The sequence below is a fragment of the Ornithorhynchus anatinus genome, chromosome 1 (assembly GCF_004115215.2).
Source record: "Ornithorhynchus anatinus isolate Pmale09 chromosome 1, mOrnAna1.pri.v4, whole genome shotgun sequence".
NCBI lineage: Eukaryota > Metazoa > Chordata > Mammalia > Monotremata > Ornithorhynchidae > Ornithorhynchus > Ornithorhynchus anatinus.
The window spans coordinates 174,013,161-174,085,249 of NC_041728.1; the positions used below are offsets into that span (position 1 = coordinate 174,013,161).

General features: G+C 43.1%; 1 long non-coding RNA gene and 2 other non-coding genes across 3 annotated transcripts; all 3 read left to right on the plus strand.

Annotated features, from left to right (window-relative positions):
• The first annotated feature begins 7,300 nt into the window (after positions 1-7,300).
• LOC114814685 lies at positions 7,301-57,575 on the plus strand. Its single transcript, XR_003762463.2, has 3 exons — positions 7,301-7,454; positions 46,892-46,977; positions 57,150-57,575. It is a non-coding gene; the product is annotated as an uncharacterized LOC114814685 (long non-coding RNA).
• On the plus strand, positions 25,289-25,422 carry LOC114817486. Its single transcript, XR_003765347.1, has one exon. It is a non-coding gene; the product is annotated as a small nucleolar RNA SNORA7 (small nucleolar RNA).
• Positions 57,576-71,038: 13,463 nt separating the features above from the next.
• LOC114815998 lies at positions 71,039-71,177 on the plus strand. Its single transcript, XR_003763774.1, has one exon. It is a non-coding gene; the product is annotated as a small nucleolar RNA SNORA7 (small nucleolar RNA).
• The last annotated feature ends 912 nt before the right edge of the window (positions 71,178-72,089 follow it).

Below are 72,089 nucleotides of genomic sequence, written 5' to 3' on the forward strand. Positions count from 1 at the left end.
CGGGCTTGGGAATCAGAGATCATGGGTTCTAATCCCATCTCTGCCACTTGTCAGCTGTGTGACTTTGGGCAAGTCACTTGACTTCTCTGGTCCTCAGTTCCCTCATCTGTAAAATGGGGATGAAGATTGTGAGCCCCACGTGGGACAACCTGATCACCGTGTATCCCCCCAGCACTTAGAACAGTGCTTTGCACCTAGTAAGCACTTAACAAATACCATTATTATTATTATTATTAATCTGAAAAGGGAGTGTTAATGTTGGGATGATCTCCTTTCCTCTCTGACACCAAGTTGGCCAAGATTCCCACATCTATTAAATATATAATTCCTCCTTATAGGTTCTCAAGGCCTGCATTGCTTTGGTTGACAGGTCAACCAGTAAGCTGCCATAAAGGATACATCAAGTTAAGTCTTCCCTTTCCAGGTAGATGAAATGCTCTGATTTCCATAATATTCCTAGAGAGAAGATTCATAATATTCCACATCTTTTGTATGTTCATTCAATCATATTTCCAGAGTATCTACTAAGGGCAAAACACCGTATCAAGCACTTGTAAGAGTATAAAAGAAGCCAGGCAAATGTTAACTGCCTTCAGGGATCTTAGAGGCCATCATCAAATTCTGCCTTCAAACACTCAATCAATAAATGGTGTTTATTGGGTGCTTATTATGTGTCCAACACTGGTCTAGGCATTTGGGAGAGTACAGTATGGTAGAGTTGGTCAATCTGGGCTTTGCCCCCAAGGATCTGAGAGTCTAGAGTGGGAGACACGCATGAAAATAGATAAATGATGGGAGAATGGAAGGATATAGAGATATGTTTTTAAGTGTTGTGTGCTCGGTGTGGGGTGAATATTAAGTGCTTATGGAGTACACACCCAAGTGCTTAGGCAGTTTTCAAGGGAGTGAGAATGGAAGAAAGGGGGCCTGTCAGGGAAGGCTTCTTTGAATGACTGCGATTTTAGAAGGTCTCTGAAGGTGAGGAGAGAGATGGCCAGTCAGATATAAAGGGGGAAGGAGTTCCAGGCCAAAGGGAGCTTGTGGGTAAGCAGCATGGCGAGAGGGGCAAGATCAAGTTAGAGGGAGAAGGTTTGTGTTGGAGGAAAGAAGCGTGCCAGCTAGATTGCATGAGAAGTGGGAGATCCCCTAGGCAGGAACAGAGGAAGCTAATAGATTGAGGGTCTTAAAACCAATGGTGAGGAGATTCCGCTCGATGCAGAGGTGGATGGGTAGCCACTGGAGGGTTGGATGACTGGGGAGATGTGCACTGCACATTTTTTAATAAATGATCTGGACAGTCCTTTAGACTTTTATTCTACTGTCTTCATTGGGTAGTGAAAGGTTTGGTTATCTTTCATTATCATCATCATCATTAATATTATTTATTATCTTACTGTGTACAAAACATTACACGCTGCACATAAGACCATAGGAAATGTCATTATTGTTCAGGACAGTTTTTCAATGGATTCAGTATTCGGTGGGCTTAGGATGCTCACCGGAAACTGATAGATGGCTGTTCTTCCTGACATCCATCCTAATGTTCAGGGATGGGTTAAAACCATGACCCCTGCCCTAAAAGTAATTTCAATCTAACCAGAGGAGCAGTAGACATAAATATAGCTTATGTTTTCTTGAAGGAAGCAGTTCAATAACTCTTGTATTTGGAACATTTCTTCCTAGGTTCATTTCCTAGTGTAGTTTTCACTGCTTGCCTCTGCTTGACTCTGGAGTTCCTGCAAGATTTATATATATCTTCCTTTAATTGTGAGATTTCGACGCAGTCAAGTGATTACAAACTTAGTATTTGATTAACCAGGTGTCATATCCCCTCCCCACTTCAAAGGAGGGAATTAGCATTGAATTAGCCTTGCAATTACTTACATCCTCATTCACTCAGGCAGTAGAATCAGTTCTACCACAAAAGTAAGAAACTCATTCATTCAGTTGTATTTACTGAGCGCTTACTGTGTGCAGAACACTGAACTAAGTGCTTGGAAAGTACAATTCATTCATTCAATAGTATTTGTTGAGCGCTTACTATGTGCAGAGCACTGTACTAAGCGCTTGGAATGGACAATTCGGCAACAGATAGAGACAATCCCTGCCCATTGACGGGCTTACAGTCTAATCGGGGGAGACAGACAGACAAAAACAATAGCAATAAATGGAATCAAGGGGATGTACATCTCATTAACAAAATAAATAGGGTAATAAAAATATATACAAATGAGCAAATGAGCACAGTGCTGAGGGGAGGGGAAGGAAGAGGGAGAGGAGCAGAGGGAAAGGGGGAAAGGGGCTTAGCTGAGGGGAGGTGAATGGGGGGGCAGAGAGGCAGCAGAGGGAGCAGGGGGAAAAGGGGAAGCTCAGTCTGGGAAGGCCTCTTGGAGGAGGTGAGCTCTCAGTTAGGGCTTTGAAGAGGGGAAGAGAATTCAGCAACAAAGACAGATAATGCCCACCTACAATGGGCTCACAAATGATGCTTGGTGTAGTGTTCTTCCAGGGTCTACCAACTCTATTATATCATATTGTCTCAAGTGTTTACTACAGTGTTCTACATACAGTAAGAGCTTAGTAATATGATTGACAAATTCAGTGATTGATCTTTTTGGCCTTCCATTCTTTTAGCCTTCCATGAGGTGAAGTTTTCAGCTGAGGCTTGTTGTGGACAGGAAATGTGTCTAGGAACTCTCAGCTCTGCAGTGCACTACAATCCAGTAAGCAATCAATAAATACCATTTATGATGGTATTCTGGCTAAGAGGGTTGTAAAGAAGGAAGAAATGACACAAGTGATAGCAGCAGAAGCAGCCTGGCCTGGTGTGGAAAGACTGCATTCCTGGGAAATGGAGGACCTGGGTTTTAATTCCACTTTCATTCAATCGTATTTATTGAGCGCTTACTGTGTGCAGAGCACACTTTGCGACTTGTCCTCTACCTTGGGCCTCTGTTTCCCCATTTATAAAATGGGGATTCAATTCCTGATCTCTATCCTACTTAGGCTTTGAGCCCCATGTGGGTCAGGTACTGTGTCTTACCTGCCACAGTGCTTGGCACATAGTAAGGGCATAGCAAACACCACACTCAGTATTGTTAGGACCAGAAATGCAATTCACTTTCATAATTCAGATCTCCAAATCAGATGTCCTGTAGTTTGCTAAAGAATACACTGACTGTAAGTTCATCGTGGGTAGGGAATGTGTCTTTTTATTGTTATATTCTACTCTTCCAAGTGTTTAGTACAGTGTTCTGCACAGAGCACTCAATATATGTGATGGAATGATTGAATAAATGCTTTCTTTTGGTTATTGCAGATTTCCCTCATTGATCAGCTTCACTAATGGTCTGTGTCCATTTTCCCAGCGTAAGTTCTGATTCTAAATGGGTTTGTAGTGAAGAATGTTGCAGCTTGTTTTATTTGCCCTCCATCCCTCCTTTCTCTGAGGGAATTCTGTAATAAAATACATGTGAGCCGATAATCTTTTTTATTCTATTTATAATGTTTCACATTAGCTGATAGCTGTATCCCTGGCCTGCTAATAGAATACCCCTACCCCCATAACCATCACCACTGCTTTATTGCCTTCATGTCCAATGGCCACTTAATGTTATAAAACTCACTAAAGAAAATGTCCCACTGTTAAAGAAGTTTGAATTTTAAGAGCCAGAAAATAATGCTCTTGTATTCTTCATTTGTTAAGACCTCTTTAGAATAGTCTATCCAGTTCATATCTCTTATTTCAAAACAATGTTAGAAAACTGGACAAGGTCCAGAGCAGTACAACACAAACCACGTAAGAGCGGTGAAATCATTCTTCTGAAGAATGGTTAAAGGAATTTGTGTTGCTTAGCATGGAGAAGAAAAGATAAAAGGTAGAGGCAGGTGATGGTTTATTATTAATGATCTTCAAATATATCAAGGTCTCATAAATTGCTCTCCAAAGGACAAAATAAAAGGAATCTGGCTTAGCTTGAAACAAGTGATAGTTTGGTTAGCTGTGGATTTCTTGACTGTTGGGATGATAAAACTCTTTTCTGAAGGAGGTTATGTATGTAGTCTCCATTCCTATAGACCATTAGGACAGGATTAAAACTTCTAATAGAGTTCTAATCCCAGCTCTACCTCTTTCCTTCTGGGTGACATTGGGCATATCACTTAATTTCTCTGTGCTTCAGTTTACTCATCTGAGAAATGGGGATTAAATATCTGTTCTCCCTCCCTCTTAGACTTATGAGTCCCATTCGGGGAAAGGCTTTATTCTGAACTGAATATCTTGTTTCCACCCGGGTTGTTTTTTTTTTTACCCTCAAGCATATAGTAAGAGTTTACCAGTGCTTAGTACAGTGCTTGGTATATAGTAAGCACTTAACAAACACCATTATGTTTTTTTAATAATAACGAATACCACAATTATCCCTTGACTTGAATATCACTGGAGAAGACAGAAATTCCTTACCATCAGCTTTAAGGCTGATGGCTCTCACCCAATTTACCTTACTGACATCTTTCTACAATCTAACCTGCACACTCCACTCATCTAATGACAACCTACTCCCTGTAACTCAATCTCAGCTAGCCCCTTGCCAACGTCTTGCCCATGTCTTCCTTGTGGCTTAATACTTCCTCTCCTCTTCATATCTGACAGAACCCTACTCTCCCCAACTTCGAAGCCCTACTAAAATCACATCATCTTCCTTAAATCTTCATTTTTCATAGCCTTCTTCCCCTCTGTGTCGTCTGGCACATAGTAAGCACTTAACAAATGCCATAATTATTAATTATTCTTAGCATTAGTAGACACTCATCCCTCCTGATGACCTGACTGGAAGCAGGGAACTGGATAAGATGTTACCATATCTACCAATCTAACTACTCTGCTAAGTCCTGGGGTGGATACAAGATAATCATGTCACATATAGTCCCTCTCCCACACTGGGCTCACAGTGTGAGTACATGAGAGAATAGTTTACCATTTTAAAGATGAGGAAACCTGAGAAAACTATCAAATCCCAGTCTCTTGTGACAAGATGAGACCCGCCTTGTCACTTCATTTCCGTGTGCCTCAGTTACCTCATCTGGAAAATGGGGATTGAGGCTGTGAGCTCCATGTGGGACAGGGACTGTGTCCCAGCTCATTTGCTTGTATCTACCCTAGTGCTTAGTACAGTATCTGGCACATAGTAACCACTTAATGAATACCACTATTATTACTGAACCAATGTCATAATGCCAGCTTATAAAGAGACATTTTCTGTGAATTGTAAATCATGTTACTCCCTTTTGGGAAACAGGAAACAGAATGTTTTCCAGCACAAATCCTTCAGAAAGCAGGATAGGAATATGTGAATGTCATTTCAGGGTGTACATGTTGTTATGCAGTGCAAATGCCTTGGTAGTCATTTTATCTGAATTCTCTAGGCATTTAGAATGGTTTTAGATTTCTGTATTTCAAACCAAAGGAAAGAACAGATAAATTCCCATTTAAATAATAAGATTCTCTTTGAAGAAAAAGAGGCGGTTAGCTTTCAGCATTAACCAAAAGCATAATGTAGCTGAATATTAATGTTATTTGATGCAAATATGGGGATTTGTTTTCGTCCTGAGCTATTTATCTTTGAGAGGCTGTTTGTAATGGAAAATAATAATCAGGTGGTTGGTGCAGGACTGAAGTGATAAGACTCTCCTCACAGGTTTCAAAGCCACAAAACCTAAACACAGAAAAATTTTGCTTCTCTTTTTCTATTTTTTTAAAGAGTGGGCAAAAAGTGCTTGAAAATTCCATTCCACTTTAAAAATGGTATCATCTATCTTTTGTGGATTTTGTTTTACCAGTTAAGCCCTAATGATCCACTATCCGAAGATACAATCCCAAGATGCAATTTCTTTCTGAACTTGAGCTTTGCTACTTGAGAATGTTTGTCATAACGGAAACACACCAATAATAGCAAGAACAGAAGAAGAAAGGCATTAAAACGAAAATGAATACACCATAGAAACCAAACTACAAAATTGATTTTTACTTGTCTTTTCACACGAAAATACATCATGCATTTTCCTTCACTACCTAACTGATTTTGCTATTCCAAAATAGAGGTGTCTAGCATAAAAGCAATTGCTCAGGTAAAGCCAACTAAGGGAAGTGGGTCAGAATTCACCATTATGTGCTCAGTGCTCAGTGGAGCACTACTCATTAGTCAGTAGGGAAGTCAGTCAATCGTATTTATTGAGTGCTTACTGTGCTCAGAGCCTGTACTAAGCTCTTGGGAGAATAGAATATGGTAATAAACAGACATATTCCCTGCTCTCAATGAGCTTACCGTCTAGAGGACAGCTATTAGGACTTCATAATCCAAAAGAATTCATTCACCCAAAAATCATTTACAATAAAAACCATTCTAAACAAAACCCAGTCAAGACTTGGGAGAATTTGAACGAAGTTGGGAAACAGGGTCTGCCTCATGCTGGTGGTGCAAATCATATTTATAAAATACTCCCTGGTTGTGATAACCTGGGTTTTGTAGTTGGGAAAGTTCAAGAAGAGTATGAAGATGGTCTCTAGGTTTTGTGAAATACAGAGATGCAGGCAAACTACCTTTGAGGGCTCCTGAGAATGAGTTAAAATATGAGGAAGACTTTTATTACTATTATTATTATTAATAATAATGCTAAGCGCTAACTACTCTGCTAAGTCCTGGGATGGAGACAAGATAATCATGTCACATATAGTCCCTCTCCCAGACTGGGTTCACAGTGTGAGTACGTGAGAGAATAGTTTACCATTTTAAAGATGAGGAAACCTGGGGACAAGGAATTTAGGTGACTTGTCCAAGGTCAAGCAATGGATGTATTGCAGAGCCAGGATTAGAACTCCCCGAGTCCCAGCTTCATGCTCTTTCCACTAGACAATGCTGTTTTTCATCCTGCCAATAAAGTGACCCAAATTCATTCAAATGTCTTCATATTTCAGCATTCAAATACTTACTTGATCATCTCAAGTAATATTATCAAAGAGATAAAAAATGCAGATATTTAACTCCATATCGTCTTGGTCCCTTTGGTTGTCTTGGATGCAGAATTCCTTATTTAATGTTGAGAGAGGACCATTTCCAAACTACCTGTCTTTTTCTAGCTTGCCATTTGCAGCATATTATTAGTGGCATCTGCAGATGAGGAAAAGTGTGAGCACTTTAGAAAGAAAATTTTTAAGATTAATTTGCAAAGGTGACACAGGAACTGAGAATATCATCAGAAACAAGTTCCATGAACATAACAAAAATCATTTTTCTCCTAGGTGGAGAATCACCTACACCGGTAGCAGCCTGAAGACCTAATGGATTTTGCCTCTTCTCATCATCTCAATGGACTCCTCAGCTAATTTAACACTCGATCACTGGAACACACAGTACAGTTGCTTACCGACCATCATGAACAGAAGTGAAATCACCATGCAGGTAATATTGGCCATTCAACAGCTTTTCTCTCACATATTGATTGAGTAGTAAGTGGGACAGTTTGGTATTTACAGAAATAGTGACAGTTCCTTCTTGGCTCCTGGGAGGAAAAAAGACCCAGTATTGTCCACGAGGCCAATTCGTCATAGATGCTTAACTGGTCTATGAAAGGAATGCTGCTTTCCCAAAATGTTATCTGAGAAATTCCAAACAATGGGAATACATAATGTTACAAGCACAGTACATATTCAAAAAATACCATTGATTGACTACTGATGGAATGAGATTAAGTATCCATTTGGGTCCACTGGCTCTAATCACTCTAGTTCCAGATGTTTAACTTCTTCAAAGCTCCTGTCCCCCTGTCTCCATCATTTCTTTCTCTCTAAGGACTTGACCACATACTTTATTAACAAAATTGGTAACTTCAGACATCATCTCCCTAACACCTCTTGTGCTCCTCTCCAGTCTTCCCCTCCTCTTTCACCCTCTCTAACTCTCCCAGTATTCCCAGCAGTATTCAAGAAGAGATTTCTTGCCTCCCCTTTAAATTTACCCCCTCCACTTGAGCTTCTGACACCATCGCTTTATACTTTGTTAAAATACTTGCCTCACACTTCTTCCCTCCTTTACCGGCATCAGGTGCTTAGTACCGTTCTCTGCACACAGTAAGCACTCAATAAATGCTATTGATTGAATGAATGAAACATCAACCATTCACTTTCCATTGACTTCTTCCCCACTGTTTTCACAAATGCTTTACATATCCTCTTTCCTAAAAATAACTCTCCCTCAATCCCAAACCCAAACCCTGTCCTCTCCTGTCTTTCCCCATCACTGAAGACAGTACCATGAGCCTCCCTATCTCAAAGTCTATAACCTTGTCATTTGTCCTTAACTCATCTCTCTCTTATAATGAGATCATTTCTCTACAGAAACGTTCAGGTCATATTTCTCCATTCATTCCTCAGAAAACTCCGGTGGTTGCCCATCCACTTCCATATCAAAGAAAAACTCCTCATTGGCTTTTAAACAGTCAATCACCTTGCCCCCTCATACCTCACCTCACTACTCTCCTACTACAACTCAGCCTGCACACTTCGCTCCTCTCATGCCAGTCTTCTCACTGTATCTCAATCTCATCTACCTCCCTGCCAACCTCTTGTCTGTATCCTGTCTTTGGAACTCCTCCTTCTCCTCAAATCTGACAGACAATTACTCTTCCTACCTTTCAAAGCCTTACTGAAGGCATATCTCCTTCAAGAGACCTTGCCTGAATAAGCCCCACTTTCCTCTTCTCCCACTCCCTTCTGAATCACTCTGACTTGCTTCTTTTGTTCATCCGCCCCTTCCCATCCACACAGCACTTATATGTATATCTGTAATTAATTTATTTATATTTGTATCTGTCTCCCCCACCCTAGACTGTAAACTTGTTGTGGGCAGGGAATGTGTCGTTTATCTTTGAATTGTAATCTCCCAAGCACTTAGTACAATGCTTTGCACACAGTAAGTGCTCAATAAATACAATTGAATGAATAAATATAATTCACATATTCAATCTATCACTAAATCCTGTCAGTTCTACCTTCATGACATCATTAGAATCTACCATTTCCTCCCCTTCCAAACTGCTACCACATTAATCCAAGCACTTAATCTTTTCTGCCTTGTCTATTGCACCTCCCTCCTTGCTGAACTCCCTCCCTCTTTTCTCTCTCTACTCCAGTCCATGCTTCACTCTGCTGCCTGTGTCAGTTTTCTAAATAAAGTTCAGTCCATTGCTTTCCACTCATCAAGAACTTCCAATGGCTGCCCGTCCACCTCCGGATCAGAAACTCCTTACCATTGGCTTTTCAATACTCCACCAGTTCGCCCCATCCTACCTTACCTCACTGTTATCTTAATACAGCCCAAACCTCATGTTTCACTCCTTTGGTGCCAACTTGTCACTAGGAATTTGGTATTCACCCCACCCTCAGCCCCGCAGCACTTATGTACGTATTGGTAATTTATGTGTTTATATCTGTCTCCCCCTCTAGAATGTAAGCTCCTTGTAGGCAGGGAACATGTCTACCAACTTTATTTAACTGTACTCTCCCAAGAGTTTAGTGCAGTACTCTGCACCTCGTAAGCACTCAATACATACAATTGCTTGGTTGATTGATTTTCATTTGTGCTTAAAGGAGACACCACTGATGGTGAAATTCACCTGTAGGTGCATGTGTGTCTGAAAAGGCCACTGAAGGACCTACAATTCTGTCAATCAATCCACCAGTGTATTTATTGAGCCTTTACTGTGTTCAGAGTACTGTCCTAAACGATTTGGACAGTACAATATAGCTGAGGTGGTAGACATTGCCGACAAATAGATTACATCATTGATTGATGAGTAACTATTGGAGGTTTTTGAAGAATGGAGAGATAAGGAATGTGTGATTTTTCAGACAAATGATCTGAAAAAGAGATGCAGCATGGCACAGTGGATTAAACATGGCCCTGGGACCCAGAAGACCCTGGGTTTTAATCCTGACTCCCCATCTTCTCTCCTGTGTGGCCTTGGGCAAGTCACATAACTCCTCTTGCCTCCGTTATCTCATCTGTAATGGGTAGTAAGACTGTGAGTCCCGCATGGAACATGGACTGTGTCCAATCTGCTTAGCTTGTATCTACCCCCACCCTTAGTATAGTGCCTGGCACATAGTTTAAGCTTAACAATTCTAAAATAAAAATCATCTAGGCAGCCGCAGGAAGTGTAGGCTGGAGAGAGGAGAGACAGGAGTCAGGGAGATCCACGAGGAGAATGCAGTAGTCACTGCAGGAGATGCAGCATCGCTCAGTGGAAAGAGCCTGGGCTTGGAAGTCAGAGGTTGTGGGTTCGAATCCCAGCTCTGCCACTTGTCAGCTGTGTGACTGTGGGCAAGTCACTTAACTTATCTGGGCCTCAGAGACCTCATCTGTAAAATGGGGATGAAGACTGTGAGCCTCACGTGGGACAACCTCATTACCTTGTATCTACCCCAGCGCTTAGAACAGTGCTCTGCACATAGTAAGCACTTAACAAATGCCAACATTATTATGAGTGCTTGGATCAGTATGCTAGCAATTTGGGTGGAGAGGAATGGATGGTTCCAGAGATGCTGTGAAGAAAGAATTGACAGGATTTCATGACAGATCGAAGGTGTGAGTTGAATGAGAAGGATGAGTTGAGGCTAATGTCAAGGATACAGGCTTGTGAGACAGGGAGGATGGTGATACTCTCTATAGTGATGTGAATGACAGGTGGAAGTCAGGGTTTTGGTGAGAAGATGAGGAGTTCTCTTTTAGACAGTTTAAGTTTGAGAAGTCAGTGGGACAGCAAAGTAGAAATGTCCTGAAGGCAGAAGGAAATACAAGACTGCAGGGAAAGAGAGAGGTCAGGGCTGGAGATATAAATTAGGGAATCATCTGCAAAGAGATGGTAATTGCATTTATGGTAGAGAAAGAGTTCTCCAAGAGGGTGGGTGTATATGGACAATAGAATAGGACCCAGAGCTGAGTCTTGAGGAACCCCCACAGGCAGAGGAGGAGTCCACAAAAGAGAATGAGAAGAGCAGTTAGAAACTCAGGAGGAGAACCAGGAGGTGACATTAAGGTTAGTGTTTCCAGGAGAAAGAGGTGGTCCACAATGTCAAAGGCAGCAGAAGGTTTGATGAGGATGAGGATGGAGTAGAAGCCACTAGGTTTGGCAAGAAGGAAGTCTCTTAAAACAGGTCCTAGGAGTATAGAAATACATGACATGATTCTTACCCTCCAGAGGCTTACAGTATGTATTTACCAATAATCTTTTAAGTGTTTAGTCCAGTGCTCGGCCCATGGTAAGTGCTCACTAAATACCAAAGATCGATTCATTGATTGCAAGTATCCTATTCACAGTAAAGCTTACTTGATGATGATGATGTTGATATTTGTTAAGTGCTTACTATGTGCAAAGCGCTGTTCTAAGCACAATGCCTGTAAAAGGATTAAGCTATCAACAGGTGACCCTGAATTAGCAAAGTTTTATTTATCACTTATCCTCTAAAAAATATTTTTAGGTTCACAGTGTAATTTCCCATTTGTTCATAATCCCAATTCAGGACAACTGGGTTGGGAACCAGAGGCTAGAAGGAAAATGTTTCCCCTGGAGACCTGAATGAGCTGCTGTGAACTGACCTGTTCCCTATGAAACAATTTACATATTGATGAGGTTCTATTCCCTCTTGTTCCCCACCATTTCCTCCTCTGATTGGAACATGTTTAGGCTTTATAGAGAGTCAGAGATAGTCACCGTTTGGGTATTAGGGATGGAGAAGCAGTGGAGTTGAGCATATTCCCAGAGTCTGGAACAAACCACTTTGGGAGAATTATAGTCAGCTTAGTTGGCAACACCTCCATCATTTCAATTGGTTACAGGGGTGTTCTTCTCTTTCTGCTCTAATTAGTTGTTCAGGAGTGTCTGTTACACTCTGATCCAGATTGTCAGTGGATACTTCTTCTGCCAGTGCTACCATATTAAATATTTGCTCAGCAAAATAATTTGGGATCCTTGGGAAATTGAGCCTATCTGAACATGAGATATGATTATTTTTAATAATATCGAACACTGTAATGAGAAAGGCAGCCATCTGGTGATATTGGCCAGTGGCATCGACAAAACATAATTCATACCAACCCTACCATTTTGTCACTGATAACATTTCACCCCATTTGCCATGGAAAGCTCCAAAAGCAATCATTCCCACTCACCCTGGCTTGCTTACTTCAGATTTCTGGGCAAAACTTCAAGACTTTTCTCTTGTGTACTCCAAACAGGCATCAAAGAAGGCAGCTAGAGAGAAAATGGTATTGATTGCCTGAAAGACCTTCTGTCCATTAAAAAAATGTGCTGAATAATATATCATATGAATATCTCTGCCTTGACATTCACCGACACCATTTCTATTTGAAAGCGAAGTTGGACAAAATTGGCCTTGAGAGTTTTGGTGTGTGCTCCTGATTATAATGATGGTATTTGTTAAGTGCTTACTATGTGTAAAACACTGTTCTAAACGTTGGGGGGGGATACAAGGTGATCAGGTTGTCCCACCTGGGGCTCACAGTCTTCATCCCCATTTTGCAGATGAGGTAACTGAGGCACAGAGAAGTGAAGTGACTTGCCCAAAGTCACACAGCAGAGCCAAGATTAGAACCCATGACCTCTGACCTCCAAGCCCAGGCTCTTGCCCCTGAGCCAAGCTGCTTCTCTTCAGCAAAACTCTGTTCTCACATGTAGTTCACTTGTGCCTCTGTGTGCTCTTTCTGCTCTTTGTGCCAGATTCGCTGCTTCTCTCACCAGGCAAAATAAAACTGCATAGATTAAATGTCATACAACTGTCCCTTTGGTTAGCAGAACAAGCCAGTCAAAGCAGAACCAGCCAATGAAACATGAAGGCAAATCAGCTGCATTGCTGGCTTACTCAAATTTTTCTCTAAAGTTACTGAATGAAGCACATTAGCTTCCCAATTTACTAATATTTTCCAATAATAACTGGAATGATAATTCATCATTAGAGGAGTTCTAATTAAGGATTATGCTAGAACTGAATGCAGAACACTTTCCCCCTTTTCTTGACTAATCGGAGATAATATCCACTGCATTTCCATTGGACTGAGAGGTATGGTATAAAAGGGGTGATGTTACCCATGAAATAAAGTAAGTATAAATTTCTTTTAATGGCTTCTCCGTAGATTGTTGGTTTACTCTGAAGGTCAGTTAATATGAGCTTGATTTTGCCTTTTAATTTTGCGTACTTTATTAATGATTCAGGCTAGTCCCTGACTGAATTGAATTTTACATTTGAGTTGAAACGGTGTTAAGCTGGCTAGGTTGTTTTTTCTTGTTTTATGGGGAAGAGCAAATGGCAAATCTACTTTACTCTTTAATAGAGAAGAACAACTTCAGTACCCGGGGCCTAAGAAGAATGTGGTGGGCTAAGCCATCATTAGCCCACTGAGTTCCATCCTTATATCTCGGATTTGATTATAACTCTAGGATGGAGGCTATCAGAGTCTGGGTATTTCAATAATTAAGTTGCGGTGTATTGTGTCAGCAAGCCTTCCAGAGGTGAAATGCAAGAAAAAGTTGTGACTCTTGGGTGTTTGGATGGGAGTAAGCATACGGCTTTTCAGAAGTAGCTCCTCCGTTTCTAATTCCTAAGTGGACGACAGTTAATACTGAAACACTCTTTACCCAAGGCTAAAATGGCCTCTGAATCTAATCTTAACTTTAATGAAGATAATTTGAGAAAACTGCATTCATCCTTCCAGGATTCCATTCCCTTAGATCTCCCCTGCCTCCTCACAATTCGCTAATACTTTTTCCATGCCAAGCAACTTGGCAATTAAAGTGAATCAGCCACCAGATGGGAAAAAATAAAGAGGGAAAAAAAGATAAAAATGACTCTTTTGGTCTCTCCTCTCCTGACTCATTCACTTCTTCCGAGAAGCAGTGTGATCTGAAAAGAATGATAATTGTGGTATCTGAGTGCTTACTATATGCCAAGCACTCTGTTCACTGGGTAGATACAAGATAATCAGCTCCCACACAGGACTCACAGGTTAAGTAGGAGTGAGAAGAGGTATTGAATCCCCATTTTGCAGATGAGTGAATTGAGGCACAGAAAAACTAAATGACTTGCTCAGGGTAGCACATCTGACAAGTGGCAGAGCTGTGATTAGAAAGAACCCAAATCCACTAGGTCATGCTGGTGCTCACTGATTGATTGAGAAGCAATGTAGCTTAATGGATAGAGACCAGGCCTGGAAGTCAGAAGGATCTGGGTTCTAATCCTAGCTCCTCCACTGGCCTGCTCTGTGACCCTGGGTCAGTCACTTAACTTCTCTGTGCCTCATCTCTAAAATGGGGGTTTAAACTGTGAACACCATGTGGGACACGGACTATGTCTAACGTGATTAGCTTGTATCTACTCCAGTGTTTAGTAGAATAACTGGCACATAATAAGCGCTTAGTGGAAAGAGCACAGGCCTGGGAGTCAGAGAACCTGGGTTCTAATCCCTCCTCTCTCAATTGTTTACTGTATGACCTTGAGCAAGTCATTAAACTTATCTGTGTCTCAGTTATCTCATCTGTAAAATGGGGATTAATCCTACTCCCTCCTAGTTAGACTGTGAGCCTTATAGGGTACAGGGACTGTGGCCTACCTCATAATACCTCATAATACATATACCTCACTGTATTTTCCCCTGCACCTAGAATGGTGCTTGGGACATAGTAAGCACTTAACAAATACCATAATTACTAGCACATACCATTAAAAAAAAAGACTGATTGAGTTGATTAGTATCAGATCTTTCTATCCATTGTCACGGACCTCTAATCTACCCATGTAACAGAAACGAGAAAGAGCATAAGATGTCTCATGTGCCCATGTTCAGATTTGTACCCTCAAAACCTTACAGATCATTAACTCCTTATTTGTGCTTACTGAGTATATTATGCCCACGAAAGAGCAGACAGAGGTTACTAGATGGATGTGGAGTAATAATGTGGGAGTCTGTCCTATTTTGATCGATATCATTACGTCCATATCGGTTGCAAAAATGGATTAAGGAGGTAGTTAAGACTAGCATCCTGTAATAATGGGAATACATTTTATTCAATTAAAACCACTGGTTTCTTGTTGTTGTTGTTATTGGAAGGGAAATGCTGTAAACCAGGGGTTCTTGTGCAGATCCAAAAGAGATCAAGAAATCTGTAAGAAAACAATTTGCAGAGGACTCATTAGTCCAAAGAATCTCTTGGAATTCTGCCTCCAGTTTTTTAATGATCCATGAAACCCAAATTCAATAAAAAATGATTTAACTGTCAAGCAGTTGAACAGGGTAGACTTTCAGTTTTTCGCCTTTTCTTTTTTTGGAGGCTTTTTTGTGTAAATAGTATCTGTCTCACTCAAGTTTGAAAAGATTCTCATGGAAATTGCATTATGTATCTCCGAGGCGATTGGTCATGTATTGACCTTTTTTGCTTTCTTCTATTCTCTTCCCTGACGATATCATATCCCACCCAAACCTGATAGCTGTAGCTTCCTGGATATGTGCAGCAAGCCTGCTGGTCTGGGGAATTTTGAAAGCTTATATTCTTAGAGAAAGCTCTTGGAGAGGCAGCATGTCATAGTGGATAGAGTACATGCCTGGTAGTCAGAAGGTCCTGGTTTCTAATCCTGGCTCCACCACTTGCCTGCTGTATGACCTTGAGTGAGTCATTTCTTTGTGTCTCAGTTACCTCATCTGTAAAATGGGAATTAAAGCTGTGAGTCCCAGATGGGAGAGAGACTGTGTCCAACTCAATTTGCTTGAATCCACCTCAGTGCTTAGTACAGTGCATGGCACATAGTCAACACTTAGCAAATACCACCCTAATGATCATACATTAGACTCTCACTTTCCAATCCATGAATTCTGTCATTCTCTGCCTGTTGCGATGCAACAGAGCGCTGTCAAAGCTATAGCAGGAACAGCTGCTCTGCAGACCCCCCATTTCTCTTCTACACCTCTGCTTTGGGGTACCACATTTTTAAGATCAACAATTTGATCTTCAGCAGGGAGCAGAGAGATCTCAGTGGTAGGGAAAGGTTTTCTTTTACTGGTCTGAGTCCAGAGCTACCAGCCAAATTTGGATGTGATCTATTGTTTGCCATTTGAAATAATGTCAGTGGACAAGCTAGAGATTCTATCCAGTATTTTAAGGGGGTCAGCTTGTTTTGGTCTATTCTGAGCTTCACAAATTCCCGCTCCCCCCAAAAATCTATATCCAAACAGGTAGCATGGGGCACTGTGGATCACCCTAGATTATGGGTGCCTGTCCCACATAAGACTCACAGTCTAACTAGGAGGGAGTAGGATTTAATCCCCATTTTACTGATGAGGTAATTGAGGCACAGATAAGTTTAATGACTTGCTTAAGGTTACACAGCAAGCAATTGATAGAGGAGGGATTAGAACCCAGGTTCTCTGACTCCCAGGCCTGTATGGCATCTTTCCTAGCTGCAGTTTTGTCAACAGTAATGATGATAATTGTGATACTAGTGAAGCACTTACTGTGTAACAATCGGAGCAAATACAATATAGTCAGATGCAGTCATTGGCTCATGTGGGACTCGAAATCTTATGGGGAGGCCAAACAGGTATTTCAACTCTATTTTACAGTTGAGGAAGCTGAGACCCAAAAGGTGAAGTGACTTGCAAAAGATCACACTACAGGCAAGTGCCAGAGTTAGCTCCCAGGTCCCCTGATTCTGGAAGTCAGAAGGACCTGGTTCCTAATCCTGGCACTGCCACTTGTCTGCTGTCACCCTGGGAGTGTCACTTCACTTCTCTGGCCCTCTCCGTTGCCTCATCCATGAAAGGGATTAAGATTTTGAGTTCCATACGAGACATGGACTGTGTCCAACCTGACTAGTTTGTATATACTCCAATACATAGACCAGTGCCAGGCACTTAGGAAGCACTTTACAAGCATAACATATACAAAAAAACTAGGTCATTTTCACTTTCATATCACTCTCTCATGATGTGGACAGAGAATGTGTCTATTATATTATCTTGTACTCTCCCAAGTACTCAATACAGTGTTCTGCGCACTTCAAGTGCTCAATAAACATGATGGATTGATTGATTTACAGGATTCATGAGATAAATTTAGGTAGGGAGTGGGAGACAGAGTAGAAGTTGGAGTTTTCAGGTTGGCAAGTAACTTGCTCCAGGTCAGAGTTATAGGGTTCTAACTCTGGTATTCGCTGAGCACTGCCATATTATGTGAGGCTCCATGCCTCACTCCCACTGCCAAATTGCCACCTCACCAGTATGGGGGTGATAAACCAGTTCAAAGTCATGGAGTGCTTGACTGAGCTATGCTAGCAGCATTGAGGGCTTCAGGGCTTCTGACTGTAAACTCCTTGCAGGCAGGGGATATGCCTTACCAACTCCGTTGTATTGTACTCTCCCAGCAGTTAATTCAATGCTCTGTGGAGCAGCATGGGCTAGTGGGGAAGATGAATTGCCTAGGGGTTAGAGCACAGGCCTGGGAGTCAGAAGGTACCTGGGTTCCTATTCCAGCTCTGCCACTTGTCTGCTGTGTGACCTTGGGAAAATCACATCACTTTCTGAGCCTCAGTTACCTCATCTGTAAAATGGGGATTAAGACTGTGGGACAGGGACTGTGTCCAACCTGATTAGCTTGTATCTACCCCAGCACTTAGTGGAAAGAGCACGGGCTTGGGAGCCAGAGGTCATGGGTTTGAATCCCAGCTCTACCACCTGTCAGCTGTGTGACTGTGGGCAAGTCACTTTACTTCTCTATGCTTCAGTTCCCTCATCTGTAAAATGGAGATGAAGACTTTGAGCCTCATGTGGGACAACCTGATTACCCTGTATCTACCTCAGCGCTTAGAACAGTGCTCTGTGCATAGTAAGCGTTTAACAAATACCAACATTATTATTATTATAGAGTAAGTGCTTTACAAATAGCATCATTATTCTTCTTCTTCTTATTAAGTGCTCCATTAATACCTTTGATTGATTTAGTTTGATTGATTCTGACCCAACAGTTACCTAGATTACCTTATGCAGTGGAGAAGGTCTGCAGGAATCCTGAAAATAGCTGGCTAACGTGGGCAGTAAAGACCAAAACCATTACTGAGGCAGCTATTCTGGCAACCGTCTTCCGGTCAGTGGCCTGCTGATAGATTACCGTCTGCCATGATCCTTTTGGCTAAGGATGGGCTTTAAATGTAGAATTTTTGTGTGTGCTTCACAGCGTGCTTTCCCCTGCCTGTCTACCCTCATTGTGCTCATTGCTAAGCAGCATTTTCTAGTACATAGAGCACAGGCTTAGGAGTCAGCAGGACCTGAGTTCCAATCCCACTCCACCACATGTCTACTGAGTGACCTTAGGTAAATAATTTAACTTCTCTGTGCCTCACCTACCTCATCTGTAAAATAAGGATTAAGACTGTGAGCCCCTTTGGGGACAGGGATTGTGTCCAACTTAATTAACTCGTATCTACCCTAGAGCTTAGAACAGTGCATGGCACATAGTAAGCACTTAACAAATGCCATTAAAAAAAGAACCCACATGGGGCTCAAATTCTAAACTCTTTTATGCCCATTTCTTAAATCTAGCATAGGATTTATAATAATAATAATGCTAATAATAGTGATAAAATAAGAATTGTTCTATTTATGAAGCACTTACTATATGTCAACACCGTATTAAGTAAATGGGGTGATACAAGATAATCAGGTATGCTACTGATGCCTGTCTATTTGTTTTGTTGTCTGTCTCCGCCTTCTAGGCTATGAGCCCTTTGTGGGCAGGGATTGTCTCTATTTGTTCCAGAATTGTGCTTTCCAAGCACTTAGTACAGTGCTCTGCACCAAGTAAGCACTCAATAAATATGATTGAATGAATGAATGAAGGTAGAATAAGCTCTGTGTCCCACTTAGGGGAGGGAGAGCAGGTATGGAATTCTCATTTGACAGATGCGGAAACTGATGCTCATAGATGTTACATGACTTGCCCAAGGGCTCACAAGAGACAAGTGTAAGAGTTGATTTCAGAACCCAGGTATCCAGATCTCCTGTCTCTCAATCCTGGCCTCATTTCATTAGGCAGAAAGAGATGTGATTGTCAGGGGGCATTGTTTGGGTAGGATTATGTGGGTCTGAGCCAGGCTGGAGGTATGAGGGTAAATGATGAATTTGTTCATTCAATAGTATTTATTGAGCACTTACTAAGAGCAGAGCACTGTACTAAGCACTTGGAATGTACAATTCGACAACAGAGACAATCCCGGCCCAATGATGGGCTCACAGTGTAATCAGGGGAAACAGATGGCAGAGCAAAACAGAACGAAACAAAAACAAGACAACGTTATCACAATAAATAGAATCAAGGGGATGTACACCTCATTAAAAAAATAAATAGGATAATACAAAATATATACAAATGAGCACAGTGATGAGGGGAGGGGAAGAGAGAGGGGGAGGAGCAAAGGGAAAGGGGGCTTAGCTGAGGGAATGTGAAAGGGGAGGGGGAAGGAGTAGAGGGGGAGTAGAGAGAAAAGGGGGTAGCTCACTCTCAGAAGGCCTCTTGGAGGAGGTGAGCTCTCAGTGGATCTTTGAAGAGGGGAAGAGAGTTTGGCGGAGGTGAGGAGGGAGGGCATTCCAGGACAGCGTTAGGATATGGGCCAGAGGTTGACGGCTGGATAGGCGTGAACAGGGTACGATGAGGAGGTGAGCGGCCGAGGAGCAGAGCATGTGGGATAGGCAATGGAAAGAGAGGTGAAGTGAGGTAGAAGGGGGCAAGGTGATGGAGAACCTTGAAGCCAAGAGTGAGGAGTTTTTGTTTTGTGCAGAGGTTGATAAGTAACCACTGGAGGATTTTAAGGAGGGGAGTGACATGCCCAGAGCGTTTCTGCAGGAAGATGATCCGGACAGCAGAATGAAGAAAAGACTGGAGTGGGGAGAGACAGGAGGAAGGGAGGTCAGAGAGAAGGCTGACACAGTAATCTAGCCGGGATATTACTAGAGCCTGTAGCAGTAAGGTAGCCGTTTGGGTGGAGAGGAAAGGGCGGATCTTGGTGACATTGTAAAGGTGAGACCGGCAGGCATTGGTGACAGATTGGATGTGTGGGGTGAATGAGAGCTGAGTCAAGGAAGACACCCAGGTTGCAGGCTTGTGAGACGGGAAGGATGGTCGTGCCGTCCACAGTGACAGGGAAGTCAGGAAGGTGATAGGGATTGGGAGGGAAGATAAGGAGCTCAGTTTTGAACATGTTGAGTTTTAGGTGGCGGGCAGACATCCAAGTGGAGATGTCCTGGAGGCAGGAGGAGAGACGAGCCTGAAGAGGGGAGGAGAGAAGAGGGGAGGATGTGTAGATTTTTGTGTCATCTGAGTAGAGATGATAGTTGGGAGTGAGTGTAAGTGGAGAACAGAAGAGGGCCAAGAACTGACCCTTGAGGAACCCCTACAGTTAGGGGATGAAAGGGGGAGGAGGAGCCCACAAAAGAGACCGAGAATGAATGGCCAGAAAGATAAAAGGAGAACCAGGAGAGGACGGAGTCCGTGAAGCCAAGGTGAGATAAAGTATGGAGGAGAAGGGGATGGTCAACAGTGTCAAAGGCAGCTGAGAGGTCGAGGAGGATTAGGGTAGAGTAGGAGCCATTGGATGAAGCTTTGGGGCTTGAGGAGAAGGGGGTATAGGGAAGCCACAGGGAGAGGACGTTATTATAATTATAATAAGAAGAAGCAGAGTGGCTCAGTGGAAAGAGCCTGGGCTTGGGAGTCATAGGTCGTGTCTTCAAATTCTGGCTCAGCCACTTGTCAGCTGTGTGACTTTGGGCAAGTCACATAACTTCTCTGTGCCTCAGTTACCCCATCTGTAAAATAAGGATTAAGACTGTGAGCCCCATGTGGGACAACCTGATCATCTTGTATCCTCCCCAGCGCTTAGAACAGTGCTTTGCACATAGTAAGCGTTTAACAAATGCAATTTATATTACAATAATAATAATAATGATAATGGTATTTGTTGACCATATCCGTCAAGCACTGTTCTAAAATAATGTTGGTATTTGTTAAGCACTTACTATGAATCTGGGGCAGATACAGGATAATCAGTTTGTCCCACGTGGGGCTCTCAGTCTTAATCCCCATTTTACAGATGAAGTAACTGAGGCACAGAGAAATTAAGTGACTTGCCCAAGGTCACACAGCAGACTAGTGGAGGAGCTGGGATTAGAACCTAGGACCTTCTGACTCCCAGCTCTTTCCGTTAAGGTACGCTGCTTCTCTTTATAAAGAATAAAGGCATCTGTGAAGAATTTAGCATAGTAAGACAGTGTTCTGCACCCAATAAGAACTCAGTAAATATTATTGATTACTCATGGGAGATTAACTATTGATTAATTATTTGGAGAAAGTTTACTAAAGGAACTCTCGCCCAATTCTGCTGTATTTTACTCTCCCAATCGCTTCATACAAGCACTCTGCAAACAGTGGGCACTCAATAAACAATATTGATTGAAGGAGGTGGAATTTGAGAAGGACTTTGAAGATAGGGAAAGCTATGGTCTTCTGGGTTGGGAGGGGGGAGTTCCAGTTCTGCGGGGGCAGCATAAGTGGGGAAGGGAGGAGGGCCAAAGAAATTCTCTCGATGTCTATAGGAATTCTCCAGTGGAATAGGACTTCAGTTCTCAGACGTGTATCACTTCACAATGCTGAGCTGATTCTGCAAAATCATCCATTAACTTCTGCACATCTTCCTGAGCCACAGATGGATCTTTTATAATTGAATCTCAGCCTATGAGAGGAGGTAGATGGATGTTGGGCAAAGTTTTCCTTTTTGTTTTCAGATCGAGAGAGGTTTCATGAAACCTGAAGCCCCTAGCCTGAAAAAAAATGGCCTTTTCAGTATGCATTGTACTCAATTTGAAAATGGAACTAAACTTTGCATGACCCCATCAATCAATCAGTATTTATTAAGTGCTTAATATGTGCAGAACACTGGATTAAGCACTTGGGCAAATAAAGAACACTATTGTTGCCTTTTGGGAGCAGCAGGGTTTGTGGATAGAGCATAGGCCTGGGAATCAGAAGGTCATGGGTTCTAATTCTGACTCTACCACTTGTCTCCTATGTGACCTTGGTTAACTCACTTCACTTCTCTGGGCCTCAGTTCCCTCATCTTTAAAATGGGGATTAAGACTGTGAGCCCCACGTGGGACAACCTGATTACCTTGTATCTACTGCACCGCTTAGAACAGTGCTTGGCACATAGTAAGCTCTTTCCCTCCTCACCTCCGCCAAACTGATTCTCTTTCCCTCTTCAAAACCCTACTTAAAACTCACCTCCTCCAAGAGGCCTTCCCAGACTGAGCTCCTCTTCTCCCTCTACTCCCTCTGCCATCCCCCCTTTACCTCTCCGCAGCTCAACCCTCTTTTTCCCCTTTTCCCTCTGCTCCTCCTCCTCTCCCTTCCCATCCCCACAGCACTGTACTCGTCCGCTCAACTGTATATATTTTCGTTACCCTATTTATTTTGTTAATGAATTGTACATCGCCTTGATTCTATTTAGTTGCCATTGTTTTTACGAGATGTTCTTCCCCTCGACTCTATTTATTGCCATTGTTCTTGTCTGTCCGTCTCCCCCGATTAGACCGTAAGCCTGTCAAACGGCAGGGACTGTCTCTATCTGTTGCCAACTTGTTCATCCCAAGTGCTTAGTACAGTGCTCTGCACATAGTAAGCGCTCAATAAATACTATTGAATGAATGAATGAATGAATGAACAAATACCATAATTATTATTATGTCTGCTGTGTGACCTTGGGTAAGCCACTTCACTTCTCTGTGCCTCAGTTACCTCATCTGTAATATGGGGATTGAGACTGCAAGCCCCGCGTGGGACAGGGATGGCATCAAACGTGATTTGCTTCTGTCTACCCCAGTGCTTAATACAGTACTTGGCACATAGAAAGTGCTTAAAAATACCACAAATATTATTATTATTATTATCTCCAAAATGATGCGTTTCTTGGGTGAGACTGCATCCATGAGTATGTTCCAATACTCTGCCCATAGTAAGCCCTCAATAGCTATGATTGATTGACTGTTAGTGTTTTTGAGAGATAATTTCTTGCACACAGTATCCATGAAAATATAGAATTGACCCTTCTCTGGCCATAGTCAAATGAAAAGACTTCTTCCTTGCCCTCAGAGAGCTTGCAGTCCAATGAAGTAGCTTGTAATGAAATAGAAGAACTTTCAATTTAACACTATAGATCACTGCTATGACTTAAAAACTATACCCAGTGTCTTCCTGAATGCCTTCCTTTCCTCTTCCAGAACTATTTGAGTTGCAGTGAAAATCAAGCTCTTTCTTAAGAGCCGCTCTTTAAGCTTGTGAGCGCCTTCATTACTAACACCACCTCGGCTAAGTACTGCCATAAGTAAAATCCTATGACAATTTCAATTATAAAGCTTGTTTTTCACACTGGCCAGAAACTAGACAAATATGATCTTAGCCTGAGTACATTTTTAGTTGTTCATAGGGCAATTTATTTATTTTCTTCTCTAATACACAAATGGCTTTTTAAAAAAAAGTTTAATTTTACAGACCACTGGCTCATAATAATAGGCATAAGAAGTTCTTTTATTTAAATAGAAGATTATGATAATTATTGCCTTCAGAGGGCAGACATTTTGTCCGTATGTTGTATAGGCTTGGAGTTTGGTTTTCTTAGCTGACATGAACCATGAGAAAAATCTCAGTATCTGCTAATTTCTCAAACTTTGGGAGTGCATTATAACAGTGTGATCATCCAATGGGATGGTGTAAAATCCCATCTGGCCAACCATCACCAGCTTTTAAGTGACAACAGGAGATACAGTGGTATCTTCTCTATATTTCCTCTTTAATAAAAGGTTAGGCTTTAGTACATTTAGGGAAGGAATTTGGGAAAAAGTTGCCAAAGAGGCAGGAGAATGGGTTCAATGTTGGGCAGATTTAGAGTTATAATACCTTCTCTTGTGTTCACACCCAGTCATTCATTCATTCATTCATTCAATAGTATTTATTGAGCGCTTACTATGTGCAGAGCACTGTACTAAGTGCTTGGAATGAACAAGTCGGCAACAGTTAGAGACAGTCCCTGCCGTTTGACGGGCTTACGGTCTAATCGGGGGAGACGGACAGACAAGAACAATGGCAATAAATAAAGACAAGGGGAAGAACATCTCGTAAAAACAATGGCAACTAAATAGAATCAAGGCGATGTACATTTCATTAACAAAATAAATAGGGTAATGGAAATATATACAGTTGAGCGGACGAGTACAGTGCTGAGGGGATGGGAAGGGAGAGGGGAAGGAGCAGAGGGAAAGGGGGAAAAGAGGGTTTAGCTGCGGAGAGGTGAAGGGGGGTGGTAGGGGGAGTAGAGGGAGAAGAGGAGCTCAGTCTGGGAAGGCCTCTTGGAGGAGGTGATTTTTAAGTAGGGTTTTGAAGAGGGGAAGAGAATCAGTTTGGCGGAGGTGAGGAGGGAGGGCGTTCCAGGACCGCGGGAGGACGTGGCCCAGGGGTCGACAGCGGGATAGGTGAGACCGAGGGACAGTGAGGAGGTGGGCGGCAGAGGAGCAGAGCATGCGGGGTGGGGGGTAGAAAGAGAGAAGGGAGGAGAGGTAGGAAGGGGCAAGGTGATGTAGAGCCTTGAAGCCTAGAGTGAGGAGTTTTTGTTTGGAGTGGAGGTTGATAGGCAACCACTGGAGTTGTTTAAATGGGTTGCAACAAGAGTTGCCTAGTAGTAAACCCAGGAGTCGTATGCAGGGAATGTGTCTGTTATATGGTTGGACTGTACCCTCCCAAATGCTTAGTCCAGTGTTCTGCACAGAGAAAGCAGTCAAGAAATACTATTGACTGACTGACTGACTGACAGGGGACTGAAGCAGGAGACCAAGTTTCTAAGTCCCAGCCCTGCCACTGATCTGCTGTGTGATCTTGGGCACCTCACTTAACCTTCCTGGTTTTCAGTTTCCTTATCATATGTGAAAAACAGGATAGAGCCAGTGCCTGAGAATCAGATGGACCGAGACTCTAATCCCAGATCTGCACTTGTCTGTTGTGTGACCTTAGGTGAATCAAGTGACTTTTCTGTGCCTTAGTTACCTATCTGTAAAATGGGGATTGATTGTGAGCCCCATGTTGGACATGGATTGTGTCCTATATGATTGGCTTTTATTTACCCTAGTGCTTAGTACCTCCCCTTTCAGGGTCACACCTGGAGAGTTTCCAGTACTCTACCAGTCTTGACTATGGGAGGGTCAAGCAGAAGCATATCCATTCCATTCCTAGCTTGGGCAGTGGCTAGTGTATGGAAGGCAATCTGCTACAAGTGTAAACTCCCCTGTGCTGGGCAGCAGGACAATGGGGGAAGAGTTGAGGGTGGAGACTCAAGTTTATTGCATGGAAGGAGGCAGTGGTAAACCACTGCCAGATTTTTACTAAGAAAACATTCTGGGTGCACTACCAGAACTATTGCAGATGGAAGTGAGGTGGTCTGGGAGGGAGGGCGTTGCTATGGGTTGGAGACGATTTGATGGCAAAAGACAAGACAAGTGTTCAGTACAGTGCCTTGCACATATTAAGTGCTTCACTGATAGAATTTAAAAAAAAATTCTGACTGTGAGCCTCAAATGGGATAAAGACTGTCTGTGATTAATGCAGTGTATGCATTTTGAAAATTCTTAATGAATTATCAGTGAGGGAAGGGAACACGTCAGCTAATTCTGTTCTGTTGTCTTCTCCGAAGAGCTTACTCTTCTGCAAACAATAAGATCTCAATACATACCACTGACTGATGACATTGAAAAGGACCCAACTCTTGAAACTGTGTCTTGATGGAAATTGTGTTGCGCTGGCACTCTTAATAATAATATTGGTTGAGCAGTTACAATGGGTCAAGCACTCTTCAAGGCATTGGGGTTGATGCAATCTAATTAGTTTGGACACCATCCCTGTCCCACATGGGGCTCACAGTCTTAATCTCCATTTTACAGATGAGGGAACTGAGGCGCAGAGAAGTGAAGCAACCTGCCCAAGGTCACACAGCAGGCACATGGCAGAACCAGGATTAGAACCCAGGTCCTTCTGACTCCCAGACCTGTGCTCTATCCTCTAGACCATGTTGCATAGAGGGGTGAAAATCAGCATTGAGTCACCTTAGCCAATCCTTGTGGAGGACCTGCCCAACAGGAATCCTGAAAAATGGATGGCAAGCATGGGCAGCCAAGAAGACCTCAGCAGCCAGCATCCTGGCTTTCAGAATAGTTATGGCGCTCTACCTATGTTCACTACTCCATGTCCCAGCACCAATGCGGCTGACTTGGATGGCAGAGTGTACTCACTCTTGAGTGACTCTGAACATCACTACAACCAACTCCTTTAATCAGTCAGTTAGTCAACAGTAGGTATCGAGCCCTTACTATATGCAGACACTATACCGGATGCTCGGGAGAGTATAATACAATATTAAACAGATGCATTCCCTGCCCACAGTGAGCTTACAGTCTGGGGGGGGCAGACATTAATATAAATAAATTAATTACAGTTATGGATGTAGGTATGTTCGCAGATTGTGCTCTGCCCTGAAGTATCAAGTTGAGGTTTGTCAGCCATTGAGCATGGGGCTGGGAGACAGTCATGGAGTCTAATCCCAGCCCTGCTGCTTGTCTGCTGTGTGTTCTTGGGCAAGTCACTTCATTTCTCTGGGCCTCAGTTACCTCATCTGTAAAATGGGGATACAGACTGTGAGCCCCACGTGGGACAGGGACTGTGTCCAACCTGATCTGCTTTTTTCACCCCAGCACTTAGTACAGTGCCTGGCACATAGTTAAGTGCTTAACGAATACCATCATCATTATTATTATTATTGTAAGACACACATTTATCTTGATGATGTTGTCTTGTTTTCCTTTGTCCTGTTTGGCTTTGCTGTCTCCCCTCATTTAGACTGTGAGCCCATCATTGAGCAGGGATTGTCTCTATCAGTTGCCAAATTGTACATTCCAAGCGCTTCGTACAGTGCTCTGCACATAGTAAGCACTCAATAAATACTATTGAATGAATCGTCCCCATTTTAGAGATGAAGTAGTTGAGGCACAAAGAGGTGAAACTCTCTGCAAAGAATTGTGCATTCACCCATTTTGTTAGTCATCTTTGAATAATGATGAAACTTAAATAGATTCTTCATTTGGATTTAGATCAAATCAGAGGATTGAGCCATGTTGGATTTAGGACTAAAGCAGGTAAAGTCAGAATGAGATATAGTTACTTTTCTTCTGGACAGGTCATGATCATTATGGAATCTATTAAGTGCTTAGTATATGCTAAGCACTGGGGTATAAGATTATGAGATCAGATATAGTTCCTATCCCCATGGGTCCCCCAATCTTATCCCTATTTTTAGATGAGATGAGTATGAAGAGATGAAGTAGTTGAGGCACAAAGAGGTGAAACCACCAGGCTGAAGCCATCCCCCAGGCTAAAGACAGAGCAGGCACTGGGACCCGAATCTACTGTGTCAAAACCTAGTAGTCCCATAAGACAGTTTGCAGCCTGCCTACTGATGTCTTCTTCTCTACCTGCGTCAGTTCCAGTGAAATCTGGGAAGCTCAGTTCATCCCTTTTTTCATCCGTCAATTCATCCCTCACATATGTCCACCTGGGCGCCTAGGCATTACAAGCAGAGGTTCCTACATAGATAGAATTTCAAGGTTGACTTTATTTCATGCCCAATCTAATTGCACTCCCAACGAAGTCAAATCACGAATCTCAACCTGCACCTGGCTAGCCTTTGAACAAAAAATCAATCCAAAAGTAATACTCGGGTCCTTCCTGGGCGCACACCGATGGCTTCCCAACCTCATTTCCTGCAGCTGGATTTTCGATGGACGGAAACAACAATTTGGCTCAGAATCTGTGGTTTGAGGGTCTGTTGCTCACCACTCCCATCTGGGGAATAAGGAGAGTTAAGCGTTTCAGGTGGATTGTAAGGATGCGCTGGCCAGGTGAACCTTGTTGGATGGAGATGCAACTCCAATCAACAACCTGGTGAGTTTGTGCATTAAGCTGGTCGTGATTCTGGCAGGCAGCCAACATCAATAGCTCACAATCTGTTTTCTTCTTTTCACAGACATTCTGCATCAGGCGAATTTCCTAGGGAACCTGCCTGAACTGAACAGCCTATTATCTTTAACCCAGTCAGACCCTGATTTTTGGTCCTGCTTATGCAACTCACTCAATTACTATTTGTAAATATTTTCCCCTTTTCCTGTCCCACTGGAGTGTAAGCTTTTTATGGGCAGAGGCCATGTCCCATTTTCTGTGTTTCCCAAAGCTCCAAGTACAGTATACCACAGCAAGTGGGCACTCAATACGTATTACTAATAACTGTGGTATTTGTTAAGTACTTACTACGTGCCAAGTACTGTGTTGAGCACTGGGGTGGATATGAGAAAATCGGGTTGGACATAGTCTCTGTCCCATGTTGTGCTCAATCCCAGTTTTTACAGATGAGGGGACTGATGCACAGAGAAGTGAAGTGACTTGGCCAAAGTCACATAGCAGTCAAGTGGCAGAGGTGGGATTAGAACTCATGACCTTCTGACTCCCAGGCAAATGCTCTAGCCACTACACCATGATTCCTCCTCCTCCCTTTCTCCTCCTCCTCCTCTTCTTTTCCTCCTGCCCCTCCTCTTCTTCCCCTTTTCAACTTTCAGAATGTCAAGAAGACTCTGTGACTACTGAATTCTGAGCTGCAAAGAGCCTAAACCTTTGCTAGGAAAAATGCTACATAAGCAGCCTGGCTTAGTGGAAAGAGCACGGGCCAGGGAGTCAGAGGACGCACTTCTAATATCCGCTCCGACACCTGTCTGCTGTGTGACCTTGGGCAAGCCATTTAGCTTCTTTGTGCCTCTGTTGCCTCATCTGAAAAATGGGGTTTAAGACTGTGAGCCCCAAGTGGGACAACCTGTTTACCTTGTATCTAACCCAGTGCTTGGAACAGTGTTTGCAACACATAGTAAGTGCTTAACAAATACCACAATTATTATTATCATTGTTCTTGTGTTCTATGTTATTTTTGTGGTTTTATCATTTCATCCTTCTTTATGTATCTGTCACATGTCCCTTCTCTCTATCATTCTCAGATTTTGAGTCCTTTGAAGTCCAGAGACCACGTTTAAGACTCTCTGCAAAGAATTGTGCATTCACCCATTTTGTTAGTCATCTTTGAATAATGATGAAACTTAAATAGATTCTTCATTTGGATTTAGATCAAATCAGAGGATTGAGCCATGTTGGATTTAGGACTAAAGCAGGTAAAGTCAGAATGAGATATAGTTACTTTTCTTCTGGACAGGTCATGATCATTATGGAATCTATTAAGTGCTTAGTATGTGCTAAGCACTGGGGTATAAGATTATGAGATCAGATATAGTTCCTATCCCCATGGGTCCCCCAATCTTATCCCCATTTTTAGATGAGGGAACTGAGTCCTAGAGAGATTGAGGGACCTTATACATGTATAAGGTCACAGTAGGACAATGGTGGAAATAGGACTCAAATCGGGTTGCCTGACTCTTTCCAACGGGCCATTTGGGAGGTTGAGGAATACACTGTGGACTCCTTTTGAGAAGCAGCATGGCTCAGTGGCAAGATCCTGGGCTTGGAAGTCAGAGGTCATGGGTTCGAATTCCAGCTCTGTCACGTCATCTGTGACTGTAGGCAAATCACTTCACTTTTCTGGGCCTCAGTTGCCTCATCTGTAAAATAGGGATTAACTGTGAGCCTCACGCGGGACAACCTGATTACCCTCTATCTACCCCAGCACTTAGAACAGTGCTCTGCACCTAGTAAGCACTTAATAAATACCAGCATTATTATTATTATTATTATTATTATTACTTGCTTGGCTCTGACAAGGCTCAGGGACCACTGACTGGGGAGAAACAACTGGCCAAGAGATCCCAGAAGCGGGGTCCAAGGGGTGTAAGCACCAAATCAGCAAGTAGCTATGCTCCTAAACCACTCAAGAGCCTGGGAGTCAAAGGACCTGGGTTCTAATCCCAGCTCTGCCACTCGCCTGTTGCGAGATCACGGGCAAGTCACTTCACTTCTCTGGGCCTCAGCTGCCTCATCTGTAAAATGGGGGAGCGATGCTCCTTCTCCCTCCCGACTGTGAGCCCCATGTGGAAGTGGAACTGTCCAACATCATAATTTTGTGTCTATCTCAGATTTTAGTACAGTCCTTGGTGCACAGTCAGTGCTTCAGAAATAGCTCTATTATTATTCATTCATTCCTTCAATGGAATTTACTGAGCGATTACTGTGTGCAGAGCCATGTACTAAGTGCTTGAGCTTATCCTTTTTGAGCAACCCACAGATCCTCTTCCTAATGCTCAAAAGGGCATATAATATAATAATTATTATTATTATAATGGGGTTGAAGACTGTAAGCCCTACGTGGGACAACCTGATAACCTTGTATCTACTCCAGTGCTTAGAATAGGGCTTGGCAAATAGTAAGTGCTTAACGAATATCAACATTATTATTATTATTATTATTATTACTAGTATTGCTTAGTGGATAGAGCTTGGACCTGGGACTCGGGAGGCCCTGGGTTCTAAACCTGACTCCACCATGTGTCTGCTGTGTGACCTTTGGTAAGGCACTTCACTTCTCTGTGCCTCAATTACCTCATCTGTAAAGTGGTGATTAAAATTGTGAGCCCTGTATAGATCAGGGGCAGTGTCCAACCTGATTTGCTTGTATCTACCTCAGTGCTCAGAACAGTGATTAACACATAGTAAGCACTTAACAAATACCATCATTATTACTCCTCCTCCTCCACCTCCCCCCTTCTTCCTCTCCTACTAGAAGCTCCTGTAGTGTCAAAATATCAGGAGGAATATGGTGCTATAAATGGGCTATCTCTTCCATAGCAACTGCAATGAGTCACAGATAGGAAGATGGAGAAAACAGAAAATAAAATGAAGAAAAATTAAGATGAGAAGAATAAGCAGTGGATTTTCTTTGTTATTATCTTGGAGCTGGAACCTTTGGTTGCCAAAATGCATTTCTTGATATACTTTCATTTTTAAAAAGGAAAGACAATGTCTTTGAAGATGAAAAAAAAATCATCCATAATGATTATTTGTGTCAGGGCAACGGAGACAACCTTGATTCACGCTAGTTTTTATAATATGCCTGTGTTTTTCCTCCATGCTTTTATTAATGTCTTTTAATCAACACAGTTATCCTCCTGAGGTCTATTTTAATAATATCTTTCAGCACTTCAATTTAAGTTAAAAGAAGAAATTTCAAATGAAAAATATGCATTTGGTCCATCCAGTCCTTAATGTTTTATTAGAATATTTCTAACCCAATCATCCATGGGTGTCATAGCTGAGGGCAGCAGCTAAGTTTGCTGTGGCGGGGGATGCTATGGGAGATGGAGGTTAAAGGAGGAATGATGGTGGGGAAAAGGCTCGTAATTTCCCAGGGAAACTACTGGATTTTCAATTGATAATAATAATGATTATAACTGTGACATTTGTTAGCCCTTTTATGTGCCAGGCACCATACTAAGCACTAGGGTTAGTACAAGCAAATCGAGTTGGGCACAGTCCCTGTTCTACTTGGAACTCAGTCATAATCCTCATTTAACAGATCTGAGGCACAGAGAAATTAAGTGACTTGCCCAAGATTACGCAGCAGACAAATAGCAGAATCAGGATTAGAACTCTTGTCTTCTGACTACCAGGCCAGTGCTCTTTTTACTTGACACACTCCTGTTTTCCTGCTTGCTGTTTTTCAACTCTCACAATTTACTGCCAAATCCCACTGTTTCTTTCACGTACAATTCACTGCCAAATCCCCTCAGTTATTCACGGGCATGGGAGTCAGAGGTCGTGGGTTCTGATCCCGCCTCCGCCACTGGTCAGCGGTGTGACTTTGGGCAGGTCACTTAACTTCTCTGTGCCTCAGTTGCCTCAACTGTAAAATGGGGACTAGGACTGGAAGCCCCTTGTGGGACAATCTAATTACCTTGTATCTACTCCAGTTCTTAGAACAGTGCTTGGCACAGATTGAGTGCTTAACAAATACCATCATTATTATTCTACACTTCATTTCTTGATTCCTCCCCTTTCTCACCCCCAAGCTGCTAACACATGGACACAAGCTCTGGTCATAAAGTGACTAGATAATTTTATTTGAATCCTCACAGGTCTTCCAGTCTTCAGCTTCTCCCTCCAACCTATACTACATGTCTCTGCAAGGATCATTTTCTTGAAGTGTCTCTCCGAAGTGTCTCTCTTCTCTTCAAAATCAGCCCCAGTTTCCTGTCTCTCTCTGTATCAAACAAAACTCCCCACAGTCTGCTTCAAGGCTATCCACCATCTGGCTTCACCTTACCTTCCTATTATTTTGTTATTTTTCTTAATGGCATTTGTGAAAAATTTACTATGTGCCAAGCATTCTACTAAGCACTAGGGTAGATACAAGGTAATCAAGTCCCTCATGGGGTTCAGAGTCTAAGGAAGAAGGGAGAATAGATATTGAATTCCCATTTTTCAGAAGAGGTAACTGAGGCACAGAGAAACTAATTGACTAGCCTGAGGTCACATAACAGAAAAGTGATGGAGTTGGGATTAGAACCCAAGTTCTCTAACCCCAGCCCATACATTTTCCACAAGACCCTGTTGTTTCTCACAGTTTAAGAACTGATTGCTAGAATTTCTTCTTTGTGAGAGTGCTCAGATCAGGGAGAAAACATTTTCTGTTTTGTAACTGTTTGTTGGCCCAAGTTGTGTAGCAGCATGGTATTTAGAATTAGTCAGAAATTTTGTGCATGTAGGCAATAAATAAAGAGAAAGAGCACCTTTATCTTTTTCTGTATCCTTATAGAAAACATCATCATCAAATGCCAAAGAGTCATTTCAGATTCATAGAGACTTTATGGATTTATCCATAGAGATTTCTTGGTAAAAAATACAGAAGTGGATTATCAATGCCTTCTTTCACACGGTAAAAAGTCTCTGTCATTGTCTTTGATAATCATGGACCACAAGAGGCAGTTGAACTCTAATTTCTGATTGAATTTTCTATCTTGGATTACTTTGCCAGGTTGAAAAATCATCTTCTACTTGTAAGAGTACACTTAAACACTGCATCATTGACACAAAATGCATCTGGCATTTTTGCTAGTGAGACCTCACTTGCATCTAGTCAAGATCTGGGCTCTGGGAGCTTGGGAGACAGTGAGTTGAGTGTTCAGAATGCTTAACCAGAAGATTGGAAGGGAAGAAAGGCTGACCCCTGAACCTCCAACTGAGAGTTTTAAGACATAACAAATCCAACTTACACAGTCACTAAATTATTCTGATTCTACTTGGAGCAAATATTTTTATATAATAATAATAATAATTGTGGTATTTGTTAAGCACTTACTATGTGACAAACACTGTTCTAAGCACTGGGGTAGATGCAAGGTAATCAGGTTGGACACAGTCCCTGTCCCACATGTGACTCAAAATCAATTTTAATAATAATAACCGTGGTGTTTCTTAAGAGCTTAGCGTGGGCCAGGAACCGTACTAACCGCTGGGGTGGATACAAGCGAATTGGGTTGGACACAGTTCCTGTCCCACATGGGGCTCACAGTTTCAATCCCCATTTTACAGATGTGGTAACTGAGGCACTGAAAAGTGAAGTGACTTGCCCAAGGTCACACAGCAGACAAGTGGTAGAGCTGTCAACCTTCTGACTCTAAGGGCTGGGCTACAGCTGCTACTAAATGCTATTACTAATATTAGAATTACCAGTAAAACTACTATTACTAGTAATTCTTCTTCATCATCTCCTTCTTCTTATTTTTCTTCTTCTTCTTCTAATATTGCTATCACCAATGCCTCAAAAACCCCTATTCCTGCTTGCACCTCTGGTTCCATTTCCATTTCAAAGAAGGCAACACGGTTTAGTGGATAGAGCATGGGCCTGGGAGTCAGAAGGACCTGGGTTCTATTCTCAGTTCTGCCATTTGGCTGCTGTGTGACCTTAGGCAAGTAGCTTCACTTCTCTGGGCCTCAGGTACCTCATGTGTTAAATGGGGATTAAGATTGTGAGCCCCATGTGGGGCTTGCGCTGTGTCCAACCTGATTACCTTCTATAATAATAATAATGATGGTATTTGTTAAGACCTTACTATGTGCCGAGCACTGTTCTAAGCATTGGGGTAGATATTAGGTAATCAGGTCGTCCCACATGGGGCTCACAGTCTTAATCCCCATTTTACAGATGTGGTAACTGAGGCACAGAGAAGTTAAGTGGCTTGCCCAAGGTCACACAGCAAACAAGTGGCCGAGTCGGGATTAGAAGGCCTTCCCAGACTGAGCCTACTCCTTCCCCTCTCCTCCCCCTCCCTTCACACCCTCTGCTCCTGCCCCTTCCTCTCCCCTCAGCACTGTGCTCATTTGTATATATTATTTTTTTACCCTATTTATTTTGTTAATGATGTGTATATCTCCTTGATTCTATTTATCTTGATGATGTCTTGTTTTGTTTTGCTTTGTCGTCTGTCTCCCCCGTTTAGACTGTGAGCCCGTCATTGGGCCAGGATTGTCTCTATTTGTTGCCGAATTGTACATTCCAAACGCTTAGTATAGTGCTCTGCACATAGTAAGCACTCAATAAAAAATATTGAATGAATGAATGAATGAACACACATTCTCTGACTCCCAAGCCTGTTCTCTTTCCACTGAGCCATGCCGCTTCTCTAAATACTATCTACTCTATTCTAACAGAACAGTGCCTGACACAGAGTAAATGCTTAACAAATACCATAAAGAAAAAGATCCTCCCTGAAGCGTGAACTCAGCCCCTCCTTGGGATGTGAGGATCCTGGTTTATGTCCATTCCCCAGTTGAGGCACCAAGCCTACACTCAACAACTGCTTGCAGTCCAAAGACCACAAACTCTCCCCTAAAGTCCTGGTATCTTCAAGGACCTCCCTCCAAGCTCGGGGGAACGAAGGGTGCAATCGCATCTTGTCTTCTTTTCTGATTCTGCTCTAAAGCCATGAGTGGGGCAGACTAACTCTGCTGCCCTTCTAGTGGATCAGTTAACCAATCATATTTATTGAGCCCTTACTATGTATAGAGCACTATACTAAGCACTTGGGAGAGTACAATTTGACAGAATTAGTGGACACGTTCCCTGCCCATAATGACCTTACAGTCTAAAGAGGGAGATAGACATCAGTAAGAATAAATATGGTATTTATAACACAATTTAAAGATACGAATGTAATAATAATGTTGGTATTTGTTAAGCACTTACTATGTGCCGAGCACTGTTCTAAGCGCTGGAAAGTGATGTGGGGTTGGGGGTGGGGAGAATATCAAGTGTCCCAAAATCTCAGATTGGGGTGCATATACACCGCAGAAGGGATTAGCTTCAAAGCTCTCCATCACCTTGCCCCTTCCTACCTCACCTGCCTTCTCTCCTTCTACAGCCCAGCGTGCACACTCTGCTCTTCTTTTGCTGCTCACCTCCTCATGGTGACTCATTCTTGCTTGTCCCACCATCGGCCCCTGGCCCACATCCTACCTCTGGCCTGGAATGCCCAACCTCCTCACATCCACCAAACTAGCACACTTCCCCCCATCAAAGCCTTACTGAAAGCTCGCCTCCTCCAGGAGGCCTTCCCGGACTAAGCCCCCCTTTTCCTCTGCTCCCCTGCCCCTCCCTATTTCCCCCATTCTCTCCCTCTGCTTTACAGCACTTGTGTGTGTAAGAGTACACATTTATTATTCAATTTATTTTACTAATGATGTGTATATATCTATAATTCTATTTATTTACATTGATGCTGTTGATGCCTGTTTACTTGTTTTGATGTCTGTCACCCCCTTCTAGACTATGAGCCTTTTGTGGGCAGGGATTGTCTCTATTTGTTCCTGAATTGTACTTTCCAAAAGCTTAGTACAGTGGTCTGCCTACAGTAAGCGCTCAATAAATACGATTGAATGAATGATTGAAAGAATGAATGATTGAGAGTTTGCTGAGGAAAAGAGGGCTTAACTGGGGAAGGTCTCTTGCAGGAGATTTTATCTTAGTAAAGCTTTGAGAGTGGAGGGAGTGGTGGTCTAACATATTTGGAGGGGGAGGGAGTTCCCGTAGTAATTTTTTACCAAACTCCTCACCTAGCGCTCATGGCAGGGTGCATCTATTCTACCTATTTCATGACCAGTGGTTTTCAGTTGTGGAGTAGGATAATAATAATAATGACAATAATAATAGTGGTATTTGTTAAATGCTTACTATGTGCAAAACACTGTTTTAAGTGCTGGGGGGATACAAGGTGATCAGGTTGTCCCACCTGGGGCTCACAGTCTTAATCCCCATTTTACAAATGAGGGAACTGAGGCACAGAGAAGTTAAGTGATTTGGCCAAAGTCACACAGCTGGCAAGTGGCACAGCTAGGATTCAAACCCATGACCTCTGACTCCCAAGCCCGGACTCTTTCCACTGAGCCATGCTGCTTCTCTAATAATCAATAATAGTATACATAGCAAAGATGTTCTTCCCCTTGACTCTATTTATTGCCATTGTTCTTGTCTGTCCATCTCCCCCGATTAGACTGTAAGCCCGTCAAACGGCAGGGACTGTCTCTATCTGTTGCCGACTTGTTCATTCCAAGCACTTAGTACAGTGCTCTGCACATAGTAAGCGCTCAATAAATACTATTGAATGAATGAATGACCCTTACTGAGGGCAGCTCATTGTACCAAGTACTTGGAAACGATCAATGCAGCTTGGGGACGCAGCATAGAGTAGTTCATAGAGCACGGGGCTGGGAGTTGGTAGGTCATGGGTTCAAATCCCGCCTCTACCACTTGTCTGCTGTGTGACCTTAGGCAAGTCACTTCACTTCAGTTACCTCTTCTGTAAAATGGGGAATAAGACTGTGAGTCCTTCGTGGGACAGGGACTGTGTCCAAACCGATTTGCTCGTACCAACACCAGCGCTTAGTATAGTGCCTGGCACATAGTAAGTGCTTTACGAATACAGTAATTATTATTATTATTATTGTTATCAATAGAAGCAACAGAAACAGCATCGCCTAATGAAATAGACAAGGGTCCGTTAGTCACAAAAAGCAGGGTTTTAATCCTGGCTCTACCACTTGTCTTCTCTATGACCCTGGTCAAGTCACTCCACCTTCTCTGTGAAGTGGTGGGACAGGGACTGGGTCCAGTCCAATTTACTTGTATTCACCCCTGGGCTCAGTACAGTGAGTGGCCCGTGGGAAGTGCTTAGCAAATACAATCATTTATTGCTATCATTATTATCATTATGTCTAGGCCAGGGAACCCCGAATAAGCAAGTTGGGTAAGGCAAGATTATGAAACAGTGAGGTGCCACAGAACCACTTAGTACTACTAAAATTTGTTGTGGAAAGCTTCAGGAAAAGAGCATAGTTCACCAGTATGTGAGGAGAACCACATCACCCATTCAATCTTGGAACTATGAGGCCACGACTTGGATCCACATGGTGACATAGTGAAGACTGCTTCTGGGTAGCTCTCCAAGAGTGGTCTAATGGATAGAGCCCAGAAATAAGAATCAGAAGCCCTGGGTTCTCATCCCAGCTCTGCCCCTTGTCTGCTGTGTGACCTTAGGTGAGTCTTTTCACGTCTCTCTGCCTCGGTTTCCTTCCTTCATTGGTTCATTCCATCTCCATCGCATTTACTGAGCACTTCCTGTGTGCAGAGCTCTGTATTAAGCACTTGAGAGAGTACACTATAACAAAAAACAGACACATTGTCTGCTCACAACAAGCTTACAGTGTAGAGGGGGGAGACAAACATTAATATAAATAAATAAATTGCAGATATATACATAGGTGCTATATGTATACTTGGGCATAAGTGCTCTGTAAAATGGGGGATTAAATATCTGTCATCCTCCCTTTTATACTGTGATCCCCATATGGAACAGAGACAATGTCCTATTTGACTGTAGCTTTAATCACTTAACAAATACTACAATTTCAATTATTTTCGAAAGAAACCACTTGGAGGGATATTGAAGCCGCGTGGTTCAGTGGAAAGAGCACGGGCTTGAGAGCCAGAGGTCATGGGTTCAAATTCCGGCTCTGCCACTTGTCAGCTGTGTGACTGTGGACAAGTCACCTAACTTCTCAGTGCCTCAGTTCCCTCATCTGTAAAATGGGTATTAAGACTGTGAGCCTCACGTGGGACAACCTGATTACCCTGTACCTACCCCAGTGCTTAGAACAGTGCTCTGCACATAGTAAGCGCTTAACAAATAACATCATTATTATTGTGTGGCTCAGTGTAAAGAGCCCGGGCTTGGGAGTCAGAGGTCATGGGTTCAAATTCTGGCTCTGCCATTTGTCAAGCTGTGTGACTGTCAGCAAGTCACTTCACTTCCTCTGTTCCTCAGTTACCTCATCTGTAAAATGCGGATTAAGACTGTCTGCCTCACGTGGGACAAACTGATTACCCTGTATCTACCCCAGCACTTAGAACAGTGCTCTGCACATAGTAAGCTCTTAACAAATACCAACATTATTATTATTGTACCAACATTCCTAGAGTAGGTGCCGGGGGCTTTCCTCACAGATTGGTCCTTGGAAAACCTAGTTGTTGCCTCAGTGATCTGACAGTAGTTGCACAATCAATTAATCAAGAGTATTTATTGCCAAGCATTGTACTCAGGACTTGGATAAATCCCAACATGAGCTGCTGACTTCCAGTTTTTTGCCTTCTGGCTTAGCATTTGGGAAAATGAGTACTTAGTTCCTTCTGGGAACCAGATTCTCTCTGTAGAGATATTTCCCTGATTCCCCTCTAACATCCTATTTGCCCTTAAATACCTACCTCTCTGCAATCTAAACTCCTTTGTAGATTTATCTGTTCATCTGCAGATGGCTGGTTGTGTCAGGGTTCATATTTTATCTGGAAAGGTGCTAGAGATGTTACCGATGCTCTTTAACTTGATATGTTTTTGTAATTGGCTGTGTACCCCTTAAGCACTTTGATACTCGACCCAGGCCTATGGCACTTATATTTATCTCCTTATACCCTACTATTTCCTGTATCTGTAATTTATTTTACTGTCAGTCTCTCCCTATAGACTGTAAGTTCCCTGTGGGCAGGGTTTACACCTACCAAATCTACTATAATTCATTTTCCCAAGTGCTTAGCAGAGTGCTCTGCATGCAGTATATGCTCAATAAATTATCTCGTCTTATGCCATGGAGTCATCTCTGACCCATAGCGACACCATGGACATCTTTCCCAGAACGGCCTGCTCTCCATATCGTTCTGATTGTGGATCCAGAGAGTTTTCTTGGTAAAACAAACCAGAAGTGGTTTACCTTTTCCTCCTCTTGCGCAGTAAACTTGAGTCTCCGCCCTCGACTCTCTCCCATGCTGCTGCTGCCCAGCACAGGAGAGTTTTGACTTTTAGCAGATCACCTTCCGCTTGCCAAGCTTGGAATGGAATGGGTAGGCCTCTGCTTGACTCTCCCTCCCATAGTCAAGACTGGTAGAGTACTGGAAGGTACTGAAAGAATGCTACCCTGAGAGGGATGTTCAATAAATACCATAGATTAACTGATTGATTGCATGAGTATAAAACACCCAGGAAAGTGTTTTGCATGTCTGGGCTCTTTTATTATTATCAATAATTGATAATAACTATAATACAATTATAATATGTATGCAATATAGTGATTGATAATAATTAATAATGATAATACTCATAGTAATTGTGGTATTTGTTAAGCACTTACTATGTGCCAGGCAGAGCACTGAGTGTTGGAGTAGATACAAGCAAAGCAGGTTAGACTGAATCCCTCTCTCACATGGGGCTCACAGTCTTAATCCCCAATTTACAGATGAGGTTACTGAAGCACAGAGAAGTGAAGTGATTTTCCCAGGGTCACGCAGCAGGCAATTGGCAGAATCAGAATAAGAACCCAGGTCCTGCTGACTCCCAAGCCCATGCTCTATCCACAAGGCCATGTTGTCTTTCTTAGAAATATAATTTGATAACACTGATAATGCTTTTCCCTCTGGCTACTCCACCTAAATATCAGTACATTGACTAGAAAGGAGAGTCCCTCAAATCAATCAATTAATCATGTTTAATGAGCACTGACTGTGTACAGAACACTGTACTAAGCCCTTGGGGGTATACAATATAACAATATATAATATATATTAGACACATTACCTGCCCTCAACAAACTTTCAGTCCAGAGGGGAGAAAGACATTAATATAAATGCTATTGAAAATGCTCATTCCAGTTTGTTCAACTTCAGCTTTATTCCATTCATTCATTCATTTAATCGTATTTATTGAGCACTTACTCTGTGCAGAGCACTGTATTAAGTACTTAGCACTATACTAAGCACTTAATTGTCCTGATGATCTTTCTGACCACCAACCTCCTGCTTTTGCTGAACCCCCTGGGTGTTTGCCATTCATTCATTCAATCATATTTATTGAGTGTTTACTCTATGCAAAACACTGTACTAAGCACTTGACAGTCAAGAACATTGAATCACTTGTCATATGAATCAGGAATCAGTAAATCAGTAAAATACTATTTCCAGTTTATGAACATGGAGAACACATGTTGAAAGGAGAATGTCACTGTTCAGATCTCAGGGGCTGTAGGAGGAGGAAAGCAAGAAAATCTTATGGGAAGTGGGTTTAATTCAAGAGAAATGTTTACTTATTTAAAACACTCATTCCTGTTTAAGTGTAATAAACAGGGACAACCTCCAAAAGTAACACCGTGAACTGCAAACAAGAGATAACATGGTTGTTTCTCTGAAGACTATTTTCAACATGGCTCTTGTTAGAACTTTTCTTTCCTAATTAGAAATGTAACTCTGCTAGCTCTATTTTTCCTCTCCTATTGAACACCATGGCACACGAGTACTTTACCAGGATAAATTTACCAGTTCAAACTGCCTGGAGATGATGATGATGATGATTACCACATCCATCCAAGCACTTATTCTATCCTGCCTTGATTACTGTATTTATTCTCCTTGCTGACCTCCCTGCCTCCTGTCTCTCCCCACTCCAGTCCATATATTGCTCTGCTGCCCAGATCATTTTTTCACAGAAAAGTTCAGGCCATGTTTCCCCACTCCTCAAGAACCTCCAGTAGTTGCTTATCCACCTCTGCATCAAACAGAAACTCCTCACCATTGGCTTTAAAACAGTCACCTGGCCCCCTTCCTACCTCACCTCGCAGCTCTCCTACAATAACCCAGCCTGCACACTTTGCTCCTCTAACCTGAACCCTCTCCCTCTTCATATCTGAAAGTACAGTAACTCTCTACTGCCCTTCAAAGCCTTATTGAAAGCACATCTCCTCCAAGAGGCCTTCCCTGATTAAGCCCTCCTATCTTCTCCCACTCCCTTCTTCGTCACCCTGACTGGCTCCCTTTATTCATTCCCCTTCCCAATAATAATAATAATAATGTTGGTATTTGTTAAGCGCTTACTATGTGCAGAGCATTGTTCTAAGCGCTGGGGTAGACACAGGGGAATCAGGTTGTCCCACATGGGGCTCACAGTCTTAATCCCCATTTTACAGATGAGGGAACTGAGGCACAGAGAAGTTAAGTGACTTGCCCACAGTCACACAGCTGACAAGTGGCAGAGCTGGGATTCGAACTCACGAGCCCTGACTCCAAAGCCCATGCTCTTTCCACTGCGCCACGCTGCTTCTCCCAACCCCACAGCACTTCTATACATATCCTTAATTAATTATTTGTATTAATAATAATGGTATTTTGTTAAGCGCATACATATGTCAGGCACTGTACAAACCACTGGGGTGGATACAAGCAAATTGTGTTGGACACAGTCCCTGTCCCACGCAGGGCTCACAGTCTCAATTCCCATTTTACAGATGAGGTAACTGAGGCACAGAAAGTAAAGTGATTTGCCCAAGGTCACACAACGGACAAGTGACTGAACCAGGATTAGAACCCATGCCCTTCTGAATTCCAGGCCCTTGGTCAATTCACTATGCCATGCTGTTTCTACACAATATTAGTGTCCGTCTCCCCTTCCAGACTATAGGCTCGCTGTGGGTTGGGAATGGTCCATTATTATATTGTTCTTTACCAAGCACATAGTACAGTGTTCTACATACAGTGAACACTCAATAAATATGATCGATGCCTGATGATGATGATGACGATGATGATATGTTCAGTGGTATAATTCTTTGCTTATTGTGTGCAGAACACTGTACTAAGCAGTTGATGATGATGGTGTTCAGTAGAGAAGCAGTATGGTCTAGTGGAAAGAGCATGTGTCTGGGAGTAAGAATAATAATAATAATAATAATAGTATTTGTTAAGCCCTTACTATATGCCAAGCCCTGTTCTATGTGCTGGGGTAGATACAAGGTAGATATGTGGGGCTCATAGTCTTAATCCCTGAAACAGTACAGTGGTATGCCCACAGTAAGCGCTCAATAAATACAATTGAATGAATTGTATTATCCCCATTTTACTGGTGAGGGAACTGAGGCACAGAGAATTTAAATGGCTTGCCCAAGGTCTCAGAGCAGACAACTGATGGAGGGGGACTAGAACTTATGTCCTTTTACTACCAAGTCTGTCCTCTTTCCATTAAGTCACACTGCTTCTCTGCAGACCTTGGTTCTAATCCCTCATCGACACCCATGCCCGTCACCCCCGCCAATTGTTCTGGACCTTTAACTATCTCCTTAGGCCCCCTGTTGGCTTCCTTCCCCTCCACTCTACCGAGACTGCTCTCTCTAAGGTCACCCATGACTTCCTTCTTGCCAAATCCAATGGCTCCTACTCCATTCTAATCCTCCTTGACCTCTCTGTTGCCTTGGACACTGTCGACCATCCCCTCCTCCTCCATACCTTATCTCACCTTGGCTTCACGGACTCTGTCCTCTCCTGGTTCTCCTCTTACCTCTCTGGCCGATCATTCTCAGTCTCCTACGCTGGAGCCTCCTCCCCCTCCCATCCTTTAACTGTTGGAGTTCCTCAAGGGTCAGTTCTTGGCCCTCTTCTGTTCTCCATTTACACTCACTCCCTCGGTGAACTCATTCGCTCTCACGGCTTTGACTACCATCTCTACGCAGATGACACGCAAATCTACATCTCCGCCCCTGTCCTCTCCCCCTCCCTTCAGGCTCGCATCTCCTCCTGCCTCCAGGACGTCTCCACCTGGATGTCGGCCCGCCACCTAAAGCTCAACATGAGCAAGACTGAGCTCCTCATCTTCCCTCCCAAACCTGGTCCTCTCCCACACTTCTCTATCACCTTGGATGGCACGACCATCCTTCCCGTCTCTCAGGCCCGCAATCTCGGTGTCATCCTTGACTCATCTCTCTCGTTCACCCCACACATCCTATCCGTTACCAAGACCTGCCGGTTTCACCTCTACAATATCGCCAAGATCCGCCCTTTCCTCTCCACCCAGACGGCTACCTTACTGTTACAGGCTCTCGTTATATCCCGGCTAGACTACTGTGTCAGCCTTCTCTCTGACCTCCCTTCCTCCTCTCTCGCCCCGCTCCAGTCTATTCTTCACTCCGCTGCCTGGCTCATCTTCCTGCAGAAACGATCTGGGCATGTCACTCCCCTTCTTAAACAACTCCAGTGGTTGCCTATCGACCTCCACTCCAAACAAAAACTCCTCACTCTAGGCTTCAAGGCTCTCCATCACCTTGCCCCTTCCTACCTCTCCTCCCTTCTCTCTTTCTACCCCCCACCCCGCATGCTCCGCTCCTCTGCCGCCCACCTCCTCACCGTCCCTCGGTCTCGCCTATCCCGCCGTCGACCCCTGGGCCACGTCCTCCCGCGGTCCTGGAACGCCCTCCCTCCTCACCTCCGCCAAACTGATTCTCTTTCCCTCTTCAAAACCCTACTTAAAACTCACCTCCTCCAAGAGGCCTTCCCAGACTGAGCTCCCCTTCACCCTCTATTCTCTCTATCACCCCCCCCCCCCGTCACCTCTCTGAAGCTTAACCCTCTTTTCCCCCATCTGCCTCTGCTCCTCCCCCTCTCCCTTCCCATCCCCTCAGCACTGTACTCGTCCGCTCAACTGTATATATTTTCATTACCCTATTTATTTTGTTAATGAAATGTACATCGCCTTGATTCTATTTAGTTGCCATTGTTTTTACAAGATGTTCTTCCCCTTGACTCTATTTATTGCCATTGTTCTCGTCTGTCCATCTCCCCCGATTAGACTGTAAGCCCGTCAAACGGCAGGGACTGTCTCTATCTGTTGCCGACTTGTTCATCCCAAGCGCTTAGTACAGTGCTCTGCACATAGTAAGGGCTCAATAAATACTATTGAATGAATGAATGAATGAATAATCCTGGATCTGCCACTTGCCTGCTGTGTGAACCTGGATAAATCAGTTAACTTCTCTGCCAGTTTCCTCATCTGTAAAATGTGGATTCAATACGTCTTCTCCCTCATATTTAGAAAGTGACCATTGCTTGGGGAAGGGACTGTGCTTAACCTGTGCTTAACTGTGCTTGGAGAAGCAGTGTGGCTCAGTGGAAAGAACGTGGGCTTGGAAGTCAGAGGTCATGGGTTCTAATCCCGGCTAGTCAGCCGCTAGTCAGCTGTGTGACCTTGGGCAAGTCACTTAACTTCTCTGTGCCTCAGTTACCTCATCTGTCAAATGGGGATTAAAACTGTGAGCCCCACGTGGGACAACCTGGTCACCTTGTATCCCCCAGCACTTAGAACAGTGCTTCGTACAAAGTAAGCACTTAACAAATACCACAATTTATTATTTATTTAACCTGTATAACTGTATTTATACAGTGCTCAGCACATTGTAAGCCCTTGACTGATACCCCTATCATTATCATTATTATTTTTCATTAAGCACGTACTATCGGCTAAGCTCTGTTCCAAGCGCTGGGGAAGGTACAAAATAATTAGATCAGACACAACCCCTGTCCTAAATAGGGCTCACAGTCTAAGAGGGAGAGGGATTCAGCTGTATTCCTATTTCACAGTCTAAGAGAGAGAGGGATTCAGCTGTATTCCTATTATATCTAATATGCCATCTCACTGAACTTTCTACCTCCTGCCTCTCCCCACTCCAGTCCATTCTTTACTCTGTCTGGATCATTTTTCTACAAAAAACATTTAGTACCATCCCCAGTCCTCCAGTGGTCCAACCTAAATTCCTGGTGAATCACCTTGCCTCCACTGATTTCACTGATCTCTTAATACACCTAAGCCCACACACTTCGCTTCTCTATTGCTAACTTGCGCACTGTATCTCAAACTCACCTCTCTCTCTCTGTCAGCCCTTTTCCCACACCCTTTCTCTGGCCTGGAACTCCTTTCTCCTCCATGTGTGACAGACCACCACTGTCCCCACCTTCAAAGCTTAATTAAGGTCGCATCTCCTCCAAGAGGCCTTCCCTGATTAAGCCCTCTTTTCCTGATTCCCTCTTCCTTTTCTGTTGTTTACGTGCTTGAAGGTGTACACTTTAGCCCTTGATATCCACCCCACCCTCAGCCCCACAGTACTTATGTACTTATCTGTACATGTATAGATTGGAAGAGCAACATGGCTAGTGGAAAGAGAATTGGCCTAGGAGTCAGATGCCCTAGATTCTATTTCCAGTTCTGCCAGCTGCCTGTGTGACCTGGGGCAAGTCACTTCACTTCTTTTTGGGTCAGTTTCCCCATCCGTGAAATGGGGATTCAGTTCCTTTGTTCTTCCTACTCTGACTGGGGGCCCCATGTGGGTCAGGGACTGTGACTGACGTGATTAACCCCAATGCTTAGAACAATGCTTAGCACATAATAAGCACTAAAGAAATATAATAAGAATCTATAATTTCCATATTTATATTAGTGTCTCTCTCTCCCTCTAGAATGTAAGTTTAATGTGGGCAGGGAACCTGTCTCTCAACTCTGTTATATTTTACTCTCCCAAGTGTTTAGTATCATGCTCTGCACACAGTGAGCGATCAATACATTCTACTGCTTGATTAGTAGATAAACAGTGTGGCAGAATGGATAGAGCACAAGCCTGGTAGAAAGACGGTCACAGGTTCTAATCCTGAATCTGCCACTTGCCTGCTGTGTGACCTTGGGCAAGTCACTTCACTTCTCTGGGCCTCAGTTACCTCATCTGTAAAATGGGGTTTGAGACTGTGAGTCCCATGTGGGACTGGGATTGTGTCCAACCTGATTTGCTTGTATCCACCCCAGCATTTAATGCAGTGCCTGGCACACAGTAAGTGCTTAGCAAATACCAATCCAACACTTAGACAGTACCTGGCACATAACAATTACCATCTTTATATTTACAGATGATAAAACTAAGGCCCAGAGAAGTTAAGTGACTTACTTGCCCAAGGTCACGCAGCAGGCAAGTGTCATAGCTGGGGCGAGTTTACAGGTTTCCTGACTCCTGATCCTGTGATTTTCCCAAAAGCCTCGAATGGGGATACACACATATTTGATTCCTGGATTCCTTGGCTGGCAAAAGACCCTGTAAATTCCCAGATGCTAACCCCTTGCCTCCAGGCAGGGCTACATATTAAGAAGCTCTGAGAGATTGATTTCCACATTTTCATTTAACTACATTTAATGATCTAACTAATATAACTATATATAATTAGTCTATTTATAAATGTATTGGTATCTTAGAGTCTTTGTTCAACAATTTTGCCCTATGTTGAATTTCTTCATGTTTCATACTTGTTCTTTCCTAGATTTTGAGCCCCTCAAGGAACAGGATCCATGTCTAAATCCCACTTCTATAGTCTTTCCCAGAGTTTAGCACCATGCCCTGCACAGAGTAAGTACTTAACTTCTATTACTGTTGTGGCTTTGATTCCCTATTCATTTTTGTCTGCCTCCATGATTAGACTGAAAACCACTTGAGGACAGGGACTGCATGCCTTTCTATGGTTGTGTTCTTCCACGCACATAGGAAGCACTTGCAGTACAGTAATAATAATAATAATAATGCTATTTGTTACGTGCTTAGTATGTGCAAAGCACTGTTCTAAGCGCTGGGGGGGATACAAGGTGATCAGGTTGTCTCACGTGGGGCTCACAGTCTTAATCCTCATTTTACAGATGAGAGAACTGAGGCACAGAGAAGTGATTTGCCCAAAGTCACACAGCCGACAAGCGACAGAGCTGGGATTAGAACCCATAATTTCTGACTCCCAAGCCTGTGCTCTTTCCACTGAGCCACGCTGCTTCTCTAGCAGTATCTAGCATTTATTAGCCAGTCAAAAAGTTAACTGATTAAGCAGTTCCAAAAATGTTGCCTTGCCATCATTTTGATTCTCTGGTTAATGCATTCCAATTCTCACAAGTCTCACAATGAGATTTTCCTTTACACCCACACATTCCTCTCTCGATTTCTCTCCTACCTTCTTGGCTACTCTGTTTCCGTCTCTTCCACTGTTTCTTCTTCCATCCCTCATTAGGATTACCAAATTAGGGGTAATTCATTCATTCCATCGTATTTATTGAGCACTTACTGTGTGCAGAGAACACTGTACTAAGCGCTTGGAAGTGTTCAATACCACAGTGAACAGACACAGTTCCCCGCTCACAACGAATTTATAATCTACTGGTGGTCCAAAGGGTTGTATTCTGCACCCTCTTTAGTTCTCGCTTTTTACCATAGCCCTTATGTATGTGTTCTTATGCTCTGCTTTTCCCCCCATCTGTAATTTATTTTAATGTTCATTTTTTCCTGTAGACAGGGCATGGATTCCTTTTACCAACTCGATTCTATTGTACTCTCCCAAGTGCTTAGCACTGTATTCTGTACACAGTAAGCATTCAGTAAAAACCGTTGTTTAGTTGATTGATTGATTGATTTATTACTGACTTCCTCAGAGAGTTTGTCTACCCTCGATCTTCAGATCTTCAGTTTACCACCTTTGTGTGGATAACTCCTGAATCTGTTCCTTTAACCCTAACCTCTCTACCCAGTATGGTAAAAATTGAAGTCAAACAATCGATTTCATTAATTGAGTTCTTACTGGCTTCAAGGCTCTCCATCACCTTGCCCCCTCCTCCCTCTCCTCCCTTCTCTCTTTCTACTGCCCACCCCACACGCTCCGCTCCTCTGCCACCCACCTCCTCACCGTCTCCCATTCTCGCCTATCCCGCCGTCGACCCCTGGGCCACATCCTCCCGCGGTCCTGGAATGCCCTCCCTCCTCACCTCTGCCAAACTAATTTTCTTCCTCTCTTCAAAACCCTACTTAAAGCTCACCTCCTCCAAGAGGCCTTCCCAGACTGAGCTCCCCTTTTCCCTCTGCTCCCTCTGCTCCCCCTACTCCCCCACCTCTCCTCAGCTAAGCCCTCTTTTCCCCCCTTTCCCTCTGCTCCTCCCCCTCTCCCTTCCCCTCCCCCCAGCACTGTACTCGTCCGTATCAACTGTATATATTTTCATTACCCTATTTATTTTGTTAATGAGATGTACATCACCCTAATTCTATTTATTTGCTATTGTTTTAATGAGATGTTCATCCCCTTGATTTTATTTATTGCTATTGTTTTTGTCTGTCTGTCTCTCCGATTAGAGTGTAAGCCCGTCAAAGGGCAGGGACTGTCTCTATCTGTTACCAATTTGTATATTCCAAGTGCTTAGTACAGTGCTCTGCACATAGAAAGCGCTCATTAAATACTATTGAATGAATGCAGAGCACTGACCTAAGAACTTGGAAGAGTACAAGACAACAGAATTAACAGACATGTTTCCTGCTCATACAATCTTGATCTTGTGCCTAGAGGGACTTAGAGTGTAGAGTCCTCATCTTCCCTCCCAAATCCTAACTTTCCCAGGTAACACCACCATCCTCCCTTATCCTGAAATGGGCAAACTTTGCACTGTACTGGATTCCGTGGTCTCTTACCCCAGCCTGACTCTCCGTTTCTTCCAAGTTTACCTTCTCATTATGCCTCCTTCTAGAATTTCCCACCTACAACCCTCACCTTTCTTCCACCTAGGACTCCCTCTCCCTCCAAATCTGACAAAACCCAGCTGTTCTGTCTTCAATACCCTTCTGAAATCCCACTTTCACTCCAAGACTTTCCCCAAATAATTTTCCTCTTCATTATCATTTCAGCACTTCTACCTTCATTACCTCTTGCTGAGATCTGTACATATTTATTTACATATTTGAGCACCTTAATTTGTAGATGATTTTATACTTGTGTTCCCTCTAAACTAGTGAGTACCTGTGGACAGGGATTCAGTCTGCATGATCTAGTGGATAGAGCACGGGCCTGGGAGCCAGAAGGACTCTGCCACCTATCAGCTGTGTAACCTTGGGCAAGTCACTTTATTTCTCTGTGGATCAATTACCTCATATGTAAAATGGGGATTAAAATTGTGAGTCCCCTGTAGGGCAGAGACTGTTTCCAGCTGGTAACCTTCTATCTACCTTAGTTCTTAGCACAATGCCTGGCACATAGTAAGTACTTGACAAATAACAGTATTATTATTATTATCATTATAATACTCTCCCAAGTGCTTCGTATGCAGTGTTCTGCAAACAATATCACTCAGTTTATTGATCAGTCATACATATTGAGTGCTTACTGTGGGAAGAATATTATACTGAGCACTTGAGAGAGTACAATATAATAGAGTTATTAGATACATTCCCTGACCACAATGAGCTTATAGTCTAGAGCAGGAGACAGACATTAATATAAATCCATAAAGTAGAGCTGTGGGGCTGAGGGAGAGGTAAATGAAGGGATCAAATCAAAGTGCAAGGGTAATGCGGAAGAGAGTGGGAGTGGAGGAAATGAGAGCCTAGTATGGGAAGGCCTCTTGGAGGAGATATGCCTTCAGTAAGGTTTTGAAGGTGGGGAGAATGTTCACCCCTGAAATATGAAGAGGGAGGGCACTCCAGGACAGAGGCAGGATGTGAGCAAGCGGTCGGCAGTGAGATAGATGAGATCAAGGTACAGTGAGTAGGTTGGGATTAGAGCAGCAAAAGTATGTGGGCTGGGTTGTGGTAGGAAATCAGGGAGGAAGGAGAAAGGTGACTGAGTGCTATAAAGCTGATGGTAAGGAGTTTCTGTTTAATGCAGAGGTGGGTGGGCAACGACTGGAGGATTTTCGGAGTGGGGAAACATTAGATGCTCAGTAAATAGCATTGTTTGACTGAGCCAAACTTAAGCTCTTCCTGTTATAATATAAACAGATTTCCTCTAGGCTAGCCTTGAATGGAAGTTGAGAGCATTTTATTGCATAAGAAAATAGATACGATTACAACAAAGAAACTCAGGCACCCGGGGAACATAGGAAGTACTTGACAAATAGTATTATTATTATTATTATCATTATAATACTGATATATTATAATTATATATTATATATTATAATATATTATATATAAGTATTATATATTATAATACTGATATATTATAATACTGATTATAATACTGATTATAATACTGACCATAGGAACATAGGACATTTGTGAGTGAGGGACTAAAGCAGAACTTTTTGCCTACAGGTGTGATATTTTCAGACTTTTCAGGGAAAAGATCAAAGTGTTTCTGTTGCCCCACAGTTTCTGGTTTCTACTAAGAGCTCTTGATGTTTTCATTAATATTTGTATTTCAGTAGAACCTGTTTCACATGCACTGAATTGTGATTTATGCATCCAAGGGGAGTTTATGACCATAAACACTCTATTATGCGGCCTAAAGCTCTGGGGAATATGACATTTTACTCTGCCCCTGCCCCTCCCCCCTCACCATATACATTTCAGTATAAAGGTTGGTGATGTGTAAGCTGTGACATTATATAAATATTGTCACTGGTAAGATTAACAGCCACTTTATTTATAATTCTATTACCAGACCAATATTTTTATAACCATGTTGTCAGCAGTAACCTTTCTGCTTTCATTTCAACCTTGAATGGACAAGTTTACAATAGCTTTTTACACTCTTTCATGACATGATGATGTTTATGTGCACACTTTTCGCCCTTGTTCCTAAGAGTGATGATAATAATTATAGTACTTGTGAAGCAATTACTATGTGCCAAGCACTGTTCTAACTGCTGGTGTAGATACAAGTTTATCAAGTTGGACACTGTCCCTGTCCTACATGGGGCTCACACTCTTAACCCTCATTTAACAGATGAGGTAACTAAGGCAGTGAGAAGTGAAGTGACTTGCCCAAGGTCAGATGGCAGGCAAGTGGCAGATCCAGGATTAGAACCCAGGTCCTTTGGACTCCCAGGCCTATGCTCTAGACTGTGAGCTCGTTCTGGGAAGAAATGTATCAGTTTGTTGTTATACTGTACTCTCCCATGAGCTTAGTACAATGCTTTGCACACAGTAAGCACTCAATAAATATGATTGAATGAATGAATGAATGCTCTATCCACTAAGCCACGCTATTTCTCTTAATGCCAAACACCTATAGCCCTCTTTCCATTTTATCTCTTTTCCTCTTTCTCTCTCCTGATTTTTCACTGTTTCTGTTTTTTCCTTCCTCCTCTTCTTCTCCCTCTTTCTCTCTCTCTCTTAATCCCTCCTCTCACTCTCTCTCTCTTACTACTTCCTCTCTTTCTCTCTTTCCCTTCCTCTGCCTCACCTCTCTCCCTCTTTCTCTTTCTTTGTCCCTTCCTTCTCCTTCCCCCAGACACCATCACATGCCACCACTGGATTCACTCTGTAATTCATAGCATTAATCTGTGTAGTTTTCTCTCTCGTCCCCAGAGTCTAAGCATAGCCCCCACCTTTCCTTTTGGAGCATCACATGGATATTTCTGGATTTCCACATCTGGCTTACAATAGTCGCACTGGGTTGAAATTTGAGCCTTTGGATTTTAAAAAGTCTTTGTTATCTGGCTTCTCCAGCTCTACAAGAGTGAGGAATATGCGCACTCCTCTTCCTGCATACATATTAGAAGTCATTGTATCTTCTATCCTCTGCTGAGCTATGGTCTGTGGGAAAAAAAAGAGAAAAAATATCTTAAACATTTGTTCCTCTGGCCTTGCAGAAAGCTGGGGTTTAAAATAGAAAGGGGAAAGAAAGTCTTTATGCATATCAAAGAGCTTTCAGTGACCTCCAAATAATGAACTTTTCTTTGGCAAGATCGATATTTTGGCCAGTCTTTATCTAACCAGTTTAAACCCTATGCTTATTTTCATTATAACACTGCCTCTCCATGCTCCTGACCAATGGGTTTATACTTTTTTATGGTATTCGCTGAGCATACTCTGTGCTGGTCATTGTTCTAAGCGCTGGGGTACATGCAAACTAATCAATTTGGACACAGTCCCTGTCCCACATGGGACTCACTAGTCTTAATCCCCATTTCACAAACGAGGTAACTGAGGTACAGAGAAGTTAAGTGACTTGTCCAAAGTCACACAACAGACAAGTGGCGGAGTTAGGATTAGAACCCAAATTCTTCTGACTCCCAGGCTTATACTTTACCCATTAGGCCATGCTGTTTCTCTGGATTACCAATGTACATGGGTTAAAATGAAATGTTTCTCTGCTGATTGACCTTATTTAGTGAACTAGAGGAAGGGGTTTTTCCACAGTGGGTTCATTTCTCTGAATTTCTCCAGCAGTTCTGAAGCAACAGAGTTCCAAATTGTTATTAGTTGAGGTCAGTGCTATGTAGCCTAGAAAAAGTTCCCAGAAATATTGGTTTTCAAGTTCCAAATCTCATTTGAGATCAGAGGAGGGTAAGATGATACCTCTATAATATTGGATCCAGAATCAAGAGCCATGGGGCTCTGAAAGGTTATTTCATGGTAGGAGAAGCTGGGCGCGATCTAAAAAAAAACCCCACTATCATCCCTTGATTTTAATTTTCCCAACTTTGGTGTTTACAATTCTATTGCCTGAGGTTGACATTTGCTGAGCCCCTATTGTGGAAGTTATTCATTTTCCCCATGAACAGAGTGGAGTGTCATTCATTTAGGGTCATTTATTTTTAATATTGGCTTTCATCAAGATAAAAGGATAATCTGATATGCCAGTCTCTCTCTGTCCCATTCAGGCACATACACTAAAAGGGAGGGAGAGGCGATATCTTATCTTCATTTTCCAGATGAGGCAACTAAAGTACAATGAAGATAAGAAGAGTAGCAATGTGGTCAAATGAAAAGAAAACAGGCCTGGGTATCAGGGGACCTGAGTTCTAATCCTGACTCTGCCACCTGCCTACTGTATGTGACCTTGAGCAAGTCATTTCACTTCTGGGTATCTCAGTTTCCTCATCTGGAAAACAGGAATTAAATAACTGTTCACTATCCCCCTTAGACAGTGGGCCCCATATGGGACAGGGACTGTGTCCGATCTGATTATCTTGTATATACCCCAACACTTGATATATAAGAAGCCCTTAGTAAATACTACATTTATTAGTCAGTCAGCCAATCATTTATTGAGCACTTGCTGTGTGCAGAGCATTGTACTAAGCACTTGGGAAAGTACACTATAACAATTAACAGACACATTCCCTGCCACAAAGCAGTTACAATCTAGAGGGGGACACAGACATTAATATAAATAAATAGATTACAGATATTCATTCAATCATATTTATTGAGAGCTTATTGTGTGCAGAGCACTGTACTAAGTACTTAGAAAGTACAATTCAGCAACAGATAGAGACAATCTCTACCCAACAATAGGCTCACAGTCTAGAAGGGGGCGACAGACAACAAAACAAAACAAGGAGGCAGGCATCACTACCAACAAAATAGATAAATGGAACCAAAGATAAATGCACATCCTTATTATTCATTCATTCATTCAATAGTATTTATTGAGCGCTTACTATGTGCAGAGCACTGTACTAAGCGCTTGGAATGTACAAATCGGTAACAGATGGAGACAGTCCCTGCCCTTTGACGGGCTTACACTCTAATCGGAGAGACAGACAGACAAAAACAATAGCAATAAATAGAATCAAGGGGATGTACATCTCATTAAAACAATAGCAAATAAATAGAATTAGGGTGATGTACATCTCATTAACAAAATAAATAGGGTAATGAAAATATATACAGTTGAGCCAACGAGTACAGTTCTGGGGGGAGGGGAAGGGAGAGGGGGAGGAGCAGAGGGAAAGGGGGGAAAAGAGGGTTTAGCTGAGGAGAGGTGGAGGGGGTGGGGGGGAGCAGAGGGAGCAGAGGGAAAAGGGGAGCTCAGTCTGGGAAGGCCTCTTGGAGGAGGTGAGCTTTAAGTAGGGTTTTGAAGAGGGGAAGAGAATTAGTTTGGCAGAGGAGAGGAGGGAGGGCATTCCAGGACCATGGGAGGACGTGGCCCAGAGGTAGACGGCGGGATAGGTGAGAACGGGGGACGGTGAGGAGGTGGTCGGCAGAGGAGCAGAGCGTGCGGGGTGGGCAGGAGAAAGAGAGAAGGGAAGAGAGGTAGGAAGGGGCAAGGTGATGGAGAGCCTTGAAGCCTAGAGTGAGAAGTTTTTGTTTTGTGAGAAGGTTGATAGGCAACCACTGGAGATTTTTAAGAAGGGGAGTGACATGCCCAGAGCGTTTCTGCAGGAAGATGAGCCAGGCAGCGGAGTGAAGAATAGACTGGAGCGTGGAGAGAGAGGAGGAAGGGAGATCACAGAGCAGGCTGACGCAGTAATCTAGCCGGGATATTACGAGAGCCCGTAGCAGTAAGGTAGCCGTTTGGGTGGAGAGAAAAGGGCAGATCTTGGCGATATTATAAAGGTGAGACCGGCAGGTTTTGGTGATGGATTGGATGTGTGAGGTGAACGAGAGAGTTTAGTCAAAGGTGACACCGAGGTTGCAGGTCTGAGAAACGGGAAGGATGGTCGTACCATCCACGGTGATAGGGAAGTCAGGGAGAGGACCGGGCTTGGGAGGGAAGATGAGGAGCTCAGTTTAGTTCAGGTTGAGTTTTAGGTGGCGGGCAGACATCCAGGTAGAGATGTCCTGGAGGCAGGAGGAGATACGAGCCTGAAGGGAGGGGGAAAGGACATTGGGCAGAGATGTAGATCTGTGTGTCATCTGCATAGAGATGATAGTTGAAGCCGTGAGAGCGGATGAGTTCACCAAAGGAGTGAGTGTAAGTGGAGAACAGAAGAGGGCCAAGAACTGACCCTTGAGGAACTCCAACAGTTAGAGGATGGGAGGGAGACGAAGAGCCCGCGAAGGAGACCGAGAATGACCAGCCAGAAAGATAAGAGGAGAACCGGGAGAGGACGGAGTCCGTGAAGCCAAGGTGAGATAAGGTGTGGAGGAGAAGGGGATGGTCGACAGTGTCAAAGGCAGCTGAGAGGTCAAGGAGGATTAGAATAGAGTTTATTTTAGAGTTCAATTTATTATTAAAATAAATAAATAGAGCAATAAATATGTACAAATATACACAAGTGCTGTGGGGTGGGGAAGGGGGTAGAGCAGAGGGAGGGAGTAGGGGGAATGAAGCGGGGAGGAGGAGCAGAGGGAAAGAGAGGGCTCAGTCTGGGAAGTTCTCCTGGAGGAGGTGAGCTTTCAGTAAAGCTTTGAAGAAGGGAAGAGAGTTAGTACAGTAGATATATAAGTAAGTATTGTGGGGCTGGAAGAGGGGTTGAATAAAGGGAGCAAATAAAGGTATGCAAAAGGGAGTGGGAAAAGAAAAAAGAGGTGCATAATCAGGGAAAGCCTCTAGGAGGAGTTGTGCCTTCAATAACACTTTGAAGTTGGGGGTGAGTTATTGCCTGTCAGATATGAGGAGGGAGGTGTTCTATTCATTCATTCAATAGTATTTATTGAGCACTTACTATGTGCAAAGCACTGTACTAAGCACTTGGAATGTACAAATCAGCAACAGATAGAGACAGTCCCTGCCCATTGACAGGCTTACAGTCTAATCGATAATGTTGGTATTTGTTAAACGCTTACTATGTGCAGAGCACTGTTCTAAGTGCTGGGGTAGATACAGGGTAATCAGGTTGTCCCACGTGAGGCTCACGTTAATCCCCATTTTACAGATGAGGTAACTGAGGCACAGAGAAGTTAAGTGACTTGCCCACAGTCACACAGCTGACAAGTGGCAGAGCTGGGAGTCGAACCCATGACCTCTGACTCTGAAGCCCAGGCCAAGGGCAGGACCTGGGTGAAACATTTAGTATCATTATGAAATGACTTGGCCACACAGCAGACCAATAGCAGAGCCAGGACTAGAACCCAGGTCTTCCGGCTTTCAGCTCCTTGCTATATCCACTAGGGTATATTGTCTCCTGTATCTTAAAGAGACACTTGGTGGCATGGGGCAATTATAACTGCCTTAATTAGGAATATTTATTAATATTTATGACAGTCACAATGCCAAGAAGGTACAGTCTGTGCGCTGCTCCAGTTGTTACTCAGGGGTACACTAGGCCCTGGAAGAGTCAGACCCTTTCTATGGCATCTGACTGTCAGAGTCCTACTCCTGCAGCTTTCTCAGTCGATAGCCAGTTAGCTCACAGAGGGAGACACGAACCGTCCAAAAGACTCCAACTGAGACATTTTCAAGTCTGCTGAAGAAGAAGCACTAGCATCGCAATTTTTCAAGAATTGCTTTGATCTGGGGCTTCTTTTTCATTTTATCCTAGCAGTAACTTATGCATTTATGTTCGTATTTGAAGAACATTTAGACGGCAACCTATTCTCTTACGGCCCTGGCCTTTTTATGTGGGATGTTGCATTTTATTAATAATAGCAAGAGTAATAGTAATATTTGTTTTCATAATGATGACATTTGTTAAGTGCTTTCTATATGGCAAGCACTGTACTAAGGACTCAGGTAGATAAGAGTTAATCAGATTGGACACAGTCCCTGTCCCTCATGGGGCCCAAACTCAAAATGTACAAACCCACATGAGTATGGGTTATTTTGAGAACGTAGCCTAGGTGAAATTAGAAATGCAGGCAACATGAGGTACTTGTTTTCATGAATTAGATGGCTTCATTTAAAAGTTTCATTTAATTGTTTTCTTGGCTTTTTCTTATCCTTCCAGACTGTGAGCTCCTTGCAGGCAAAGAATGTGTTGATCATCTCTGTTTTATCGTATTCCCCCAAGGACTTAGCAGAGTTCTCGGCAAACGGTAAGAGCTCAGTAAATACCTCTGATTGATTGATTGATTGATTCACAACCTTCATCTGGAGAGTCCTTAGATATCCTTGACAGTAGATATCTCTGGGTCTGAGCTGGCTAAAGATTCTGACAGGCAGTTCATTAACTGTCCCTCACAAGGTGATTCTTTCTTGGATGACTTTGCCATTTGTGAACACCTCACTGCTTGGAGATCATTTTCTCCAAGGCTCAGAATTTTCCCAAAGCCCCCATTCTTCATGTGCTTTTGCTAATGTTGTTTTTGGGTGACATTTATATTACTCTTTTTATATGAAAAAATAAATTGGAATAGAGGGAAGCAACTAAGCGAAAGTGGGAATTAGAAAACCTGGTTCCCAGTTAGCATTCTATCTTGGTGACCCTTAAGAGACTTCCCAAGACTTTTACCGAATAACTGGTATTTGTTAAGTTCTTATTATGAGCCAAACAGTATACTAAGAACTGGGGTAGACAGAGGATGAATAGATTGGACACAGTAATAATAATAATGTTGATATTTGTTAAGTGCTTACTATGTATCAAGCACTGTTCTAAGCGCTGAGGTACACACAAGGGAATCAGGTTGTCCCACGTGGGGCTCACAATCTTAATCCCCATTTAACAGATGAGGTAACTGAGGCACTGAGAAGTTAAGTGACTTGCCCAAAGTCACGCAGCTGACAAGTGACCGAGCCGGGATTCGAACCCATGACCTCTGACTCCAAAACCCGTGCTCTTTCCATTGAGACACATTGCTTCCCTAAGGTACAAGAAGCAGCATGGCCTAGTGGATAGACCATTGGCCTGGAAGTCAGAAGGACCTGGGTTCTAATCCTTCTAATGAGGTAACTGAGGCACCGAGAAGTTAAGTGACTTGCCCAAAGTCACACAGCTGACAAGTGACCGAGCCGATTCGAACCCATGACCTCTGACTCCAAAACCCATGCTCTTTCCACTGAGCCACACTGCCACTTAACAATAATAACTTCAGTATTTGTTAAGTACTTAGTTTGTTCCAGGTATTGTTCTGAGCTCTGGGTAGACAAGATAGATTTGGGCTGGACATAGTCCCTGTCCTAAGAAGGCTCATTCTTCATCCCCACTTTACAAATGGAAGACCTGAGGCACAGAGAAGTGAAGTGACTTGCCCAAGGTCACACAACAGACAAGTAGTGAAGCCATGATTAGAATCCAGGTCCTTCTGACTCCCAGGCCCGTGCTCTATCCACTAAGCCACACTTGTCTGCTGTGTGCAAGTCACTCACTGCTCTGAACCTCAGTTACCCCATCTGTTAAATGAGGATTAAGAATGTGAGATCCATGTGGGATATGGATTATGTCCAATTTGAGTAACTACTATCTCCCCCATTGCTTTGCCTGGAGCACAGTAAGTGCTTAAAAAATACCACTAAAAAAAAGGGAAAAGAAATATTTATGTGGACTTTCCCCCGGTAGCACAGCAGTTAAATGGCAGATTGGGATTAAAACCCAGGTCTCCTGACTCTCAGGCCTGGGCTCTTTCTACGAGGCCACATTCCAACTCTTAAATTTTGGTTTACCCTCCACCCACCCATCTCTTTTCAAGCTCTTCAAACTCTCTTCAGTTTCCCATGACTTCTTCTGAAAAACAATCCCAGGAACATAAAACTGATGGTAGAACCTGGATCAATCAGTCAATAGCCTGGCCTGGTGGAAAGGCAGACGGAGACAGAGAGTAGGGAAATCTGGGTCCTAATCCTGATTTGTCCATGTGGGTCAAGGGCTGTGTCCGATCTGATTGTATTCTACCTGCCTTAGCACTTTCCACAGTGCTTGACACAGAGTAAATGCTTAAGAAATACCATAATACTATCTCTATTATTATTAGTAATAGTAATAATGATAATAATAATGAAATCAGCCATACTGTTATTATTCATATTAACTTGGACAAGTGACAACTTCTCCATGCTCCTTTTCCTTACTGCAAATTTGATTTTACATGATTTAATCAATTTATTTATAATTAATTTATCATTTACATTGATATCTGTCTCCCCTCTAGGCTCTAAGCTCACTGTGGGCAGGGGATGTGTCTGTGTCTGTTCATTGTTATATTATACTCTCCCAAGTGCTTAGTACAGTGGTTTGCACAGAGTAAGTGCTCAGTAAATACTATTGAATGAAATAAATGAATGCAAAATGGGGATTAAATATCTCTCCATTCCCCCTTAAAATATGAACACCATATGGTACAAGTACCATGGCCTATCAGATTGTACTATATCTCAGAATTAACACAGTTCTGGGCACATACTAAAGATTTAACACGTACCACCTAGAGTGCTAAGCACTCTTAGGAGCATGTGGGAAAATACCACACAGATGAGACACACAGAGTCTACTCGGGTCTCTGTGCACAGTAACCAGTTAATAAATAATATCACCACCTCTGCTAATCAAGGAGCATAAAATCAGTTGATTATCAGCAAACAGCAGATTTAACATGAAGGGATGAGGGACAGAGAGGTTGGGTGTATGAGTGTGTACAGAGTGAATGGAGAAAATTCCTATCTTCTCCTAAAGGGTAGGGGTTATGTCTACAAATTCTGTAGAGTGCTCTTCCATCAGTCAATTAATCAATAATATTTATTGAGTCCTTACCGTGTATCAATGCTTACTGGGTGCACCCTAAGCCCTCTTTTCCACTTTATCAACTCCTTTCTGCATCACCCTGGCTTGCTTCCTTTATTCCTCCCTCTCCCAGCCCCTCAACACTTAGGTAAATATCTGTAATTTATTCATTTATATTAATGTTGGTCTCCGCAGACTGTAAGATCAGTGTGGGGATGGAATGTCTGTTTTATTGGTATATTGTACTCTTTCAAGCACTTAGTAGAGTACTCTACACACAGGAAGAGCTCAATAAATATGACTGACTGTGTGCAGAGCACTTGTACATAGGGGTTGGGAAAGTACAGTAATAATAATAATTATGGTAGTTGTTAAGAACAGTGTGTTCAAGCACTGTTCTAAGTGCTGGGAATGATACAAGTTAATCAGGTTTGACATAGTCCCTGTCCCTCCTGAGCCTCACACTCTTATCCCCATTTTACAGATGAGTCAACAGAGGCACAGAGAAGTTAAGTGACTTGCCCAAGGTCACACAGCAGGTCATTGACTCCTCAGTGCACAGCTTCCTTGCTGACCTCCCTGCCTCCTGTCTCCCCCCACTCCAGTCCATAATTCACTCTACTGCACAGATCATTTTTCTACAAAAACATTCAGGACACGTTTCGTCATTCCTCAGGAAACTCCAGTCATTGCCCATCCACCTCTGCATCAGACAAAAACTGCTTAACATTGGGTTTAAAGCAGTCCATCAACTTGCCCCCTCCTACCTCACTTCACTACTCTCCTTCTTCAACCCAGCCCGCACTATTCACTCTTCTAATGCTAGCCTTCTCACTCTGCCTTGATTGCATGTATCTCACTGCTGATTCCTGCCTCTGGCCCCGAACTCTCTCCTCCTAAAATCAAATATGTTCCCCATCTTCAAAGCCTTATTGAGGGCACATCTCCAAAAGGCTTTCCCAAAGCTCCCCCTTTCCTCTTCTCCCACTCCCTTTTGCATTCACCCTTACTTGTTCTCTTTGTTCATCCTCCCTCTCAGCCCCCTCCCAGATATTACATATCTGTAATTTTTTTATTTATATTAATGTCTATCTCCCCTCCTCTAGACTGTAAGATTGTTGTGGGTAGGGAATGTATCTATTCATTGTGTATTGTCCTTTCCCAAGCGCTTAGTACAGTGCTCTGCACACAGTTAAATACTCAATAAATATGATTGATTGAATGAATGAATGAATAAATGAATATTTACAGAATGCTTACTGTGAGCAGAGGCTCATGTTAAGTGCTCAGGAGAGTACAATACAATAGACAAGTTCCCTGACCACAATCAACTTAAAGTCTAGCAGTTACCCAGTTTTACCTGTATTTGATGCCCATTTACTCATAGAAAGCTTTTCACATCAGAACTATTTTCAGGTGAACAGGAGAATCTGTGTGCACCAAGAAAACTAAAGGGCCAGTGAGTGATTTGGGAATACATAGCTGTAAAACACATTTTTACAGTGAATTCCTAAAGGGGCATCTGTTATTAACTGTATGATATAAATTGTTCTTTTTGTTTCCCTTTGCTCACAGTTTGAATGGAACACAAAATACCCACTTTGGCATGTTCAATAAAAATGTGATCCACCTGAAGAAATGAACAGTGATTTTCTTTTTTTTTTTTTTAATCAGCTTACCAACATTTGGACAGCACCTGGGGTGCTTACGTTATTACCGTGGTATATCTGGTTATTGGAAAATAACATTTTTAATCCTAAGTGCGAGACTTATAGTGTAGATAATAGTCTTCAAGTTCGTGGAAGATGATGACTGGCTACTGACACTCTCCACTGAGGGCAGAAGAAAAGGAAATCATCATATATTGTTGAAGTAAAAGTTGACATAATAATTGGGGAATCTTTTTAGCACTACTATGTGCCTTGAATTGTACTAAGTGCTGGGGTAGATTTAAGATATCAGGTGGGACAGAATCCCTGTCCCACAGGGAGAACAGGTAATGAACACCCATTTTACAGATGAGGAAATTGAGGTGTAGAGACGTTACGTGACTTGCCCAAGGTCACATAGCAGGCAAGTCCCAGAGCCAGGATTGGAATTCAAGTCCTTTGCCTTCCAGGCCTGTGTATCTTCCACTACGTCATGCTGCATTAATGTTAAGCATGTGATTTCCAAATCTTTGGTTCTCTAAGGATTTTGAGACCCTGAAGTAGGAAGAAGTCTGGGTAATCTCTTCAGCTGGCTGCCCCTAGCAGTATTTTCTGGGTCCCACTAGAAACTGTTTGGTTCTAGGCTTATGCCATTGTGAGTTTTGAGGTTTCCAGCAATGTCAGCCGTGTTCAGTGAGGATCTACTGCCCTAAAGCCACCATTCTAAGGACATGGGAAGGTAGATTGAATAGTAAATAAGATCTTTGCCCTCAAGAAACTTAGGATGGAGTAGGGAAGACAGATATTAAAGGATTCATTCATTTATTCATTCATTCACTCGTATTTCTTGAGGACTTACTGTGGTTAAACCACTTTACTAAGCACTTGGGAGAGCACAGTACAACAGTCCCTGCCTACAATGAGCTCATAGTCTAGAGGGGAAGACTGACATTAATATATATAATTAAATTACAGATGTGTACATAAGTGCTCTGGGGCTGAGGGAAGATGAATAAAGGGAATAAGTCAGGACGATGCAGATGGCAGTGGGAGAAGAGGAAAGGGGGGCTTAGTCAGGGAAGGCCACCTGGAGGAGATGTACCTTCACTAAGGCTTTGAAGCTGGGAAGAGTAATTGTCTGTTGGATTTGAGGAGGGAGGGCTTTCCAGGCCAGAGAGAGAAAGAAGGGGAGGGTTTGGCAATGAGATAGATGAGGTCAAGATACTGTGAGAAGGTTAGCATTAGAGGGGTGAAGTGTGCGAACTGGGTTGTAGTAAGAGAATAGTGGAGTGAGGTAGGAGTCTTTGAGACTGAGTCTTTGAAAGCCAAAGGTGAGGAGTTTTGTTTGATGCAGAAGCTTTTGGAAACCACGGAGTCTCTTCAGGAGTGGGGAAATATGTCCTGAATGTTTCTGTAGAAAAATGATCCAGGCAGCAGAGTGAAGTGTGGACTGGAGAGGATGGAGAGGATGTGATTGTATTTACATGATAGTTTTGATGGAAAGGAAAGACTGGATTTTAGTGGTGTTGTGAAGGAGGAACTGATAGGAACTGATGGATTGAATATGTGGGTTGAATGAGAGAGAAGAGTCTAGGATAAGGCCAAAGGCGATATCTATTTCAATAGTATTTATGAAGCACTTCCTGTGTGCAGAGTACTGTACTCAGCACTTGGGAGAGTACAATATAACAGAGTTAGTTGACATTTTCCCTGCCCACACGAGTTAGAGGGATACATATGAATCAGTGCTTAAGTAATAGAGTATGCCAGGATATTTATGTAAATGAGTGTTAGGGTAAGTTGAGTATCTTGATAAAGTATACAATTTTCAGCAAAACTAAACTATATTTAAGCAAAGATTAATCCCATTTTAAGTTTCATTGGATCCAGTCATTTGGGTGTTCAGAGTTATGAGGACTTATTAATAAATCTGAAATTAATAAAAATGAGCCTATCCCACCTTTGGTTTGCTGAAAGTCTACACAAAGTACCCAGATATCTCAGCAAGCTGGGAAGTCTCACTCCGCCGGTGAATTCATTCGCTCCCATGACTTTGACTATCATCTCTATGCAGATAACACCCAAATTTACATTCTCTCTTCCTCCCTTCAGGTTCATATCTCCTCCTGCTTCCAGGACATCTCCACCTGGATGTCTGCCCGACATCTAAAACTCAACATGTCCAAAACTGAGCTCCTTATCTTGCCTCCCAAACCCTGTCCTCTCTCTGACTTCCCTGTCACTGTGGACGGCACCACCATCATTCCTGTCTCACAAGCCCACAACCTTGGTGTCACCCTTGACTTTGCGCTCTCATTCACCCCACACATCCAATATATAGCCAATACCTGCCGGTCTCATCTTCACAGTATCGCCAAGATCCGCCCTTTCCTCTTCATCCAAATTACTACCGTGCTGGTACAAGCTCTCATAATATCCCAGCTGGATTATTGTGTCAGCCCTCTCTCTGATCTCCCTTCCTCCTGTCTCTCCCCACTCCAGTCTATTCTTCATTCTGCTGCCCGGATCATCTTCCTACAGAAACGCTCTGAGCATGTCACTCCCCTCCTTAAAAGCCTGCAGTGGTTGCCTATCAACCTCCACACGAAACAAAAGCTTCTCACTCTGGGCTTCAAGGCTCTCCATCACCTTGCCCCCTCCTACCTCAGCTCCTTTCTCTCTTTCTACTGCCCACCCCGTACATTCTGCTCCTCTGCCACTCACTCCTCACTGTCCCCTGTTCATGCCTATCCTGCCGTCGACCTCTAGCATGGCTCAGTGGAAAGAGCCTGGGCTTGGGAGTCAGAGGTCATGGGTTCAAATCCCGGCTCTGTCACTTGTCAGCTGTGTGACTGTGGGCAAGTCACTTCACTTCTCTGGGCCTCAGTTACCACATCTGCAGGGGAAGCAGTGTGGGTCAGTGGAAAGAGTCTGGGCTTCGGAGTCAGAGTTCATGGGTTTGAATTCTGGCTCTGTCACTTGTCAGCTGTCTGACTGGGCAAGTCACTTAACTTATCTGTGCCTCAGTTACCTCATCTGTAAAATGGGGATTAACTGTGAGCCTCACGTGGGACAACCTGATTACCCCGTATCTCCCCTAGAGCTTAGAACAGTGCTCTGCACATAGTAAGCATTTAACAAATACCAACATTATTATTATTATTATTACCGCTGCCCTGGAATGCCCTCCCTCCTCTCCTCTGCCAAACTAACTCTCTTCCCCTCTTCAAAGCCCTACTGAGAGCTCACCTCCTCCAAGAGGCCTTCCCAGACTCAGCTACCCCCTTTTCCCTCTGCTCCCTCTGCTCCCTCTCTGCTCCCCCTCCGCCCTCTGCTCCTCCCCCTTCCCTCTTCACCTCCCCTCAGCTGAGCCCCCTTTCCCTCTGCTCTTCCTCCTCCTTCACCCCTCAGCACTGTGCTTCTTTGTATACATTTTTTATTACCCTATTTATTTTGTTAATGATGTGTACATACCCTTGATTCTATTTATGGTGATAGCATTGTCTTGTTTTTGTTTTCTTCTGTTTTGCTCTGCCATCTGTCTCTCCCGGTTAGACTGTGAGCCGGTCAATGGGCAGGGATTGTCTCTATCTGATGCCGAATTGTACATTCCAAGTGCTTAGTACAGTGCTCTGCATTCATTCATTCAATAGTATTTATTGAGTGCTTTGTATGTGCAGAGCATTGTAGTAAGCGCTTGGAACGTACAATTGGGCAACAGATAGAGACAATCCCTGCCCACTGACGGCCTTACAGTCTAATTGGAGGAGACAGACAGACAAAAACAATAGCAATAAATAGAATCAAGGGGATGTACATCTCATTAACAAAATAAATAGGGTAATAAAAATATATGCAAATGAGCAGACAAGCACAGTGCTGAGAGGAGGGGAAGGGAGGGGGGAGGAGCAGAGGGAAAGGGGGGAAAGGGGGCTTAGCTGAGAGGAGGTCAAGGGGAGGCAGAGAGGCAGCAGAGGGAGCAGAGGGAAAAGGGGAAGCTCAGTCTGGAAGGCCTCTTTGAGGAGGCGAGCTCTTACATAGTAAGCGCTCAATAAATACTATTGGATGAATGAATGAGCCTTATAAGGAACAGGGACCTCAGTGGCCCAGGAAGAAAGAGAAGCAGCATAATGTAGTGAATCGAACATGGACTTGGGGGTCGTGGATCAGTGGAAAAAGCATGGGCTTTGGAGTCAGAGGTTTCATGAGTTCGAATCCCACTCTGCCACTTGCCAGCTGTGTGACTGTGGGCAAGTCACTTAACTTCTCCGTGCCTCAGTTACCTCATCTGTAAAATGGGGATTAAGACTGTGAGCCCCACGTGGGACAGGCTGGTTTCCCTGTGTCTACCTCAGTGCTTAGAACAGTGCTCTGCACAAAGTAAGTGCTTAACAAATAACAACATTATTAGAAGAACCTGGGTTCTAATCTGGTCTCTGCTACTGTCTGCTGAGTGACCTTGGGCAAGTCACTTCTCTTCTCTGTGCCTCAGTTATCTCATCTAGAAAATGGGAATTGAGACTGTGAGCCCAACGTGGGATAGGGACTGTGTCCAACCCAATTTGCTTGTATTCACCCCAGAGCTTATTACAGTTCTTGGAACACAGTAAGTGCTTAATGAATATGATCATTATCATTATTATTATTAAAGGGGGGAGAAAAATTGAGAAAATGTTGGAAGGGTGCAGAAGAGGGCCAGAGAGCAGGAAGAACCACTGAGAGAAATGGCTGGAGAAAGAAAGAACAGAATAAAAGAGGAAGTGACTGAATTAAATGGCAAAAGCTCAGGACACCTTTATCTGATACTTGACAGAAGCTGAATGCCAGCTAGATATCCTGTCAATCATTCAGCTGCTCTTCCAGGCATCGGGAACTGAACTGTTATAGTTTAAGTGATCTAAATGGTTTGCAGGCAGCATGGTCTGGGGGAAAGAACATGGGGCTGGGAATCAGGAAGCAGAAGTCATAATCCCAGCTCTTCCACGGTTCTTTGGTTGAGATCATTGGATATGTGTTTTGGATGGGAAGGAAAGTGGTATTCATTCATTCATTCATTCATTCATTCATTCATTCATTCATCATATTTATTGAGCACTTCCTGTGTGCAGAGCACTGTACTAAGTGCTTGGGAGAGTACAGACCTCTTCGGTGCCCCCTTCTTAAGTGCTGGGCTGGCTCAGTGGAAAGAGCATGGGCTTAGGAGTCAGAGGGCCCGAGTTCTAATCCCAGTTCTGCCACCCGCTGTGCCAGTCTGCTGTGTGACTTTGGGCAAATCGTTTAACTTCTCAGTGCCTCAGCTACCTCAACTGTCAAATGGGGATTAAGACTGTGAGCCCCATGTGGGACAACCTGATTCCCTTGTATCTACCCCAGCGCTTAGAACAGTGCTCAGCACACAATAAGTGCTTAACAAATACCAACATTATCATTATTATTATTACAGACACATAGACAACAACAGACAACAGAAAGTACAGATAACAATAAACGGGGACACATTTCCTGCCCACAGTGAGCTTGGAGGGGGAGACAGACATTAATCAAAATAAATAAATTCACATTTGTACGTAAGTGCTAGGTGACTGGGAAAGGGGATGAATTAAAGGGAGCAAGAGGGAGAGATTAACTGTCTGTCAGATTTGAGGAGGGAGGGCATTACAGGCCAGAGGCAGAATGTGGCCTGGGGTCCACCAGACAGATGAGATCAAGGTACAGTGAGAAGGTTAGCACTAGAGGAGTGAAGTGTGCAGGCTGGATTGAAGAAGGAGAGTTGTGAGATGAGGTAGAAGGGGGTGAGTGATTGAATGTTTTAAAGCCAATGGAGAGGAGTTTTTGTTATGGAGGTGGATGGGCAACCACTGGAGTTTTTGAGGAATGGAGTGACAAGTCCTAAATGTTTTTGTAGAAAAATGATCTGGTCAGCAGAATGAAGTTTGGACTGGAGTGGGGAGAGACAGGAGACTGGGAGGTCAGCAAGGAGGCTGATACAGTAATCAAGGCTGGAAAGCAGCGAAGAGCCTGAGCTTCGGAGTCAGAGGTCATGGGTTTGACTCCAGGCTCTGCCACTTGTCAGCTGTGTGACTATGGGCAAGTCACTTAACTTCTCTGGGCCTCATTTACCTCATCTGTAAAAGGGGGATTAACCGTGAGCCTCACGTGGGACAACTTGATTACCCTGTATCTTCCCTAGCGCTTAGAACAGTGCTCTGCACATAGTAAGCACTTAACAAATGCCAAAATAATTAAGGATAAGTGATTGTATTAACGTGGTTGACGTTGGGATGGAGGGGAGAGGGCAGATTTTCTCAGTGTTGTGAAGATGGAACCAACAGGATTTAGTGATGGATTGAATATGTGGGCTGAATGAGAGATAGGACTCAAGGATAAGTCAAGGTTATGGGTTTGTGAGACAGGAAGGGTGGTGGTGCCATCTATAGTGATGGGAAAGTCAGGGGGAAGACAGGGTTTGGGAGGGAAGTTAAGGCATTCTGTTTTGAGATAAGGAGTTCTGTTTTGAGATAAGGAATTCTGTTTCCTGATTTCTTTTTTCTGAGTTCTGTTAATGTTGGGTTGCTCTGACGGGAACCTTTTCTAGGGGACCCTCCTGCCCTAGACAAATATAGGATAATAAAGAGTAAAGGATCTTTGAAAAGCCACACTGACACCCAATGGAAATTGAATAGTCACTGTACCCAGAAGAAGCATTTTTTTTTAAAGGTTGTTTTTAAGCACTTAACATGTGTCAGACATTATACTAAGTACTGGGTAGATACAAGCTAAACAGGTTGGATATAGTTTATGTCCTATGTGTGTCTTGCAGTCTTAATCCCTATTTTACAAATGAGGTAACAGAGGTCCAGAGAAGTTGTGACTTGCCCAAGGTCACACTGCAGCAGTGTAACTGGGATTAGAGCACAGAAACTTCTGACTTCCAGGCCTGTGCTCTATCCATTAGGCCATCCTCTTTCTCAACATTCAATACATTCTTAAGAAGGTAACCAATGAAAACTAATCCACTTAAGATCACCTTCCCCTGGATTTCCTTCTTGTCCCTTCAAGGCTCAGCTCAGATTCCACAGCTCCCCTTTCCACCTGCTTAGAACAGTGCTTGGCACATAGTAAACACTTAGCTTAACACTTAATGCTTGGGGATGGGAAGTAGCGTGGCTCAGTGGAAAGAGCCTGGGCTTCAGAGTCAGAGGTCATGGGTTCGACTCCTGCTCTGTCACTTGTCAGCTGTGTGACTGTGAGAAAGTCATTTAACTTCTCTATGCCTCAGTTACCTCATCTGTAAAATGGGAATTAACTGTGAGCCTCACGTGGGATAACCTGATTACCCTGTATCTCCCCCAGCGCTTAGAACAGTGCTCTGCACATAGTAAGCACTTTACAAATACCAACATTATTATTATTATTAGCAAATACTACTATCATTATTATGTCGCTGCAGCACCATATGCTTCTCCTCCAGCCTCTATCACAGGCAGACACCAAGATCTGAGATCTTAACATCCCTTTTTATGGTCTTTGTTAAGCATTTACTATACACCAGACACTGTGCTCCAAGCTAGAGTAGATACAAGCTAATTGAGTTGGATGCAGTCCTGGTTCGACATGGGGTTCACATATTTAATCTGCATTTTACAGTTGAGGTAACTGAGGCACAGAGAAGCAAAGGGAATTGCCGAAAATCACATAACTGACAAGTGGTTAGTTGTCAGTTGTCAGTTAGTTAGTTAGAAACCATGTTCTTCTGATTCCAGGCCCATGCTCTTTCCTCTAGGCCATGCTGCTTCATTGAGTCATCCACCTATGTGCCTACAGAAAGTTTTTAAAAATGTGTGATGGTAATTGTTAAGCGCTTACTATGTGTTATGCACTAAGCATTGGGGCAGATAAAAGCTAATCAGGTTGACACAGTTCCTGTCTCACAAAGAGCTCAGAGTCTTAATCCCCATTTTACAGATGTGGTAACTGAGGAACAGAGAAGTTAACTGACTTGCCCAAGGTCACACAGCAGACAAGTGGCAGAGCTGGAATTAGAATTCAGGTCCTACTTACTCCCAGTCACATGCTCTTATCCACTAGGCCATGCTCCTTCCCATGCTGCTTCTACAGAGCATCCAGAAATGCACAGTTGCAAAGTTAACAATTTTACATAGCAAGAGACTTATTCTACTGGTCATGCCAGAGGTCTGTGACATGTCAGTGCATACTAAGCCTGCACACTGGATTGTCTGGATGGAGGAGGAATTGACCAACAGCTCTCCTCTCTCTGGGTGGTGATCATCACAGGAGATAAAAATTTGAGTTTGACTAATAATAGTAATAATAATAATAATAATAATGATGAGAATGATAACAATAGTATTTAAGTGTTTACTGTGCACCAAGCACTAGGGTAGATATTCATTCATTCATTCATTCAATCATATTTATTGAGCGCTTACTGTGCGCAGAACACTGTACTAAGTGCTTAGAATGTACAGTTTTGCAATGGATGGAAACAATCCCTGCCCAACAACAGGGTCACAGTCTACAAAGAGGAGACAGACAGCAAAACAAAACAAGAAGACAGGCAAAAGAAGGTAGGTACAAAAGAAGCAGGTAACGTATGGGCTTACTGAGTAACTAGGAAGAACAGGTAATGAATCTCCATTTTGTAGATGAGAGAACTGAGTTCCAAAGAAATTAAATGATTTGCCCATGGTCACACAGCAGAGAAGTTTGTTGTGGGCAGGGAATGTGTCTGTTATATTGCTATACTGTACTCATCCAAGTGCTTAATATAGTTCTCTGCACACAGTAAGAGCTCAAAAAATACTTTTGACTGACTGACAAGTGGTGGAACTGGGATTAGAACTTAGGTCCTCTAACTACCAGGCCTATGATCTATCCACTAGGCCATGATGCTTTATGTTTTCTTGTTGCGCCTTGCTTGGACTTTTGAGAGTCAGGGTCTGGGTCTCTTGGGCTTTGAGTCTTTTTCAGATAGGAGAGGTGTGCCAGGGGGTGAGATTCCTTGGGGAGCTCAGGCAATAAACTCAGGTAATAATGATAGCTGTGGTATTGGTTAAGCACTCACTCTGTGCCAGGCGCTGTACTAAGCTCTGAGGTGGTTACCTCCAAATAAAGTTGGACTGAGTCCCTGTGCCATGTGGGCCTCACAGTCTCAATCCCCATTTTCCAGATGAAGGACCTGAAGCAAAGAGAAGTGAAGTGACCTGCCCAAGGTCACACAACAGTCAAGTGGTGGAGCAGGGATTAGAACCTGCATAATGGGTGTCACTAGCTCCCAGCATTGTTTGTGGCTGGGAAACAGGAGGAGTCATTTCAAGGGACACTCATAAAAGTTTCTTCATCTGTAAAATGGGGTTAATATGCCTGTTCTAGTCATAGAATGTGTGCCTGTGTGGGATACCATCAGTCAGATAATCAAATCCGTCTAGTTCCATGAGTTTATATGCAGCCCTCATGCAGGCAATATTTCTGCTCACAGAAGTAGTGCTATTATATTATCCATATTTATTACCCCTCTCAGGATCACACCTGGAGAGTTTCTAGTATTCTACCAGTCACGACTACAGGAGGGAGAGTCAAGCAGAGGCCTACCCATTTTCTTTCCCGGCTTGGTCAGTGGCTAGTGAGTGAAAGGCAATCTGCCACAAGTCAAAACTCTCCTGTGCGGGGCAGCAGCGGCATGGGAGAGAGTCGAGGGCAGAGACTCATTTATAGCATGGAAGGAGGCAATGGTAAACCATTTCCATATTTTTACCAAGAAAACTCTATGGATACACTACTAGAACGATTGCTGATGGAAGTGGGCCATTATGAGAGAGATGTGTCGCTATGGGTGGGACATGACTCGACAGCATAAGACAACAACAATATTTATTAAGTGTTTATTATGTGCCAAGGTTATGTCTACTTGTTGTTTTTGGAATTAGAACCCAGATCTTCTGATTCCCAGACTCATCCTCTTGCCACTAGGCCATGTTGTTTTCTGAAGACGTATTCCAGAAGAGAGCAGTTTAAACAGCAGATGAGGAGGCAAACTGGATCCATTGTGCTCTCTAACTTGCCAAGCTATCTGTCTTCCATAACAAAACGGTTCTGAAAAAAAATCACCTCCTCCAGGAAGTCTTCCCTGAGTAGCCAGAAGTGAGATGTTGAACCACCCTGTTCCAAACAAAAGCCAGATCTGAGAACCTGCACTCTATATAGTCTAGATGGATGTCCTCCTGGCTTGCCCATCATGAAAATGTGTCATTACTTTTTCTATGTTAGATATTTGTGCTTTACATTTGACATATTCATTCATTTGTTAGTTGTTAGAATATTTGTAAATATTTTATTTTTTTCTACATTAATATTGACTTTTCTAGAGGGTGGGGACTCTGTTTAATTTGCACTGAGAATTGCCTAGAACAGGCTTAACAGAACGTTTATGACTCACACACAAGGAAATTGGCTCATCGTGGCAATCATGGAAAATATAACTCCCCAAACAAGAGGCTGCATGGCCTGATGGAAAGACCATAGGCCTGGGAGTCAGGAGACTTGGGTTCTGAATACAGTCTGT